The following is a 66,270-nucleotide window of genomic DNA, read 5'->3' as shown; positions in this document are numbered from 1 at the left end:
GTGCTGGTTTGTGCTGACATGGTGCTGGTAAAATGGAGTGTTCCTCGAATGGGAACAAAGCTGTTTCCCTGTTTCACCCCCTCTCCCTGTCCTCCTCCATAATAAACTTGGAAAAGATTGTGGGTTGTATTTCCCCCCCCACCCCGGCTACCACTTATGTAAGGGTCTGTGATCAGGTTGGGGCCCAGTGCCTATTCCAAAGCCCTGATTGACCCCTATCTCCTAAATACGGGGAGCTGAATTGGGTGAAGAAGGGCACTCTGTACCGGACTTGGGATTTGCTCTTGTTCCAGTTCAGCTCATGCAAATAACATGGGGACACCAAGAGCCCTCACACAGTGGTACTGCTGCTTGTTGGCCTCTGGGTGTTCTGTCCATGGGAGAAGGAGAGGAGTTGTTTGCTATTGAGGTCCTGGCCAAGACAAAGGGAACAAACTCTTTGGGTTCTGTATAGGCAGCACTAAATACAACCTAGAAAAGGAAGAAAGGAGATAACTTTCACCCCTTGGATGTGCATTTGGGGTAGCTCAGTGCATCCCCCTTGCTTATATATCAAACTACAGAGGAAGTGGCAAAACCTCGAGAGAGAGACAAGGAAGAGGCAATGTGAAGGCAGTGGAAGAGACCTTAGAGAACAGGGTGTGGGTTTTCCCTCCAGCGTCCTTCGGAAACATGAAGGTACAAAGATCTTCAAAGCAGAGACACCACAAATTGCTCAAGGCATGAAGCTGCTCTGTAAATGGAAACTCTTCTAAAGACAAAAGTCAGGCTTCCAAATGCTTTGACATCTCCAGTCTTGGCTGCCTCTTCTATTTCTTTCTTCTTTTTTTTCCCTGGCTACTTGAAAAGGGAGCATGAATAAAAGTGGGCGCACAGAGAGAAGGGAGTTCTTGATAAAACACATTAGATTCAGCCTCTCTGGATGTCTTAAAGGATACTCAGACCTTCTTCACCCTTTGGACCTCTCTTCATCACAAATCAGTGCCGGGGCCATAATTTGAAAGAGGGGAATGAGAAGGAGCTGATTGTATCTGGGCCACAGCTGTGAAACAGATCTGCAAACCTTTTAGCTTCTACTTTGTAAAAGCTCATTCTTGGGACTCATAATCCCAGATCCTACAGTTGATTATGATTTTGCTTTGTAAGTGGTTGGGAGAAACTGGGTTAGTAATTCAGTAACTAGACTGTGGGAAGCTGTGCACTTTCCTTCAGCCATTCCATTGGGTGGGGACTAAAATGTCCTTCAAGCATTTCATTGCTTCTGTTGTTCTCAATGGCCTCTTTCTTTGTTGCTAGCAGGAGCAGGGTTTTGACCTATTGCATTGGATTTCAAAGCCACAATCAAGCAGCAGGCATATTTCAGGGTTGAGCATCACTTTATCTGTGCTACTGAGGGAGGAACCAGATTGCGCTTCCTCCACATCCAAAAGCAGAGGATTAGGTTGCTCGTGGATATTGAAGTCATTCACCACCCACAACCAAAGGAGGGCTCACTCAGGACAGCTACTTGTGTTCTCAGACAGGTACTTGGCTTTCTGGCTGCTGCTGAAGTATGGGATAACCCCTTCAGCAAACTCGGTTCCTTTAACCCTCGAGGCTTATTGTGTTGAAGTCGTGTCACTTGTCTTCTGCTCAGGTGGAGTGGTTGGTGGTGGCACTGGGGGTTACTGATCTCATCCTGCAATGGCAGTAGTCAGGGCTTGGTTGTAGGGTGATAGCTCCTGATCTGGATTTTGGGACAACAGGAAAAGATGCCCCCAAGAAACAATCCCGGTATTCCCTCAGTGCCCAGGCTCCTGAAACAGCTTCATCTTGGGAGTGTCGCACCTATTCCTCACAAAAGGAAAGCCAGTCTCAGCCTGTCAGCTTTCTCCTTAGGATGAGAACGTTGTCCCTCCCCCTGTTCACACCACAGCTCATGGCACAGGGTCCCACCATGGCTGGCTCCTGGCAGTGGTGTCAGGGCTGCTGCTGCCTCCCTGTGCTGGGGATGAGCTTAAGCAGAAGGGGCAGGGGAGGTCCTTGTCCTTGAGCGACCCTCAACGCTATAAGGGTGAATGGAGGAGAAGAGGAAGGCAGGCTAGATAGAAATGGAGAGAGAAAACAAGGCAGTGAAGACCAGAAGAGTAAAGTCAATAGGAATGAAAAGAAGGTGAAAAAGCCATGTTTTCTTCTTGTTTTCCATAGCATTAAGGACAATAACAGAAGCCCTTTGAGAGCTTTGCTGATCTCTTTCATCACAGGGACTTGGCAGAAGGCTCAAGGAGGGAGCGTAAGGGGGGGGAGGGAGGCATGGGAAGGCTATTTGCTTCCATTCCAAATGCTGTTTGCAATCTAACTCCAGAAATGGGTCTTCAAGCTGCACGGAAGCTCAGTAGCATTGCTTATATTGTTTATTTCCTCCTTTAAATAGTTTAGCACCTTTTGAAACCTGGCAGGGAGCGTTCTGGGAGCTGGGCCAGGAGGGATGGCTCTGCCCTGGGTCCTGCCTCATGGTCTGTGTCATCATTAGACATCATCTGCCAAGCAGGTGTGAGAGCCATCCCATGGCTGGCCCCAAGGCATATTTACCATTGAAGGGCTGCTTTACCCTTGTACCATGTCAGTGGTACAAGGGAGCAGGGAAAAGGCAGGGATGCAGCGCAGTGGGTTGACAGTCTTGGGTCTCATGTAAGACACAGTCCTGCTGGTGCAGCCTCATTACTGAGGTTAATTATCCTTCCTGCTGTGCTCTGCTGCTCCCAGTTTCTACACTGCATGGCACAGATGTACCTGAGGTGTAAAAGTAGCCAGGAGGCAGTTTGCTTTGCCCTGGAGGGCCTTGGTGCTTGTTGCCTGTTTACTCCTCTTTAACCCCTAAGTACAAGTATCCGTGAGAAACTGAGATTTACCAGGCAGAGGGGAATCCAGATGCAACCTGGCCTATTTTCAAGTCAGCAGCAGCTGGGAAGAGATGTTCCTGTCTAATTAATTATTTCCCTGGGAATCAAAGGCAATGGAGTTTGTTTGGTCTTGGTAACGAATCAATCACTTCTGAGGTATGATGTGCAGACAGACACAGGGAAGCAGCTGGTGTCCTGAGCTGTGCATGTGTGTTGCAGTCTGGCTTCATTCTGGGATGGGAAGCTGCTGAGATCTCTGGTTTCATGTCAGGGCCGTTCCTCCCCCAAAGGCAGACAGGAGGCTCCTCAGAAGCATCATGAAAACTGCTGCCCCTGCAGATATGGAGTAACCTGTGATTTCCGAAGAGCTTCACTTGTCCTCTCCTTCTGGAGCTGTTGCCCAGATGGTTGACATAAGTTCAGAGTAGTTTTGGGTTCACAAAGCCTCTCCATCAGTGTCCTTGATTCTGCTGCAAAGGCAGAAGCTTTCTCCTTCGTGCTCCTGTATGAAAGCTGCGGTACGTGGCTCCTGATGGGGTTCTGTCTCCTGATCATTGCCCATGAGTAGCACAGGGTGGCTTGTGGTCCAGCACACCAAACCAACTCCTCTTCTGGCCCTGTGACTGGGAGGAGGTGGTGTATGACTGTTCTGGTCACATATGGCTTGCGGGGGGGGGGGGGGGGGCTTCGCTGTTGTTGGGTACTGATAAGATTAGGTTTTGGGGTACTTTGATTGATCATCTTGAAACACTTGCAGCCTGATGAGGGCAAAATACAATTCCTTGTCTCTATGTGTATTAAGACACGTTTAATGTGAATGTCTAATTAACACTCAGGAGAAAAAGAACTACTTGCTAAGAGAGGAACAGTCTTCACACAATTCCCTGCAGGAACACTCAGTGCTGCCCACAGCAGTTTTGGTTTAAATAAAGAAGGGTTTTTTGGCTGGTTCCTCATCCAAACCTACTGACATTTTGCCTTTCAGAGTGTAGTCAGCAGCCTTCAAATGCCAGTTGTGCCTACTTCTGACAGAGGAGCCCAGGAGTGCCCATGCTTGGGTTCTGTATGTGCCACCTCCATATACCACTATCATCCCTGTCCCTGCAGGAAGACACTCAAGTTCATGTTGCCACCCCCTTCACAAGGGGTATTGCCTCATTCAATGGTTCAGCCACTACAAACACAGGGAAGAGGAGGTGTTGGGGTGAATGGGAGAGGCTGTGCTGAGCGCTCATCTTTATTGCTGCAATCCTTCTTCTGCTGCAATGGTTCCTTAACTTTTTATGTGTTTATCCCAAAAGCAAGTAATAAAAAAATCCCATTATTGGGCAAAGACAAGAAAGAAAACCATACTGGGGAAATAAGGGAGCAGAGAAAGTGTGGCCCCATCAAAGACTGTGCTGGCACCATGAAGAGTGGCAGCTGTAAGATTAACCCTTTCTCATATAACTCAGGAGAAACCGTAAACCACTGACACCAGCTCAGCCTCAGTGGCCTCTTATAAGCCTAAGCACCACATTATTCTTCCCCCCCCCACAGAGCACTCTTCCTTGATGCATCAAAATGTGTATGTGCCTGTGAAACAGCTGTGCTCTTGAGCACATCTGTAATGCCCTTTGCAGGGTCTGCCTATGTAAGCTGTGCCTCTCAGAGCATTTAGAGAGGGAAACATCAGAAAAGACAGGCTTCCACAGTGGGAGCTATAGAGAAAGTATTCAGGCAATCAGGGTGTCTGGAGACAGTGCCAGTTGGGAAAGGCAGCAGAGCAGCTATTGTGCTTATAGACATTCATGGCACTTTGTGGTGCCTAGTCTGGTGCTGCAGGGATTGTGCAAACTGTTACTTTATGCAGGGTAAAACCAAATGTTTTACTTCTCAGAATAGCCCCAAGGTAAAGATAAACTCAGCTGAGTCCCTTAACCACAGACTGGGAGACTCCTAAATGGCTAGTTTTGCTTGCTCTTGCTCCATGCCAATGTGCATCCATGAGACACTGAGTCCCTCTCTCTGAGCCAGGGTCCTCCAGCAAACCTTTGGAGGAAGCAGCTGAAAGGAAAGAGCAGGAGGAGGATGCTGGACACCCCTCTGGCCAGGAGAGAGGAGGATGTGATTGGAGGAGAGGAGGGCACCTCCAGGCTGAGAGCACTATTTCCAGGCTTCTGAAAGTCTCCACCAGGTCCTCTGGCATGGGGCTGGGTTGTCCATGTACGGATGGTCTCCCCAAGCACACTTTGTTTGAGTCTTCCACACATCATAAGCAAGAAAAGGCAAATAGTTGACCTGGGAGTGCTTTGCTGTCCTGTCTCTTCTTCTAATAGGCTGTGTCTTAAAAGCAGGGGTTGAGTGGTGTTCAGTGAGGAGCTAACGTGGCCTATGGTCATATACCATATAAGCACAGTATTCATTCATATACATAGAGGTAAATAGATACCCAGCTGTGTGTTGTTCATACTGGCACTTTCCACCAAGGGGCTAAGTACATGTAGGAATATATCAGTACTTCAGCTTTGTTATACCAGTAGTTTAAAATATCTATTTCAGCTAATGTAGAGACAGAGTCAAAGAGACTGATCAACAGGCAGGGGAAAACAAATGTGTAAAATATTGCTTTGCAGTTCATCTGATAAAGGAAATACATAATGTGTAAACCCTGTGTCTCATCAGGCTGAGTCACATTTGTACAAGGAGCTCTGCTTCTCCCGTCCCTCACACTGTTATTTCCCCTGTAACATCACTTACCTCTGACATAAGCCAGTATAAGAAAGGTCAGGACAATGGTTTTTGCCTGTAGCAAGAGAGGACGTGTTAACCTATGCTAACAAGGCTGGACAACTGGAGAACATATTTATAAATGTATTTATAAAGATAAAACTATCTCCAAGCTTTCCATTCATTGCACTATTGTCAAATCTAAGAAGCTAAGACAACTGAAATCTACCAGCATGGAAAAGCAGGGCGACCTAACACTGTTGCAGTGACCTGCACATGAATGGTGCTGCACTCACCAGGATGGAGCTGCTGACGCTCTGCTTTGAGAGTGACCCCCTTGACTATGAGCTCCTTCTCAGTCTGTAGTCAAAAGAGGCTTCTCATGAACTACCATGAGTCTCTAAGCAGGGAGTAACTATGGAACTGGATATGTAAAAGCCAAACAGCTTTCACTGCTCGTTGCCCAACGCATGTTATCCAGCATCTAATACGGTTGGATGGATGCGTTCCCTCCCAACATCTTGGTCATGGGAAAAGATGCTCTGTAGGCTACGGGTTGAAAGCCAGCCAAAGCTGGAAGGTCTTGGGCAATAGGAGGGCTTCAGGGTGGGCCCGCAAGAATGTTTCCACTGGCACTATCTCATGTACACCACCTTCAATCTGTCTGAGGTTCACCTGAAAGGGAAGGTAGGCCCAGCCCAGACCTGGTTGCAGATGTTTGCAACTGGCCTGGAGTCTGCTTTGGTGTTTCTTCTGGGTTAAGGCCAGCGATTTGGCTCATGATCTTCAGCCTCAAGAGGCTGGGCTCAGACCTGGATCAGCCTTTCCAGCCATTCAGGAACTCACAAAAGTTGATGTCCCCTATCAGACTACCTGCACTTACCCTAGCTTTGGCCTGAGCTTTCGAGAAGAGGTTCAGACAGGGACTGTGGTGTTCGGTTTGCATTGCGCTGCCAGACAAGAATATCCTGTCATATGGAATCACTGAAAACTTAAATAGAATCCCTAAATCCCTTCTCCTTTCCCAAAGCTTTTTGCTGCTTTTAAGGTGCTAGTGAGCAGCTACCGACTCCTGCAGCAGAACCTGCAGGATTGAGTGGTCTTGGCAGAGTAAGCTGCAAAGGGCATTGTGTTTAATAAAAGGACTGAACTTCACAGCGGCCTTCCCTGTGTCTTGAAGTGAGATTTGGTCTTTGGATGTTAAGTGCTGGGCCGATGAGCATGGAAAACACAACTTTGCTTCCTGTGTCCCTCTGGCAGTGAGCAGGCAGGCACTTTTCTCCCACCCTGGGAAGCTCAGGGCAGATTCCCTGTGGATTCCTATTGTCCTTTCTAAGGAGGCATGATTTGCAGCGGTGCTGGGTGCCTGCAGGGGCAGTCCTGGTGGCTCAGCACCACTGAGAATCAGGCTGGGGGGTCCCGGCAAGGGCAGAGGCAGGGGCAGGGAGAGCAGGGCAGGGGGCAAAGAAGAGCATCGGTGCTTGCTGACGCTCAAGCACAGGCCTTCCAATGGAGGGACCTGCCGAAGGGGGAGGGCTCTGGGCCCCCACAAGTAAAACTGCACAGGGTCACAGTTAATCATCATCATCATCGTCGTCGTCATCGTCGTCGTCATCATCGTCATCATCATCATCGTCATCATCATCATCGTCATCGTCGTCATCATCGTCATCGTCATCTTCGGTGTTTATCTTCCCAGAAAGCACATCTTCTATCCAGTCCTCCAGCTCCTCCGCTGTGGGCAGGTCATCATCATCTCTGATATCCATCCAGATGCTGTCAGCCTGCGGGGACAGGTCATGGGGGGGTTAGTCACCCTCAGAGACACAGGCAAGAGATTCACTGCTGCTATGGATGCAGGGGTGGTGTTGACATTAGCTCCCTCCCTGCCACAGCCTGCAGGCAGGCTCAGCCATAGAGTCTCTCTGCCTACACCCTGGGATTACCACTTCCCCCTGAGGTGCTGTTGCTTCTGACTAGGGGCAGTGGGACTGGTCAATGGGTTCGCAGGAGTGTGTGGTGCTGTTTGACCTGGGTTGGGTATGTGCCCGCTGCCTGTTCCTCTCCTGCAGCAAGAGCATTGTCCACCTGATGCATTGTCTTCACCCTGTCTGGCCAGATGTGTGGACTCCAAGTCTACATAAAGAGAGCATAAAGAGAACTATGCCAGCTCCTCCTGCATCACCCCAGTTCACAGGACATCACAGCATTCCCCTCCATCCTTCCTTCCTTCCAGAGCCCTTCTGGCACCTCTTCCTTTGAGCCTTTACACCCTGCTGTCAGCAGCAACCCTTCTCCCCAGCCTCTATTACTATCCTCTTTGCCTCAGGATGTTGCTCTGGACTCTCCACGTGTGATGGTGGCTCCTTCTCTTTGAAGAGCCTTTCATCACATCATCTCAACCATGCTCCAGCTGAAGAACGATGAAAAACACAGATGCCCTGGAATGCAGGTGCCCCCTGCTCTTTCTCTCCAGCTGTCTGCATTACTTCCATAAACTAGGTAGAACAGACGAGGGGGAATTCAATAAGAAGATGCTGTCTAAATTGTGGCTGCTACCCAGGGACAGGAAGCATAGCTTAGGTGGTCTCTGAGGCCTGGAAATGCAAGGTTTTCTCTCTGCTTTGCTATAGGTTTCCTAGGTAAATGCCTGGGTAAGCCTCTTTCGCTTCGCTGTCTCCCCTCCATGAAACAGGATCAGCGTCCTGTTTTGCGGAGGTGCTGTGAGGTTATCTCAGTCAGTGTTTAATGTTGCAGAAGCAAGTGCTTTTCATATCTCATAAGACAAATACCTGCTTTTGGAAATGTATCCAGTTCAAATACACCCCCAGTTTGCACTGGGTGCAAATGCATCCCTGTCTGTGGTACTCAATTCTCTTCGGTTTATGGCTTGCTAAAAGGCCGGACCAATTTGTGCTCAAGAAAAGTTGTTTCTCCCTTACAATATTTGTCTTCCTTCTAAACCACTAAAACTGTAATAAAAAAGAGCCACAAAGAGGCATGCAGCTCCTGCTTCATACAAACGATCTTGTCCTCAACCTCAGGACTGTTCTTGAAGCAAAACCTGACACCTTTAACGAATGGGAACTGGAGTGGGCCCATTGCCCCTCGAGAAGATGCTGTGCACATACGTAAAGCAGCATGGTGCAGAGCACCATGGCCCTAATCCTGAGCCAGTCCGACGTGACAGAGCAGCGGGGACTGCTGGGAGCTCTGGTGTTTGTATTGGCAGGTTCTTAGAGGAGTGATAGGGTCACAGGGGTTATGTCCACCGAAGCCAAGAGCAGTGTTTATTTTTACTCTGTTGTGTAAGCTTCACTTTGTACCTGTGTAACTTGGCTGAATGCGGTGATGTAACACTGAAATCACGAAGTGAGCTCAGTGTTTGGTTTAGATAGCACCCTCCAACCCAGAGCCTTCTTCAATCTCTCTCTTGAGGAATAGAAAATAGGCTTAAGAGGAATTAAAGAAAAAATGCAAATAATGTAATCAGCCACCTGAAACACTGCCTGTATCAAAGCTAATGCACGAGTTTTCACAGGTTTCTGAGTGACGCTGGATAATGTGGCATATGTTCCTGCCTAATACTGCTTTCTATAGAGTTCTCTTGCCACTGACAATCCTACTTTCATGAATTTCTTCAATGGAGCTGTGACATGACTTAAACACGGAGAGCTGCAGTGAACATAATGCAGGGAGATACAGTGGACTAGTAATAAGGGGAAAAGACTGGAATACGTGAGCTCTGTTTCTGTCTTGCCTGTTCATTTCTCACATGATCTTAGGTTTCAGACGTTATCTGGGCCCTTTTTGCCTTTTACCTCTCCCTTCATAAGTTTCTAACAAGCCTTCACCCACTGGGTACTCACTCTCTAGGTGTACGTCTGCTTTCTGCATCACACCAGTGCTTTGCTTTCCCTACCATGTCCCCCATCTTGCAGCATTTGCTGTAACAGGAGGCACAATTGTACAGTACACCTTGCTGCCCCTCTTGCCCTGCAAAGCTACAGGAGAGAGTGCACAGGAGCCAGGAACAGGGTTGCTGGTGAGGTCAGGACCCAACCCCGGGTCCTTCCCTGCTCTCTCCTAATGAAACATCAGTTTCCCATGCAGTTGAAACTTCAGACACGAAGTCAAGCACCAAATTACAGCCACTTCAGCAGTGATTTATGCTTCCAGAGACACTCCCACACGGGTCCATTTTAAAGAGATTAAAACACGCAGCACTTCATCATCAGAAATAAACCTAGGGAATAAGTCAGCCAGGCTGCAGGATGGCGTGGAAACCCTTCACTGCCATGGGGTGTGGGGCAGACATATACCCTCTTCCCACCCAAACCCCTGCATGGCAGTGGCTGGGGAGGATGAATCCCAGTATAGCCCCTTTGCCACAGCAGGATCCCTTTGTTACCAGTTTATATCATACTCTTATTAAAGCTGTGTATTTATTTAGGGTTTTTTTTTCAAGCTATGCAGTTTCTCCCTCCCTGTCATCTGTTTGGGACCATCTTTCCCTCCTACATTCAAGCTGTGCTGTTCTGCTTCTGCTGCAAAAAACACGCTCCTTTTGCTACTCTTCTCCCCTAATCACGACTTGCTTTCCCCCCTACATGCACACTTTTCCTCCACAAACCCACCCAGGTTCAGTCAGACTGAAGCCCTGGAGCTCAACGTCAGAGGTGTTATGAACGCTGCACATGGGAATGGTGAGGTCTTTACACGTTTTCCTTGGGGAAAAAGCGTGTTCTGCCTGCACTTAACAGCAAAAATCCCACAGATTCCAGCAGACCTCAGATCCTGTCCTTTCTAGCACCCTCATTTTGGGATCGCTGGATTTCCTGGGTACACGCTACTCACGTCTGTGACGTTCACCACCCCGATCTGTGGCTTGAACAGGTCGATCTTGAAGGTCTTCTCCCAGTAGGTGATGAGCTGCAGGAGTGAGAAACAAAGCTCAGACGAGGGTGCCTGGATTAACAAATGCCTGTTGCATGAATGCACCCAGGAGAGGCTGAACACAAGCTTGAACTGCCACACATGGCAAAGGAAAGTGCCGGTTCTGGAGATGTTCCCGGGATACCTCCTTCACTGGGGGCAGACCTGAGCAAGCAGCTCTCAGGGATCACCCATTGCCCAGTTCTTCCCTGTTCCAAATTCCCTGGGGAAATCCCTGTGCTCATGCACACACCACCACACCAACCTACCCCCTTCCATGAGTTAAAACAGGAAAGGCAAGGAGCCCCTGCCACTCACCAGAGGGAAGTCATCGGGGTCAATCCAGACAATGCTCAGGTCGGGATTATCGGTGTTGTCCCTGGCAACCTGCTTCAGGACTTCCAGGAACTCAAACCCATCTGAAATGATACATGAAGTGCTGCAGCTCTCTCCTACAAACATCCAGGCACTTTTTGCTCCGGGGGGGGTTTCAACTTCCCTCTCCCCTCTGTGCACAGAGGGTTGTTCACAGAGCTCATTAAAACGCTGTCTGCCAGCCCTTTCTTCTGATAATAAGGCTTTTAATGTTGAGCATCCTCCCCGGGTACTGAAATTAGTTACACATGAATTAAGTCTCATAACCCTTCTGCAGACTGGAACAATGACACTGTTTTCTTGTGGCAAGGGAGCAATTGAGTCCCCAAGAGGCCAAAGCTTTTTGGCACACTGATGCATGAGAAGCACCAATGCTACGACTTTCCAGGAGCTGATGCTCATGGGTTTCCAACATGCCCATCAAAAACCAAGCCAGCAGCACTTTCCTGGAGCCACAAAGCAAGGAGGGAACAGAGTTAGGGACAAATCCTGGTGCTAAGGTGCAGGGGATGACTTTTCTTTTGCAGCCAGCTATTCATTTATACCCAGGACTTGAATCCTGGCTAGCACACCCACTAGTGTAGAAACCCAGAAGCATCCCAGCTCCCTATCCCAGCCTAGGCACTGGGCTCCACAATGCAAACAAAGCACAGGAAACTGCACTTCTTGACTGATGGAGAGTTACACAAGGAGGAAAAAAGCCTCCTACCTGGGTCATCTTCTTCTGCAAAGGCCACGATGTGAATTCCCTCCATGTCATCCTCCTGGAAACAGCAAAACTATTACTGATGGGCCAAGGAAGGAGAACAGAGTCCAACAGAGAAGTGATAGGCTGCCTTCAAGACACTGAGGTCAGGCTGAGCTGTGGAGGTATTAGGTTCTAAAGCAGGTAGTTTGGGTAGTGTTGCTGAAATCCTTCAGCTAAAAATGAGATGGGCACCACAGTGGCAAACGCAAAGGAGTGGTGCGGGATGGTGTGGCAAAAGCTTGCCTGCAGAGAAGGTCAAGAGCTCTCTAGCATGGGAATATGGGCTCACCTTCCATGCCTGAGGTCAACTACCCTCATAAATTTGCAGCTTTCAGGGAATGGTTTGCAGGGAAACAAATCTTAGAATCATAGAATCACAGAATGGCTTGGGTTGGAAAGGAGCTTAAGATCATCCAGTTCCACCCCTCTGCCATGGGCAGTGATGCCTCACTCTAGACCATGACACCCAAAGCTGTGTCCAGCCTGGCCTTGAACACTGCCAGGGATTCACCACTGCCAGCATTCACCACTTCTTTGAGCAACCTGTTCCAGTGCCTCACCACCCTCACAGTAACGAACTTCCTCCTTGTATCTAACGTGAAGTATCTGTCACCACTCTCAACTCCCAAATGTGCTCCTTTGGAGCCAGCAAAGGAGGTTTCTTCACAATGCAAGCGCTGAGGTGGCTCACTTTGGCCCCTTTGGGGAGGTGAAAGGTCTCTGCTTTAGGTGAGGGTTTCCACGACCAGCAAGGGGAATTCAGGGCTCCAGTGTGTGGAGGTTTAGAAACAATGGGCTGGTGGACTGCTTTTCTCCATGAGACATGTAAGTAGTGAGTAATGATATTGGCAAAGGCCAATGGATCTACTGGCTGGTTCATCATCTGCCTGCTATGAATGTCATCTCTGAATTATCCCACAGATCAGCTTTGCCTTCCTCACCCGCTGCCAGTCCCAGTTTCCATTTCAATTGGTTTTAATGCAAGAAAAAATTCCCATCTAAATGCTAATTCCTTTTCCCTTCTGAGCCCAGAGGTGACAAAGCCACCATCAAGACCTGAAAGGAACCCCCCCCAAAAAAACCCTGAATGATTAAGTGGAAAACATTATCTTTAAAAACAATAGCGGATGCTGGGCCTTTGTTGGTGTCTCCAGGGAATACATTTTCATTGGGGCATTCTAGGCAGATCTACTTGGGATTCAGACCACTTGCAGCTGGAAAAATCTACGCTGTTGTTTTTTCTCCACTGTCAGACAGAAAAGTAGAATATACATATATGTGTGATATATAATTATATATATAGCTATATAATGTAGCTGTATTCTGACCTCCAAGGCAGTAAACAAAACAAGGGTAACTCAAGTGAAGGCATTGATGATGTTTTGAATTTGCAGCGAGATCAAAATCCAGCCCATTGTCTCCTGTAGGTACAAGTCCCCTGCTCATAGTAGAGACAAGCTCTGTATCCCCAGGCTGCTAGTAAAGCAAACATCCCACCACTGACAATTCCCACTTTTCCTAAGGTTCAGTATGAAAGCAAAACCGCTCCTTGTGAAAGTTGGGTCCTGCTGCAGCCCCATGAGGAAACTTGGAGGGACCTCAGTGGATGTGGGAAGCCATCATCTATACATAATCTGTATTTCCAAACCAAATGAAAAGCTCTCATGCCCAAGTGACTCATAACTCCTGCTTCAGTGTGATTACCTCTCGTCTTGTTGCATTAAAGACTCCCAAGGTTTTTGTTGCTTTGGAATCCCTCAGCATTTCCTGTTCCACAACCAAGCAACGAGGCAACTGAATGCTGTTATAAATGTGATGAGCTTTTTGGAGGAATGATTGCATCTTCCTTAGCATCTGTAAAGCACGTCTCCAGCTTTGCTTTTCAGCATTTAGCTGCCATTCGAAGGGCCCTGACTAGCTATTAACATTGTGCTCATCCACAGCAAAGGGATCATTTGTTATACAAGATTTTTCTTTCATTTTCACCCATCCATTGTTTCCCACCCTTGCAGACCAGGAGAGTCCTCTGTGTGTGACTGGTACCAAACTGCTGCTTAGTTCTTCATAATCTCTCACTTGCAGCTTGCTTACACTGTGAGAAGCACAATCAATACACAATTTGCTCTGTAATCTCTATAATTAACTGAACTGCCTGCCCTCACTCGCATTTTGAGTTGTACAATTGCTCTGGTACAATTGCCATGAATCATCTGTTCAGTGCAATCATAGAATCATAGCATCAGCTCACTTGAAAAAGACCTTTAAGACCATCAAGTCCAACCTTTACTCCAGCACTGCCAAGGCCACCACTAACCCATGGCACTGAGGGCCTCATCTGCACAGTGTGTGAGCACTTCCAGGGACTGTGACTCCAGCACTGCCCTGGGCAGCCTGTTCCAATGGCTGATAACAGCGAGCAGGCCACTGAAGACACCCCACCAGCAGCAGTGACGCCCATTAAATGACATGGATCATCCTTGGGGAGGATGCTCTCCATAGCTATGTCACAGCCACTAAAGCAGCAAGACTTGGCACGCTTGGTTAGCTTTCCCTGTCCCACCTGTGGAGCAAACAGCACTCAGCTCAGCTGTCCACTGCTGCTAAGCAAAGCAGCAGTGGCACCCGGGCTTTACAGCCAATGCTTTCCCTTCTTCCCAAAGCAGGCAAAGAGGCTTTGCTCACGGGGAAAGAAAGATAATGTTGTTCCCAGCCAGAGACTGGGGCTCTTGTGGTTTCTTGTTGAAAGCTATCAGCGGACACCAGACTTCCCGCTGTGCGTGCTTACCCATGTCTCAAACATGTCCTCTGGGCGCAGCTTCCTCAAGGTGGCCCTGAAAGGAAGACAGAAACACTCTTTGAGGACACATCCAGCACCATCACGCGTGATGCTGATGGTGTCACGGAGAAGGTCACTGAGGCATGTTTGGTTGATGGCTGGAGTCAGTGTTGTCAGCCACTGCATTTTGAATGAAAGCAAAGGGGGCACGGTAGGTCAACTTATGCTTTTATTTATGGTGATAAAACCCTGCCCTTGCCCCTGCTGGAGTCACTGCAGCCGCTGTTTGTGCTTGGGAAGATGAGACCCTTCTCTGTGCTGGCATGTGCTGGTGAGTTAGTCCCACACATGGCAGATTGTTCTGTCCGTGCTGAGAGCATGAGGGGAACCATTCACTTTTGTCTTGCAGTCTCCGGGACATTCCTAATGAGCTTTGTTCCCCTTTTCTTCTGGTTTTACCCCAGCATAATTCCACCATAAAAACCTTTCCAAAACCTTCTGAGGCAAAGACAGAATAACCTCTGGGAAGAGAAGTTGGATCCTAATTGAATAGTAAACCTTTTGATACCCATACATAGCAGGAAACCTGTCAGAGAGGCTGGCAGTCTGAGGGGTGACTGGGGTGTTAAAGAGAACACAAGGAGAGAAGAACAAACAGTCCCTCACACCTCTGCTCACTGTAGCATGAGGTGTTCAGGCAGGTTCTCCAGCAGAGCAGGCCTCTCTAGTTGACCAGCCCCAGAAAGCTGTTGCAAAGAGAAGTATTGACGAATGTGGTCCTAGAACAGATTGGTAAAGGGAGTAGCAGCACGTTGGCATCAGTGAGATGTGTAACCTCTCGCTTCAGTTTGCTTCACTACAAGGGCAATGGAAACAAGGAGCATTGTTTTAGAGAGTTCCTGAAGGATCTGAGGGGCCACAGGTCTGAAGGAACAATGCCCTTATGGGCACAATGCCACCAGCAGAAGTAAAGTTAACAGACATTTGAAGGAATATGACACAGTAGCACTAGAGATGCGTGTAGCCTTTAAGTCATGGCCATGGGTCTGCTAGAGTCGCCAATGAGTGGGTGAAGGTCAAGGCAGTGAGTTGCCTTAAGAGGACCATTGGCCAAGGTCCCTTACTAAAGGCTCTCAGGAACAGAGCTTCAGTTAGATCAGAGGAGGGGTCCTCCTGTGGATTAATGACATTGGAAGATGAAGGTTGAGATGAACAATCAATTTTCAAGACAAAGGGAATTAAGATTCATAGCAAAGCACATGATTTGGCATGATCATATGCATAAGATCTTCTCACATAACCTGAAAAAGATGTGAAATAGGAATATAGCAGTGGCTGCTTATCGGATCCAGTTCTTTTACAATCAACACAGGTCTAACTACGAGGAGACACAGGGGGATCTCTGTGAGTTGAGAGGCTGCATGACAGATACATATAGCAAGCAATGCACTTGTAGAATAACCAACCCTGATTATACAGGTGCAACAATGGGTTCTAAATGAGTTCTAATTAACTATTGTCTTCAGGAGAAGGGCCCAAGTGTCACAAATTGGGAAATCATCTGCTCCAAAGGTAAAAAGAGGGTTACAAGCAGTTGGGAAATGACTGAGGAGTAAAACACATCATACCATTAAGCAATAGGCAGCTCTACTCTGCATTGCCACAGTGAGTGTATGTGTGATTCTGGTCATCCCATCAGAGAAATGATATGGAACAACTGAAAAAGGGACATGGAAACATGGCAGTGGTGAAGGCAGGTATGGAATGACCTCTGTGTGTGTGTGTGAGATTCAGCCGATAAGAACCCTTTATCTTATGAAAAAGGTGACTGAGGATGGGGTGGTGGGGCTAAAAATATTGGGATGGTAAAAGCTGCAAATGCAAAGCAGAGAATGGTCATTGGTCCTCACAACACAAGAGCTTAGAGGTGCCCGTGAAGTTTTTAAGTAGCAAGTATAAACTGAACAAATAGAAGTGTTATTTTGATACAGTGCATAATTCAATTGCCAAACTGGCTGCTTTCAGCATCAAAATAGAAAGGAGGTAAAAAAGCCTGTAGAAATGGAAGAGTAGTTACTAAGTAGAAGATCAGGGATGCAATTTTTGACCCAGCAAATCTCCTCATTGCTGATCGTCTGAAGCTAGAGATTCTGTCAGGCGAATGCATGTTATGTACCTCTACATGTCTTTCAAGACGCTTTCCCTATCCGTCCTCTGGGGGCGGCTCTTGGAGAAGGGAAACTCTGTCAGGAGGATTTGATCACACCCAAGTGTACCGGTTGCTATAGAGATACTCCAGATTTACTCTGGTTACTTCCCTGTGCTGTAGGAAGTGAGGTTTAGGTGAGTCAGGAGGGAGCAGGATTCAGCCCCCATGTTGCTATATCACAATTACAGAAAACATGGTCGAGGGTAGGATGGGTGTCTAACCCCAGCATTACGGCACGTGAAACAAACGTTAACCCAGAGACCTCTTGCTGTAGGCAGAGGAACTAGCATGTAGTTGGTATTAGTGCAGCCTCTCTTACCCTATTCCGTTCTGTCTTATCCCATTCTAGTCTAGTGTATTCTACTGTATTCTAGTCTATTGTACTATATTCTCTGTGAGACTCGGCATTAACTACTGTGAACATATCACTGTCAGCTCAGGGTTTTTCCCCTGCCATGCCACCACCTTGGTCCAAAGTTTGGGATTTCAGGCATCTGATTTCATGAGACACCTTTTAATTCCCTTCTGAGCCTTGACACTTGCAAAGTACATGGCCCATCCTCTCACTCCTACCAGGCCCCCCATAGCATCTTGGGGGGGGGGGGGGGGGGTGTCCACTGCAGTTTTGTGCTGGTGGAGAGCTTGTGTTCTTAGGCATTTAGCTGTGTTTGACACCTTCTTTTTGACAGAAAGAGCTTGAGAGAAAAAAATGGGAAGGACTGAGGTCAGGAAGTCCAGGAGATCAATGAAGTGACCTGCAAGTACATGTACATGGGATATAGAGGACCCCTTCATATGTCAGAAAAAGCAGAGATCTGTTTCCAAGTCTGGTAAATTAGGAATTCCAGAGATAATCTTTGTGTCTCTAAACCCTCAGTGTGTGAACACAAACCTCAAGCTCAGCCTGATTTTAGGGTCCCCCAGAAGTATTGATGGTCCTGCTTTTCTTTTCTGGTCTCTTAAAGGTCTGAAATGCAGATGCAGGAGCAGCAAATCACTCTGTGACTACCTTGTGCTGCATTCCTAATGGTCTGAAAATACAGCACCCCATGGGTAATTGTGCCCTTATATTCAACCCTGTGCTTTTACAAAGGATCGGCCTTTCCAGTCACTTGTAGACTGCGTCCCTAAACAACTGTGCAATAAATCTGGTTGCAGAAAGCATAGAGCATCCACAGCTCCTGCTGAGCTGATCAAACACTGTAGGTGCTCAGCACTATTGCCACATGAGGCCCAACACTGCCATAACAGCAGTGGCTTCCTCTCCATGCCTGAGGTCAGCAGGAACCTCTTAGTCAATCCTGGTTCCTCCAAGCTTGACCTGAGCTTGGAGCCTGCCTATGGACATAACTGGCATGAAGAGATGGATATAGGATATACCCATCAGTGATGCTGTTTTGGGGAAGGAGGGAACAGACCTAAATTAAAAGCATGGGCAAGTAGGGCAAGGTTTCCACTCTGCAGTGCCTGCAAGCCTCCCTGCTCCTCGAGGGAGCAGGAGGGAAGCTCTGTCACAGCCCCATGGTAGTGGGCTCTGATTGCAGCACTGACACTTGCACCTCAGGGAGTGGGAAAAGATCAGCCAAAAATCTCAAACCTGGGTCAGCAGGTGCTTGTCATCCCAATTTTTAAGGAGAGGGATGCTCTACGGGGGCAAGCCTGTGATGCCAGACACCTTTACCTGCTTCCCATGGCCAGGAGTGTCCTGCATGCTACATACCTTTTGTGCTCCTTCACAAATTCCACCAGCTCCTCTTCTGAGTAAGGCTTATCAGGGATGTGAACAGGCTCATCCATAAATGGTTCATAGAAATCCACCTCATTCATCTTCAGACCCAGCTTCTTGGCAACCTGTTGCAGTGCAGATGGTCAGAAGTGAGTGAGCCTGACGTGCCTCTTTGCCTATCCAGAGTTTCTCCTGGTCAAAGTGCTTGCTCTGTCTCAGAGCATCCACTCTCAGCGATGGTCAGCAGAATATGAATGGATCTTTCCTTGGTTATAAAACTATGGAAGCTCTCTGCACTACTGGCCTCAAGCACTGAGGCAGAGCAATGCCAGAGTCAAGCTCTCACAAACTTAAAGGGACTGGTTTCCAAACCCAGGTCAGGACCTGCCTTCATGCTGCAGAAATGGCCTTTTATCTTGCCACAGGGACAAATCCAAATTTGGACACCACAAACCACAGCAACACTGAAAATGAGAATCTGAAGCCTGATATTAAACCTGGGAGCAACCTGAGCTGCTGGAAATCAGGTGGTGGAGTCTGTGAGCTCCTATGGAGGTCCATGGATGCTTACCCCTTTGTCGAAGGTGGCAAAGAACTTGACGTATGGTTGGAAGTGTTCAGCAGCTTCTTCAAATGCTTTGTAATCTGGAAGGAGAAAAGGGGAATGAAGAAAAGATTTCATCGGTGGCTGATCAGCACAGAAGGCACCAGGGAAGAGCAAACATAAACTATGGCAAAATACATCAGATGATGGCACTATGCTTCTCCCACCCTTCCAGGGTTTGCATGGTGACTGTCGCCAAGGCATGCTTTGCCTGCTGCAGGAGGAGGGAGCAGGAAAGAGGCATGTTTTTATTGTTACTGGTATCGGGTCCTCAGCTGGGGTCAGGAAGGGTGCTCTCAGCCCAGCAGGAGCTCTTTACAACGGGTATTTCCCACCTTTCTCCAAAATACTTATTAGTGCCCTGCAGCCCATCTTGAGTGAAGAAGAAAGCTGAAGGGAGAGATGGAAGGGCTGCTGTGGTGCAGCAGACCTGGTGATATGTTGCTTGTTCGGGTAGGAATACCTGTCTTTTTGCTAAAGGCAAGCCTTGCAGGCAAGGCTTTTCAGCACTACCTGGAGAGCAAGGGGAGCACTCGGGGCTGGCAGAGGAGACCACTGGGGCTAGTCAGTGAGAGTCTCTGGTGAGGATTTCTCTAGGCTGGTGAAAGATGGTGGTTTGAGTTGCATGTCTCTTGGTACATGGGACCAGTGTCTTCTCAGCCTTGGGGTTCAGTGAGGAGAAACAAGTCAGTGACTCAGCTGGGCTAACCTAAGATGCCCAGCTTACTGCTGCTGTATGTTTGCCAAATGAGTACTTAGTGTGTGTCCCTCTCTTTCCCTTTTCCTCCTTCCCTCTTTCTTTGACCTGCTCCTAAGAGGGGGAGCTTTGCTTCTTTTAGGCCTTCAACCAGTGTAACTGTAACCTCATCTGACTCTGAGTAACATAGGCTTACTTTACTTCAGGAGCCCCTGGATTATCACCTCCTTCTTTTGCCAACAAACACCTTGCAGGAGGGTCATCACTGTTGGTGTAAACATAGGCTTATGCATGGCAAGAGCAGAGATTTGCCTGCAGCTCCATCTCATCTTGCCATATACCCCCAACACCCTTAGCGTTCATGCAGAAGAACCAATGCCCAAGCCCCAGAGCCCCCAGTCAGGCTCCATGCCCCACGACGAACATATTTATCTTACGTTCAGAGTCTTCTCCTTTGAAGTAGCCAATGAGTTTGATTTCCTCATCGATTCGGTCAAAGGCCTGAAGCTCCAGCTTGCTGTTTATGACCTCCACAGGGTCTTCTAGCACCTGCCATGACAAATGCATTTGATAGCAGAATGATTTGCAGCACCAACCTATGCCTGGCAGTGTATGTCACCAGCAGGGAGAAGGAGGTCACCCAGTTTCTCAGCTGCTGGAAACACTACTTAGTGTTCTCTGCCTTAATGTGAGAAGAGAGGTGCAGGTCACCTTCAGAGGGAGCCATTAATAGGTTCACTGCATATGTTGAAGCATCAAGAGGGAATCTGGGAGAGGTCTCAGTAACCCGAATTGGTGCTGAGGGACCTGCTGTGATGAAAGACAAAGGGTAGCAATTGCAGCTGGCTTTAGTGGGGCTGAGAAGAAGGGAGAGCAGGTGAATGAGACTGATATGGAAGCTGTGTGCTTGCATATATTTGTTTTCAAGTGTCATTCGCTGGAACAGGTCATTGCAAAGAGCTTGCTTTTGGAAAACATTAAATCCAGCACACCAGAGGGTGGCCAAACAGTGTTTTGGAGCAGTGGAAAGTCTGGATGTGAATTTTCCTGGCTCATCTTCCTATGCAGAATGGCTTAAATGCATGCTTTGGCCCTGGACATATCATAGTTGATGAGGAAGCTGGAAGACCTATCTGCCACTTCAGCATGTGGTTGATCCAGACTTTATTTCTGTTTTCTCTATGAGCCACTGCTGATGAAAGGATTCGGTCTGGTTATTTTGCCCAGCAATACTGGTGTAAATCAGGTGTGGTTTCACTAGGAAAACAGAAGTGCAGGCAGGCGACTCACTATACAGCCTGCAGCAGAGCAGAGGATCTCTGGGTTTGTTTTCCTTTGAGATCAGGCTGTCCCGGCACCACAAAAGTGTTTGTTTTTACTTCCCTGCTTTGCTGGGATTTTCCTTCTTGAGTGGAAAACGCACAAACAGAAATCCTTGCTCTCTTCCTTTGTTCACAGAACATGGCTTTTCAGCGGCACACCGCAAATCACAGCAAGCAAAACCTCACTAAATGCCTTACGCCGAGCTCCTTGTGATGGTCATAGAATCACAGAATCATAGACTGGTTTGGGTTGGAAGGGACCTTAGAGCTCATTCAGTTCCAATCCCCTGCCACAGGCACTTGCACTAGACCAGCTGCTCATAGCGGGAGCTTCATCTCAAAGGAAAGCCAAGCCCCTGCAAAAGGCTTTCACAACAAATCAAAGACCATGGTTTTGGGCTGTTGCCTTTCCTAGGAATAAAATTTTAATAGAATTGCAACATGCTGATGAGGGAGTCAGCATCTCTTTTGCACTTAGGCATAAAGGTGAATAAATGCGTCCATGCACAAGAGCAGGCAAGAGCATCCCATCCCTGGCAGCATTCAAGGCCAGGTTGTATGGAGTCCTGAGTGACATGGTTAAATGTGTGGTGTCCCTGCCCGTTGCAGGGTGATTGGAACTAGATGATTTTAAGGTCCTTCCCAACCCTAACTATTCTATGATTCTATAAATAAGTGTGAGGGCCTTGATCTTCTCCAACTCACGGCAGTGCAATTCAGGAAGTTCACTGAAGAGGCAGTAGTACACTGCTCTGCTTGAGTTATTGTGTCTAGAAAGGGGCAAATAGTTTGCAGCATATGCAATTTCAATGAATTAAACTCTTTTTAGATGCTCTGAGAATGCAACTTCCTGGGTATGTTTTTTTATCAACTTTAAAAAGAAAGAAGTGTGAGATTTTGCAAATGGCAAAGTGTTTGCAGGCCAGCTTGTTGAGGTGGGTGACTACCAGTCAGTTATGTGGGATTGTTACTTGATTCTAGTCAAATACACCATAAACAGAAAAGAGAGCAGAGCATTTTTAAGATCTAAGTGGTTGGTAGCACATAAAGTTCCCAGCTTTCCTGGGAACTTGTGGTCAGACAAGTATTTGGGAAGCTGGCAAGTGTCATCTCTACCAGACAAACAGGGATGGAATTTCCAATAAAGATAAAGCCACGGTTTTTAGCAAAGTAAGGGCTTCTCAGAGAGGCTTTATCTATCTTATCTGTGCTTACATCCAAGAGGAATTCCACCAAGACATCTGTGGCCAGTTCCCCATCAAATTCAATCAACCGCTCTTCCTTAAAGACATAGAGACTTCCTTCTTCAACCAAGCCTGAAAGAGAGAGGAAACATCATGTGGTTAACTCATCCCTAAAAGCATTTCTGTTACAGGGCATCTTGCTTGCTATTCCAGCAACGCCTCCTGGGAACATGCTGATTCGCAGTGTTGGTCCAGTTAGAACCGATTTGAGCAGTCTCCTGACTGATGTTTCATGGCACAAGGGACAGAGCTCAGCCAGAACTCGCCATGGCTTCTTCCCAAATGTGGAACTTGTTGTTCAGGTCACAGTTTGGCCCCAGGTGGAAAAGTTCTGTCCCAGGACCTTGGTTTTGTTTGGCTATTTGTCTTGCAGTAAATAGTAAATAGCAAATAGATTTGGGCTCTGACATCCCAAATCTTAACTTCTCACTCAATGAAAAATGGATTGTGATGCAGGTTGTGCTCTCTGCCCAGAGAAGGCTATGTGAACATGAACAGTGACCTGAAAGCCAAAGTGAGTTCCAAACTCTCCGAGGCTTAGCTAGCCCTGGCAAAAGGGTTAGAAACCTGTGACAGAGATGCCATAGATGGCAGGCTGGCAGATTTGAATAGTATATAACTGGACTGAGGGCTGGATGCCACAGCATCTCAATGGAGGATCCAAAATTAACAGCACTGAGCCCCTGCAGTGCATGATGGCAGGGTACCATGGGCCAAGGGAGGTGATAGTTTGTTTCTTCTAAGAGAGGGAGAAGCTCTCCCCTTTAGTTGAGTTTCCACCAGCATAGAGAGCCTTTAATTTAGGAAAGAAAATTACTTTGCCATCTGGTGGTGACATTTGTGGGCTTATCTGATTTCCCCATGGGTTTTAGTTCTGCACTGCTGTGTCAGACCTGTCTCTCTGTAGGAAGAGCATGGAGTTACTCCATGGAACCTATTTAAAGTATCTGCTCAGCAAGTGGTGAGCTTCCACCTTGTCACCAGTATGGCATGAACTGGCTTTCCTTTTCACTTTGTTTGGTTTGGTTTTGGCACTCTCAGCCAGAAAGCTTTTGCTGGAAGGGTCTTGTCTCATCCCTCCCATCCTCTCCCCATTTGATCCTGCTCATGTTGGGCTGGTAAGTGTGTAATTGCTGCCATCACCTTCGCCATCCTGGTAACAAGGATTTGGCTGTCCTTTATTGAGCTGGCAGCTGAGCATCACTCACACATCTCCCTCCAAGCTATTCCAGAGATTCCAGACATGGGACTCACCTAACTTCTTGGCAAGTTTGGCGTCCTTCTTGGAGTCAACCATCCCGAAGCCAATGCTCTTGGGCTCCAGGACCTGAGCTGCCAGCTGTGGGAGGAACCAGAGAGCCCCACCTTAGCAGCATTAACACCACAGGGTAGCTAAAGGGCATTGTGCATGGTACAACAGGCACAAGTGACCCATATTTTGCTTTCAGACAGCATTAACGGGTGGGATGCATCACATGCTGCCTCCCTGCTGAGATAACGCTGCCCAGAGGTCAAAAGGGTTGGGTTTCTTCCCACTGTGTTGCAGCACTGAGTTTGTTGGCCATACCACATGCTGGTAACTGCTGTTTGACACTCTGGCATCAGGAGAGGGCTCCCGACTGAGTCAGGGGCACCAAAGCAGTGGACATGGCTGGAGAAAGACTTGTGCCACTGACACAAAGCAAAAGCTGTCTCCTCTATTGTGCCTTTGTGGCCTCCTGAAGTGGAATGTAACGTGTGGGCACCATGGACATTTTAACTCCGGAAGTGCTTGGTGCCAGGCAGTAGTGGCTTCAAGCTGGATGGGATTTAGGGCACAACGCCATCACTTTTGCTTCATACATGTGATGGGGTGGCCAAAGCAGGCACGCAGCAAAATAAAGCAGAAGGGCTCGTGGCTTTGCAAAACTAGTCCTTTCCCTTATGAAACGCATTAAGTCATGTCTCTTGTCCAGGCTTTAGTAACCCCCCAGTTCCGGGTCCCTTCTTTTTCCTAAAGAAATGAGTAATCCCATCCATGCTTGCATTTGCCTTCTTGCAGCTCTGGGAAACGACTGCCCCCTGTTCCCACCATTTTTGCTGAAGGGGCCTCTAGAACATATCAAGTTCCTGCCTGTTTTGTGAAAATAGATATGTGAGGAAAGGGGAGACGCTCTGCAAATGCCCCATGGTGGGAGTGGCCATGGCTGAGACCCTGTAAGTTCCAGATGGACTCCATAAAGAGGAAGTGACCTTGGGAAATGAGACCCTTATTCACCAGATGACCGACTTAGCCCCGCTGCAAGCACGCCAGAGACCCAACAAGGCTGTAATGATGCTCTGAGATCCCCTCTGTCTCCCCCTTCCTCCCTCCTCCATGAATACCTCTGATGCTGATGGTCTTCTTGCTGTCCTCCCTCTCAACCCTGCTGGATGTGAGGGGATCAATAGGGATGAGGGGTTGGGGGCTTCCAGGACAGGAATGTCCCTATTAGGGCACAGCTGCCTGTGCTCAGTGGTGGGAGGCTGAAGGGGGGGGGGGGACATAAGAGAAGCCATGGCCAGGGAGATGGCAGGCTGATTTATGAGGAACACCCTCCCCCAGGACCCATTTTGGCATCCTCCCCCAGCCTCAAAGCCAGTTTGAATGTCACCCAGCAGCACTGCCCCCATGGCCACACGGCCCCTTGGCTCCCCTGCTATAAATAGTTTCCTCCTGTGCCTGGGCACTGTGAGAGTGAGCAGTGATTAAAGGCACCAGGGAGCAAAAGTGATGGGGCAGCCCCATTGCTTGCACACTGGGGTTTCATGGAGCCGGCATCCCATAGGCATCATTTTGGTGTCCCTGAAATCCTGAGGGTCAGGGCTCAGGGACTTTGCTTGGGTGAAGAGGAGTGATGGAGAACGTGGCTGTCTTCTCCCTTCCACCAAATATGTGTCTCCAGGTCTGTCCTGAAGCCCTCCAGGAGGACATGCTCTCTGCCAGGCACCACCGCATCACTGCAGCCTCGATCCCTGTGTGGCTGCCTGGCCAGTCCTGAGGGAAACATGCCACCATGTGTGTAGCACCATGCTCACGTTATGCAGGCAATAGGTGGTCTTGCTGCTTTTTCCTTGCTCTCAGCCAGCGTTTTGAAATAAAGGCAAGGCTGCGCATTCAGGGCTTGTGTTTACAATGGATACAGCATGCACTGCTCCATGTTTGTGCATCCATTGAGAAGGCATCCAAGCACCGCCCTGACTGGTCTAGCATCCCACCTCCTAGCTCAGGCCACAGCCATCACCTAATGAGCACCTGGTACCCTATAATACAGGGAGAGATGAACACTTCTTGCGAGCATCCTAGACGTTAGCAAGCAGGAAAAGCTGTTTTCTGTTCCCCATTATGGGGGTCTGCCTTTACTGGACAAGAGGATGAAGCCTGTAGGATCATCATCTTTTGGGGGCACTGTCAGCATGTCTCTGCATGCTGCCAGTTGTGTAAACTAGCAAGAGGTTCCTCAGAGTCAACACTTGAGCCTCTGGCTTGCAGTGTGAGCAGAGGTAACACACAAGAAAGCCCAAGGGAAGAAGACTGTTAATTCATATCCAGCCCACACTTGATCTAGCTACTTCCTTACAGGTATGTTAGCCTTGTGTCAGACAGCATCAGGGCAGTTCAAGCCTGAAAGTTCTTGACTCCTTCACACAGGAGGTGATTGGGGTTTCTAGGGGCTGTTTGAAGCAGCTCAGAAACGTGCAGAAAAGCTGAAGCATCTGCTACAGACAAGAGCCTGGGCGTGCATGTTTACAGGAGAGGAGGCATTGACCAGGAGTGATGTGTGTCAGCATGCAGCTCTTGGGAAGGGAGTGGGTGCAGCTGGGATCTTGCTGGGAAAGAGTAAACATGTCAAGAGAGCTTGTCTAATGGGGTGAAAGCCTCTTTGTGTGAGGCTCTGGGTGTGTGCACTTCACCGGGGCTCAGGAAAGTTCACGGTGATGCTGGAGGTGTGCCTGGTGGTGTCTTGGAGGTGTGTGTACTGTGGGTATGAGTGCTTGGAGATGTTCCTCTGAAGAGGCTTACCCTGAGTGAAGGTGTGCAGCAGTGTGTGTGTATCTAGGAGAGAGCATGTACAGCACTATCCTGTATACACTGTGGGGATGGAGCTAAGCACGCAGCCTGCCTCCTTCCCTGGGACCTTGATGCTATGTGTGTTAGTGAGGTGAGTGGTACAGCTGTAGCCGGTGCCCGTCCACAGAGCACTGGGGTCTTGCACCAGGGGAAGATTCATGCAACATCAGACTCTGAGGAGCTCTTTCCACTGCGGCAGCGGAGACCTTTGCAAGTGTGTCAGTGCCCATGGGGGCTTTTCAAATGCAAATTATGCAGGGGTTGGATCTTGCATCTTTGCTTTCCATTACAGCAGGTGAGTTTCATCAGTGCTTAGGTGAGGATGTATTCCCACACCTAAACTTGAACCCCATAAGGCAGCAAAATATAAAGTATGCCAAAGGCATGTCAGCTTGGCTGGTTGTCCCCTGCTCATTACAGTATCAAGCATTTCTATATCCCCTTACAGTATTTTCTGATTCCATAAAGCTAGTGGGATTTGAATGCAGATAATGTTTCTAATCTTGACAATCCTCTTGGCTCAGAACCTTGGGACAGAGGCAACCGTAATGTAAGAACACATCCCTTCCCCCTCCCCCTTCTCCCTTTAAATTCATATCACTTGAAGTCTTGGCCAGCCAGAGCCCTTGCCTTTGTGTAAGCCTCTATAGCAAGTCATTTAGTTTCAACAGCTGCTTGGGGAGATGGAGGGGAGAAACTGCCTTGGAAGAACAGAACCTAACTGCTCTTGCAGTCCCTGGGATATAGCAGGAGCTTTGGGCAGGCAGAGTGGGCTGAGAGTGTGAGCAAAGATCCCAGCAGCACTCCTCCTTTCTCCCTCTTCCCTCAGATAACATCGGTACTTGAATTTGGTCCCTGGGATGTGTGAGAGGTGCCAGCCCAAAATGAAGCTTAAGTAGCACCGAGTAAGCACGCACCACCTCATCTTGGATGGTGCCAATGGTTAGAGGCAATCTGAATAATGGGGAAGGAAGGAAACAACTCCCTGCCAGAACATCTCAACTTCACACCTCCTGGACCAGTCTGAACCTAGGTGTGCTGCTGGAAAGCTTTCAGGAGACTTAACAAGTCCCACAGGATCATTCTGAAATGCTAGGTTACAGAGCAGCAGGGCTCCCTGACCACATTCCTATTCCAGCTTCAGGCAGCATGGATTGCACCAAACATCGCGTTTGGTGTCAGTTCTGCTGCTAAATGACAGACAAAATCCAGCAGAGAGGGTTGCAAACGGGGGTGGGAGGGGTGGGGGTCTCGGTAGGGTCAGTTTTCATTGTGGAGTGACTCTGGATTTCTGGCCTGGATTTTCTTCCCACTTCCCACTAGAAGCACCTGCTTGCAGCATCCACTGACAGGAAAGCTCATCACTGGGTGGCAGGGAGATGGGAACATTAAGGTATCTGTGAGAGCCACCGTGAGTAAAATACTCTTAAGCATTGGAGCGTTCCGTTTCCCTAGCTGGCAGCAGTGGAAGAATAAAAGTCAAGCAATGCAGAGGAGAGCAAAAAGGGTTGATGAGGGAATGTCTCTCAGGCAACCCACACTTCTCTGTTGTTTCTCTCTAGCTTCGTTTAAAGCTGCACTCTAGGTTGATGGTCAGAACGTGGTTGATGCAATGATGATGATTTTATATCCTAAAATGTTAGGGGTTTATTTTCAGAAACAGCAGGAGGCAATAGCAAAAATCTAGGGTATTTCCCCCAAAGCTTTGAATCGATATGCAGGATTCATGCCTTCATGCTGTGGTTGGCTTCTCTGTTGTTCAAGCTAATGGGCAGTTTGTTGTAGAGCAGAGGGGGTTATCTCTCCTTGATGCTGTGTTGCCTCCTCTAGCATCCCCTTGCATACTCCACTAATAACATTTCAGGTTCTTGCTGGTGAATGAAGCTGGTCATGAAGCATCATGGTGATCAAAGCAGGCAGAAGCCTGCTGAGCCACTAGAGAAGCCACCCTGCTGGCAGCAGGGACCAGAGCAGAGCTCATTGCTTCCACCTTCCTGCCCTTTTCCACCACCTGAGCTGCCCCGAGAGGCTGTTTACTGCCCAACCTGCCCTCCCAGGACTAAAAGGCAAGTCCCCAAATATGGAACCCCTAAAGGTCACTCTAAAGGTGGTCACTAAAGGTGGCTTTCCCAGGTAATGCTCCAAGAACGCTGCCAGGGAGCTTTAATTGCTGCACAGCCTCTCAGCCCGGTCAGATGCACCATGTGCTTTTTGGCTGCCTCCCTAAAGGGTTTGCATAGTTAGGGCTGTATTTTTATCTACACAGGGCATCCCTAATTTTAGCGAGCTGTAAGCTAACGCGCAGCCTCCCTTTCCATGAGCTAACCTGCACCACTGAGCACCCATGGGTGCTGGGGCCACCTGCCACTGCTCCCGGCCAGTCCTTGCTGGTGCTGCATCACAGATGCTTTGGCAGCTTGTGCACCGAAGACAGCCTGCAGTATACGTGCGTGCATGTGCTGTGGGGTTTGGGACAGTGCCCGGTGGCCACCCCTTGCTAAGCTGCCCCAAAAGGGAGCCTGCAGGACTGTCCTTGACAAAGTTGAGGCCATCTCTGTCTTGTTATTTCTCCAGCCTCAGAGGGGCTGGTTTGAAACTGAAGGCTGGATGCTGCCATGGATGCAGGGCACATGCTGGTTCCTTTCAGTAGATGGTGGAGGAGGGAAGCATGCTTGCTATTCAGCCTGTTCACCTCCACAGATCTTTGTAATTCCTACACCTCCAGCTCCCAGGAACAAGCAGGATTTCTTGAGTTTCTGACCTAGTGGGTGTGAGCCTGTGCCTTTGAAACCCTGGGGAGTCCAGGATTCTGAGAGCCAGGACCCTCCATCCTGCACCCTCGAAGGATCAGTGAAGCGATTCCCTGAGGTAATGATGTGGGTCCTTGAGACAAGACAGGGCTTTTACCCAAGGAGTGAGCAGAGAGAAACCAGAACTGAGGGAAGCTTTAAAAAGACACAGCCCTTTTTGCGCAGGGTCCAAGGTGTCAGAGGTGCATCTCCTGCCAGGGCCGGACAGGGTTCCCAGAAAGAGGACACATCGTGTACGGCAGCTGGCCTTCACCAGAGCTGTGTCAGAGAACACGCAGGAATGAGCACCATCAGCACTGCTTAGAAGGGAGCCCTGGCCGTGCCAGGGCACTGCCTGCTCTGTGGCCACCCTGGGAACTGAGTTATTCCCTGTTGCTGCTCGCTCTATTTCCTCAGGCAAGGTTTTGTCTCGTGTATGTAGGTAAATCCCAATGTGCAAAGGATAAAAAAACCCACAAACATGGACCTTCTTTCCTAGGCCATGGATTCCTTGCCCGAGTGCCTGTTATTTAGGGACAGAAGCTGAAAAAGAACATCTGGTCATCAAACCCAGGATTGTGTCATTCAGTCTCTGTCACAAACTGGTCAATGTCCATTTCTAATTCGTCGGACTGTTCTCCCCTTGTTGTCTTCCTCCTCTGGTGACTAGGGACTTCCTAGTTTCCAGACTTGTTTTATTCATAGCCCGTTTGTCCTTAGGCTTTGCGCTTAAATAGCTCTTCTCCCTCTTGGGTGTTTAAAGAGAATTATCTTCTCCCCTTTCCATTCTCCTCACAAATGAAGCTTGGTCATGAAGGAAGGGCAGCCGCAGGCTTTGGTTAGTGTGGTTTTAGATAAAGGGCACTGGCAGACTGAGCTCTGGAGCAAGGCCATGGTGGGTGAGCTCAGCATGGGCCACTGTACCCATCTGCCTCCTAGAGCAGCAGCTGCCCCAGGCTCCTGGGAAATGTCAAGGTCCGGGGTGGAGAAGATGAGATGATAACTACAACCACCACACGTGTCCACTGAACAGGTGAATGTGAGCTCCAGCTTGGCCTTTTGAGGTCCCCCTCTCAGTTATACAGAGTGAGACCCTGCATCCTGGGAGCCAGCACAGCAGGAACCCCCTCTGGCACTTGTTTGGGAAGCTGATTAGTGTCAAGATAGCTGGATCCCAGCTAAGAGGATGGGCTTCCTCAATGCTTTTCTGAAGGGAGGAGTGATGCAGGAGTCTCCATGCGGCTTAAGGTCTTGCATGGCACCTACAGAGGTTGTCTGCGACAGCTGGGCAGTGGGAAGAGCTCCTCATATCAGGGCCAAGCAAAACTACAAAGCCTAAGCAGACTTGGCCTTGCACTGTGTCAGCAAGTGAAACCAAGCTCATAGGGGTCTGCCATGTCTCCAGGTGACATTTGGGTCTCTGGAGGAAACCACCTTGATTTTCCTTAGGTCCTGGGATTACAGCTAGTCTCTGCAGTAAGAACTGCTGCCAGTACATATATCTCTGATCATACCTTAGCAGCTGAGAAAGGTGCCTTTCAAAGAGCATTATGACATTGAAGTGGGGTCTTATGCTAGATGCTGCTCATGCAGCCAGTCCAAACTCACTGCTGGGAACTGATGGAGGGACTTCAAAGAAAGAAACTGGGCAGCACCAGGTAAAGCAGCCTTGGAAATAGTTTCTGACACTGTTATACAGAAAGACCGAATCACACACTTGTCTCTTGATGTCAGTGTGCCCATCTGCGAATTGGGAAGCTCTCTGTAACTTGTTTGTGTGACTGTTATGTCAGTGAGTGAAATCCTCCTGCGTGCTACTGCTGAAAATCAGTGCTCTGCTGGCTGTTGACGAACTGAGACCTACTTACATGGTCTCAGAGGGCAAAGTAACCAGTGCACCTTTTTTTCCTTTCCATTCCTTCCTTACTTTTGCATTAACTTATCAGCGGTGGAAGCCACTAAACTCCTCTTCCATTACAGGTACAAGGCACTTGCACTGCAGGCTTCTGCACATACCTATCCAGCCAGGTGTGTCTCTCACGTTGAGGATTTGCTCTGTAGGGACCCAGAGATGTGACAGTTTCAGTGATACTCAGTGGGCATGCCTTGTACAACACGTACGCAGCCCTGGGAATTGGGTTGAGGCTCTCTCTTGTGAATATGCCCATTTTCAAAGAAAAAGACTGGAATCTGAGTCTGTGAAACAGAGAAGGGTGTTTAAAGAAAGGGCTTGGATTTATTGTTGTGTTTATGGTTGCACCCTGCCTAAACCAGACTCATCTGCTGGTTCTCAGGAATTTCTGGGATAAACCACACAGACCTAAATTTGAAACATTTTTCCTGGGTTTCACCTACTCTCAAGAGATTTCAAGACCATGTGGCTGAAGCTACCCCAAAATCACCTGGTCTTGCACCAGGTTTTCCATCCTGAGCTGGAAGCTGCGGTAGTTTCAACACTTGGTAGTGAATCCTGGCTCTCGAGTGAACTGGGAGGTAGCCCTTACACCCAGTTTAACCTCATCTTTTGCTGGATTCCAAATCTGTCTTTCCCTGTCACACCAGAGCTAGCTCCTGGTTGTGGTTGAACACTGGGGGGATCTCATGGATTTATATTTCCAGGTTCACAGGAGAAATTTCCCTTGTGCTCCAGAATCTGATCCTAGACTCTATTTGGAAAGGCTACGACCACGTCCAAACTTAACTCTAATCAGACTGGCTTGTCCTAGGGCAGTTCTACAGGAGTTTTCAGCCCAGGGGCACTATTGCATTAAAGTGCCTAAAATATCCGGGCCCTCTGTTTTTAAGGATATTATACATGCACGCAGATGACAAGGAAAGAATGGCAGGACTGAGTGTTTCAGCAGGAGATGTTACGGTAGTGTGAGACAACCTCAGTTGCTGGAGAGAGCTTCTCAAGCGCAAAAGGAAAGCCTCTAACTCCGCTGTTGATTGTTCTTGCTACATGATTCCTAGAGAGAGGAGCTGCCCCTCTGGAAGGCAAAACTATGCCAATATTTTAGGACATTCAGCGTTGAAAGAGAGATGGGATAAAGTCTAAGAAGTAGTGTGATACAGGACAAAATGAAGTAGGGGAACTACAGAGGAGAAGAAAGGCAGAACAGCTATTTATCGACTTCACTGCTTTGGTCTTTTTCTCTATTGCCCCTTCTTCATTAAAGCTGAGACCTTTCAGGACAAGTAGCTTTTTTTCTTACTTGTCTGTTAAATAATTGATGGGAACCCTTGTGCCTGGCTGTTTCCTCTGCTTCTTCACCTCATGGGCACACAAGGCTCCTGTAAACATCACCACAGAGCAGGAATAGCTACTGTTAGCTCTGGGACTGCCTGGTCCAACCCCTGCATTGCCCTGTACAGAGGCTTTTCCCTGCTCAGGCTGCAGGTGCTTTTCAGGAGTCAGAAGTGCAGAGTGGAGTCATAGGAGAAAGCAACCAAAGGAAGAGAGCCCTTTAACCTGAGCTGTGAAACAGCCTGTGCTCATGCTGTCTCTGCCCTGGGTTGTCTTGCCCTGGGTTGTATCTATGGATACATAGCAATCCTTCCCCAACACTTTTCTACCCTGGCCAGAAAGCAGTAGGCAGCTGCATCTCCAGGCACTGTTTTGTTTTCCCAGCAGACTAAAACAGCAGCCCCAGCTTTCCCTCCCCAACTTGATGGGCTGACACTGCTGTCCTTGGAGCTGTTGTCATGTACAAAGGATGCTTCAGAGAAGCTGCTTTTGCTGCTAGAGGGGGTTGGCTGCCCCTGGACCCTGTCCTCACCAGGTAGTACACAACAGCGTAGGTGGCAGGAGCTGTCAGGGCTGCTTCATGATGGTCTTCACCTTCATTCCCTTTCTAAACTGGAAAGGGACCCTGGGCTGCATGGGAACGTGGTGACAGTTCTCATTATGCCTGGGTGTGGGGAGTCAAAGACTCCATGTGCTGTCCCACTGTAATATTAGCTTAATGATGGCATCCCTTTTCTGTGATAGCTGAGCTTTTGACAGTGTCAGTCAGTCCTACATGTGGGACTTCTGTCCTGGGAAGGTAATTTTTCCTATCATATCATTTCCTTCTCAGTCTGCTGCTCATAGATGTGGTTTGGGAAAGTCCTTCAACATGTGCTTAACTTCACGGATGTGCTGTCGGGTTTTCAACTTGGTTTCCTAAGGGTATGAGACCCTTGTGACTCCTTTCTCCCACCAGGTCTGTCTCTAAGCTGCCCCTCCTCATGTTTTCTAGCTATTGGCCTTTCTCAGCCAAATCTTCTGAAGTCAAGGATCTCAAGCAGGAGACCTCAGTTTCCTTTCATGAAAGGAGACTGAAGTTCCCTGAAAGAAGGAAATGTTGCCACATGAGCTCAACCCCTGTTAGACACTAAAGGACAAACTTAAGAGGGAGCCTCACATGCTCCTCACTCATGGGAGAAGCCCCTGTCAGAGCTTGTTACTGACCATGAGCTACATACTTCAAGGAAACCATGATAGGTCTCTTCTGCACTTTTCTTGGTGTCTGAAGATATTTCTTTAGGTTTTTGGACTTTGGAATTATACATTTCTTATAAGGTACATGTGGGACAAACAGAAAGGATGGACTTTTTGGCGTTATTAAGCCCATTCCCTCCCATGTTCATCAGGCAATTTGACATACCAATCCCTAACCATGCAGCTCAGATATTTGCTTAGTTCCACACCTGCCTATGTTTTTGGATGAAGGCTCCCTGTTTTTTTCCAAATGACAGAGACCAGTGCCATTGGAACATAATGTTTTCCATGCTGTGGAAGCAGCACATTTCATTGTGAATAAGCAGATACATAGTACAGCCAGATGGAAACAGAAAAGCTGCTCCAGAAAGGAGCGTCTTACCACAGGCACCACCTTACTCTAGGAACTTCCCAAGCTGGCTGGCAGGGAATAGCAAGGGCTGGAGTCTTTGCCTTTTAGATACCTCATTTCAGGCATAAAGGACCTTCAGCACTCAGAGTCCCGAACCCTCTGCTCCAAAGAGATACATAAAGCCTTCCTATGTATCTCTCAGGTGTATGGCTCCGCATCTCAGCCATTGCAGCCACTGCAACCATTTCTTTCCCTCTCCCTGTCCTGGGAGAACACGAAATCTTGCAGCTGCATGGGCTCTGGCAGGGAAGATTGAGAGTGACCCCCTTGCACAACACAGTGTGGTTTGAAGTGAGGGAGCTGGATGCTGTCTCAAGAGGGACCAGATTACAACCTGCCTTGCCCACTCCTTTCACGAGTGCTCCCATGGTTGAGTTAATACAGAAACTGGGAGCACTAACACCTTGCTGGCCTGTGTCCTATGTAGGATAGCACACATCACATCTTCTCTGCTGCCTCCTGAGGCCCTCTCCCCTCCGATTCCCTTGGGTGACAGAGGCAAATGGGTGCTCAGCCTGCAGATTGCTCTTGTGCTTAGGCTGTCAGATGGCTGCTGCTGCAATGGGGGGAGAGACTGTGGAACTTTGAGGCATGCATTGAATCAGCATTGCAAGTGCTTGGGAAATGTTGAGCTCGAAGCCACGAGTGCCAGTTGATGTGTGTGTGGCACAGTTAGCTGGTAGCTGAGCATTAGTGAACTAGAGCACCTCCAGTTATGTAAAGTCTGCTGCAAATCTAATCCTCAATCTCTTGGCCAAGGTCACGTAAGAAGTCGGTGATAGAGAGGCAATTGGAAACCAAATCACCCGAGTCCTAAGCTAATGTACTTGCTGCTGAATCAAACCCTGCAAAATGAAAGCTTTAAACCAGGTTGTATTGTAGCCATCACACCCTTGATATGGTTAATAACTTGAGTATAGGTGCCATGGGGACTAAAACTGATAGTACACGACAGATACCTGCTTCTGTCAGGTTTCTATAAATATGTATCTAGTAACTGCTTGCCATCTATTGGGCATGAAATAGCTATGCTATTAAACAACAATGCAATTATACTACCAACCATAAACATTTCAACTGGAGTTTCCTTTTCTTTGCCAAATGTTATTTGATCGCTCACTGGAGCAAGTAACTGTTCCCTGAGAGCAGAGTAAAACCTGGGGAAGGTTTTGAATCTTTCTTGTCTTCAGGCTTGCTAAGGAGGTCAGTAGACTTGGAACTTGGCATTGGATGTTTTTAGGTCCTAGCCCTCAGCAAACACGCTTTGTAGTTCGCATTTGCTATACTCCTAAGGGTGCAATGCATTTTCACTCTGGATCAGATAAAGAAAGCCTATGTGTTTCTTCTGCAATTTTCATTTTCTTCCCATATCTTTTAGCTAAGAGGGAATATTTGTAAGTCCCTGATAGGAAACAAGCACCAAACAATCCAGGCTTGCTGCTGTATGATTCCCTAGATTACAGCTGCACTTCAAGAAGGAATGCTATGAATCTACTTTGCAACTTTCACTGTGATTTATTTTACTGAGGATTTAATTAATCATTCTTTCACCAAAGAATGAACACTGCTCTTTTTCCAGCACAGAAGTGAACGGCTGCATTAAGAAGCAGCTCCAGACTGATTCCAAGCAGGCAACCAAGTGTCGGAAAAACAAAAAGGGATTTAACGCTGCACCAACAGGGAGTGTTTGAGATGGGGAGCTACGACACTCATTTGCACCACAGTTTTGTAAGGCCTCTTGGCTGATTGCTCCTAGAGGGACAGAAAATGGGTCTGAATCCAGAATGCAAGGAGGATACATAATGAAAAACGTTCTAAAAACCTTAAGCTACAAGCTCAGGTCTGAGCTGGCATTTGGGAAAGCTCAGCTGAGCTGAGCTCACGTTGCAGAGGTTTGCAAGGTTGCTCGTTTCTCACTATTGCCTGGGTTTCGGAAGCACCATCCAGAAAGACTATTTCCCAGCAAACAACTCAGAAGAGCACAAAAAAGGCTTTTCCTGGGCTTCAGAACTCAGGTGCTAACTCAGATCCAAGTGAGCAAGCCCAAACCTTTGGGTGCTCAACTCCCCCCTGCACAAGAGCCTTTGACTCTCCTCTCCTCGGCTCCAAACAATGCTGTGCTATTGACCCCGGCTGAGACGTGCAGTGGTGCTTACCTCCAGGACCATCTCTGTCATCTGGAACTGCTTCTGGGAGACCTTGTCAGAGCTCACCGGCTCATGGAAGAGCAGGCAGAGCATGTCATACTTCTTCAGGGCCTGCTTGTAGTTCTTCTCATTCAGGTCGATCACTCGGTCTTTCCCATCGTAAGTTGGAAAGTTCAGTCCCTCTTCTGCCTTGCAGCAGGAAAGCAGGTAAAGACCTGCCAGGATCCAGCAAGTCGCCTTCATAGGGGAGACCTTGGAGTGCAGCAGAAGGCAGGTAAACATCCCCCTCCTTCTTAATTTGGGGAGAAGGGGAGACCAAAGGCTCCAGGTGAAGTTCAAACCGAGTTTCTTTTTCTGTTGCCCTGTTAATGATCAGCCCAAATGCTGAAAGGCTGGTGGGGAGCAGCAAACTTTGCTGTCCTGGACTCACAACAAAGAGACAGACAGGAGAAGCTGTCAGGCCAAGCCCTGGATACCTTACATAGCTGTGTCCAGCTCCCGTGTCATTAGGAACTCCATTTTTAGGAAGCAGTTGTTTCAGGCTAAAAATAAACCCTGCAATGAATAAAAAGGACAGATATGACACCATTGAGGGACTTGCTGGCACTCTGCATCATCTGAGAGGGAGTGAGCAAGAGGGAGGGAGTGGAAGACAGCAGGGCTGGGAGTACACAGGCAGGGTTTGTGAAGGGACAGACTTCTCTTGCACAGGGAACCAAGGTGCTGCCTGTCCTATTAGGGCTTAACAAAAATAGAAGGTATTTACTGCAATTTAGAATAAGAGTTTCTCTCTTTATATATCCCCTTGGGCATAACAGTGATTAGGCTTTGGATAACAGATCTCAGTTTAAGCAGTTTCAGAGCCTCATCTGCACTGCTGGAGGAAAAGTCCCTGTTTCTCAGCAGCAAAGGAGGTGAGCACTCATGGGATTCCCTCCTCCTCCTGCCTGGAGCACTGGCCGGGGCTGACATTCAGCATCTTTTCTGCAGCACCTTCTTCTCTGCTTTTGGAGTACCAGGAGAATTGCTGTCCCTTGGGCCATTAATCCTGAAGCAGAAGGAAGCTTACACTGCAACCTCCCATGTCCGTAGTAGTTACCAAGCCTCATACATTGCTAGCAAGCGGTTAGAACCTTATTGTACTAAGGGGGAGTGAAGGATAGGAGATATGCCCAGACCAGGGGTCTCCTTAAGATGATGGAGAGAGATAGCCATCAGTGCTGGCCTCCCTTTCTGGGACCTGCCTGTTGGCTTAGAAGTGTTTTTTCACACAATCCCATTGCGTTTCCCAGCAAGCAGTCCTGCGTATTCCTTGCTCTTCGTTTCCTGGGAATGGTGAGTGGTTGCCCCTTCCCCAGCAGCTCAGTGCTGCCTGCTGCTCTGCTGCATTGCCAGCACCACTGCACCATGCTCCTGGAGGAGAACGATTTGGTGGCACAGTCTTTCACCTCTTCCCCTCCTGTGACCGGGCTGCCACCGCTGCCCCATGACTGACAGCAACAGGCAGGTCGAGGCAGGCCAGCTGGCCACAGACCAGCACTGGGGCTGGCATGGATCCACTGGAGAAGGCATGCTGAGGGGCTGGAAGAGAAGAGCTTGACAAGGACCATGGGTCTGCCCCCCCCCCCCCCCCCCCCCAAAGTGATGTGCAGACACGTGGCCTCATCAGCCTCCTTGCTCTTGCTCCATCACAGCCTTGCTCCATCCCTACCAGAGAAGGGGTGATGTCCCCTGCAACTCACACCCCAGCAATCTGTTCCCATTTAGCTGTATGTGTAGGATTGGTTCAGTATCTGGGGTGAAAGTGAGCATTGCTTAGCAATAACAGGATGGCTGAATCATTTAGATTAGATTGGAAAAAAACATTAAGTTCATCAAATCCAACTGTAAACCTAACCAAGTTCACTACTAAACCATGTTGTTAAGTGCCACATCTACATGTCTTTTAAATACCTCCAGGGATGCTGGTTCAACCGCTTCCCTTAACAGATTATACCCATCTTCTGGTGTCTTAGAAGAACATGTCCCCCTCAGCTTTCAGTTCTAACCTGAACAGCCCCCGAGAAAGCGACTGAAACTGTGGGCAATGGTTTCCAAGCCTGTTGTATTTCTGCTTTTCTGTATTTCTGTATTTCGTAGTTTCTGCTTTTAGAGAAATTCAATGTTTGCCTGCAACTTGAAGTCTTCATAATGAAGCCAGAGGGAATCTATGTAAAAGCCAGGGCAAGGCAGCCTCTGAAATACACTTGCAGGAGTGATCATTTTAGAGATGTGACAAACCTGGGTAAATCTGATTGCTTTTAGTGGGAGACACAAAACTTGTGTCACAGTGGGTGGCAATGGCTGGGTAGGTTGAATGTTTAGGGCGTAAAACACAGAACTGAGTTTGTGGGGTGACCAGGTCTACATCAGGCTGGTTGGTTGCCTTTGGATCCAGTGGATCTGGGGCGCAGGAGCAGGATTCCGCTCTCATCATAGTGTTTTAAAGCAGGCACACATAAACAGGGCTGTAAAAACTAACATTCACAGCTACTTCAAAGCTGGCTTCCCAGGCTCCTGCCCTCCTTTTATTCTTGCAAATCTTCAGCAGTTGCTCCACTTTCATATTGCTCAAGCTATTTATGAGGTGCTTTCTCTCCAGGCTGAATAACTTTTTAATCTGCCTAAAAATAGATACAATCCAATTTTCATTTTCTCCTTTTCTTGCTATCAAAAAAAAAAAAAAAAAAAGAACAGAAATGCTTTTTATTAACAAAAAAAGTTGCTTTTTTCCCCTGGGGGGGCTGTAAGATGCCAGTAGCAGAGCTGGGGCTGAAGCGAATGTGCTCACACCTTAAAAAAGGCCCTAAGTATTGTGCCATTTTCTTCATCATCTTTGTGGGTCCTGATAGCAGCACACTGAAATGTGCCCATCTTGGACCCAGAAGCAATTTTCCTTGGGAATTCAAAGCTGTCCATACACCCAAATGATGTTTCAGACTGGGTGTAGGACAGTGTGTAGACGTTATGGATTTGGGGACCCTGGGTTTGTTGAAGGCCCATTTCTACACAACACTGACATAAGGTTTCTCTGTGCATTGGATCCTCCCCAATAAGGCAGGAGCAACAGCAGGGAAGGATGAGGGGGAGAAAAGTCTCTGTGAAATCTTGCATTTTGCACTCACGAGTTCACTACAGATATTTTGTGCTATCTTTCTGCATAGTCCTGATCCCATTTAGCTGCCCGTGGTTGCAACACATCTGTTTCTGTGGCCAGTGCCATGCAAGGAAATGGTATGGTTAGCACTGTATACTGGGATACTTGCCCTTTAGCTCAGATAGCTCCTTTGCAAAGCTGGCATCTGTTAGTCTCTGATATAAGTTGATTGCAAGGCTCAGTCTCCCAGCTCTGACTAACTAAACATTGGCTCCATCAGCCCTTCTGCTGCTGCATCTCTTAGCCCTGCCTTGAGAAACCAGTACAATGCTTTTCCTTAACTAACCATCCTAGACCCATCCAACTGAAAGCTCTCTGAGAAGTGACCTGAAAGGGCTCAATGCCTGTCCACCTGGGCAGGTGCCTACTTTGATCAAATGACCTTCAGAACTGGCCCCAAAATTTCAGGCAAAGAAAGAGAGAATTAAGGGAAAAGCTTGTTGTTGGTTTATCTTCTGTTCTCTAGGCCCTTTGAGGGATATTCATTGAGCAAAATCCTGGATCCAGGGAATTAGGTTGCAAAACCACCCCTGATGTTCATTTAAGTAGGATTTTACTTGGCTGCTTTGAAGTTTGTGAGGATAGGTAGCCAGTGGCAGCAATACAACAGAGGTGCTCAAAGCAGTACAACCTCAGGCCTTCACTATGGGCTTGCAGAAATGTTGGGTGGGGATGTAGGATAAATAAAACTCTCCTTCTTTTTGATTTTTCCCTTATTTGTATTATAAATTAGGTATATACACTTGCTGTTTCTCTCTCCTGGCTGCTGCTGTTACACTGCCGTTCTCACCTTCGTTGTCCTTTCACATAGTAAAAGAGGTCCCCAGCCACCTCTGATCCAAATGCCCCAGTGAGCCTTTTTTCAGGGCTTCAGGATTTAAGGTTCTGCTTTAGCTAATCCTTTCCAAGCTTCTAAGACCTTGTATGTTTTGTAAGATAGGAGTATTCAGAAAATATGCCTCTTGCCACCAGCTATCCAAGCAAGGTCACAGCTCGTAATAACTTGCGTCATACTGCAGTCATCAGGGTGGGAGTCTTGGAAATGCACTGAACCTTTCTATGGAGACCAAGGGGACCACTATCATCCCAAGGAAAGCTGTGCAGTGTGAGAAAACCTTGTTCTTTCTCTCTTCTCTTCAGGCCTGAAAGGTGGCAAGTACTTCATGGTGCTTTACATTGCCCATACTCCGATGCAGTCATGTCACTGATGGTAAGAACAAGCCAGAGAAGTTGTATCATTGCACTCCCTCCTTTTTTTCCCTGTTTTAAACTTCCAAAGATCTTTGCAGCATGTGGTGATGCTTTGTATATTTTGACTGAGGTGCTGTGATCTGCTGTGTGATAAGAAAGTACTGTGAACCCCTTCTGTTTTCTGACAGTCAGATACTGATGTTTATGAGGAAATCAAACATAGCACAGACAAAAGCATCTATATGAAATTATATAGAAGTTTTAAAGAGAAGGTCAATAAGATGCTTCGGGGGTCCTGACTCCTCTCAAAAATAGACTTTGCTTTCTTAGACATTGTATCCCCTAGAGCAAAGTTGGTCTGTGTCACCTTACAGGGATCATTGCACCCCTGTCTTTGGGAGCTGGTCTGGCATTTGTGTCTTACACAGATCAGAAAGTACTTTAGAAGGTCAATACTGGAACTGTCCTGGAAGGATTTGGATAGATACATTTTAATGAGCTTAGAAACCCTACACAGCAAGAAAGGATTTAACTAAGGCATCACTTGTGACCAAATGGAAATGGGCTCATTGGCATGGATGGAAATGGGTGGAAAGGAGAGCAATAAAGTGAAAATGAAAAGAATAAGGAGAAATGCTGGAAGTAGACAAGGCTGCGTCTTCATTCAGAGGTCTGACAAGGGACATCATAACGCAGCCTGCAGCAGTGGACTGGAAAAGGCTGCAGAGAGCCTGCAGCAGGACTCAGGCAACAACTTGCCTACCCTTCCTGGCTGGGCTGGAAGCTCTGCTTTTGGAGACTTCTCCACAAGCAACCCACCCTGGAAAGGGTGTAGGGGCTCCCTGAGGGCTTCCTGCAGGTAACACTGGAATGGTGGGATTTTCTGCATTATTCCTTTTGCTTATACATAAAACACATGCCACCCCTAATACACCAAGAAGAGCTTAATAATGGTATTATATGAACTGTAGCTGTGGAGATAGCTTTATGCTTGACCATACCTGAATTGTGCTAGGCATACTAGAAGCAGCCTCAATCCTACTAATGAGTGGGCAGAGAGATGGTAAAAATACCCCCAAAACTGAGCTGAAAACATTCAAAGAGAGACCATTTCATGAGCTGCAGGCCCCAATCATATTTGGTATGTGTAACACTCGGGTGTCCTATTGCTCCCTGTGCTTTTGACTGCAAAAACTCCCCTCTCCTAGGATCGAGTAATTGGCACCTGCCTAGAGAAGCCAGATCCAGATTTATTCACTGAGCCTCTAATGGGAGGTTTTGGCATGCTGCAGAGCTGGAGAAGAGGATGCAAATGCAGCTGGCCACATTCTCAGTGGAGCTGGTTCAGAGACCAGGCCAGGCATATTCCTATGAGAGATGCTGAGAGCTGAGCTCTGGGCAGTCTCTGTGAAACCTGGTGATGCACAGCCAAGTCCTGAGCCCATGTGAAAGTATGGCCAAAGCTGGTCCCCTGAGAGCTGGGTTGTGAATGGATGCATGCTGAGCTCTGTCCCAGGGGCTTCAGTAATTATTAATGATACAATAATAATATAATCATTAATAGTAAAGTAAAACAAATACAACGTGTGGCTTGGCACAGTATATTCCCTTCTGGAAAATTTTAGGGCATATACAGCCTGGTCATTTCCATTGGTCCCCTGCCTTTTTCTTGGAGGAGGAGGGATCACTGGCCCCCTGCCTAGCTGTGGCCATGATCGGTATGTCCAAGCTTATGTCTCTGTCCCTGCCTGCACGTACCCTGCATGCATTAATCACCAACGCTGCTTCCACGCAACCCTTTGGGGCCAGGCTCCAATGCAGGGCTCGTGCACCAGGTCTGGGGTGTCACTTGCACCTCGGGTTTTTCCTATCCAGGAGAGCATCAGCACATTTAATAACATCGTGACGATTGGAGGGGTGTTTAATTTAGCGATGTGGCGCCGGCCACTGCTGACAGAGCTGGACCCAGCAGCTTTACACCTGCTATACTGGAGCAGTAGCTCAGCTCTCCTTCCCTCCTGTCCTCCTGCGCTGTCCCTCAAATCCTTCCCCATCCCCTGCCTGTGATGCCTGCTGGGATGCAGCTGGGAGGGCTGGGAAGCACTGGGGTGAGATCACTCTGCCACCAGGAACCTCATTCCTTTCAGATGATGAGCTAGACAAGCTTAGCATGCTTCTCAACTCTGTAAGTTAAGACAGAAAGGACTTGGGGCTCTTAGGTTTCTGCCTCGCTTTGACACCCCTCTTCTCTAACTGGACTTTGTACAGTCTAGGACGGCCCTGAATCTCTTTACAGAGTCTGCTGACCCCCTTGCATTTGCACTTGCATTTCTAGGGTGAATAGCTCTCCTGGCAGTACTGGTGTCTCACAGGCAGTCCTTTATGCATGCTCTGGGCATGCTTTTTTTTTGTTTTCTTTAAAGCCAGGCAATTTTTAAATGCAAATTCTTCTATGTGAATAAGCCCTGTTGGCAGCAAACCTGCTCTGGACGTTGGTATGTAGCTGGGGTACAGTTACACAGCGCTCGCAAGCATTCAGAAGTAATGAGTAATGACTCAGGTATCCCCTTCCCTCAGATCATGAAGCCTAGAAACAAGGAGATCTGAGAAGTGTCTTGCTTGTGATATTTTTCCCTTGGCATGGAAGTTTCTGGGTCCCTGCGCTCAAGTTTTTACCTGCAGCCACAAGAGGTTATTAAAGCTTCTCTAGTTGAAAATGGAAGCTGAAATGCATGAGCCACAGAAGGACCTGAAAATCAGGGACTGTGTGATGATAGGGTGGAAGTTAGCAAAAAGGTGGTGACTTCGCCTCGCTCCTTAGGGATGGCTGAAAACTGCTGTTGGAGCTGATAGGGGGAAGAAACAGGTCTCTGCCTGACTGACAGTGAGCTGGTACCCACAATTCGGGGTGGGTAACAGCTTTTGGGCCAGAGAAAACATTTCGCAGCTGCTTTTCACTCTTTTTGCACCTCTCCTTAGAAATTGTCACCCATGAAGAGGCAGTGGCTTGTGTTGCTGAAGCAACTGCTCGTCTTGGGACGGAGCACTTCTGAGCCTTATGAGGCAGGAGCACAGCTTTGTGCATGCTCCTGCCTGGCCTTTTAGCTGTGGCTGCTGTGGGGAGCAGAATCTGAGGCTTCATCTGGTGAGGATGAAAGCTCAGAGGAGCCCTGCTAGAAGGAAGAAACCCAAAACCCAAGAGATCCAGAACCATGCAGCCAGCACTTTCATGTGGAGCAGGCAGTAGCTGTTTCTCCAGGCCAGGGGCCAGCAGGGTGTTGTGCCAGAGCTTTTCCTTCTACCCTGATGTTCCTAGGTAAGCTTCCCTGAGCTGCAGCCTGGGCTTCCATAAAGGGCTGTCGGGTTCACTCGTATTTATAACACTCACTCTGCTGCAACGCGCCAGCTTGCAGAGGTCAGCCCTCCCCTGGGAGCAGGGAGTCATTCCACAGGGTATGCTCCTGTTTCCATCCCTGCATGCCAAGGGGCCTCCCACGCGCTGGCAAATGGGACCTGAGGGTGTCTGCATGGGGGGCACAGCAGAATGGTCCAAGGAGGGGAAGGGGGATGGGGTAAAGAGGGTGAGCAGGAGATGTGGTGCCTGGTTTCTAGTGTAAACTCTGGGGTGTGTGTGGCTTTCTCCAGTGGGGCAGGGAAAGTGGAAGCTACTACATCCTCAAGGGACACTGCTGTCTCCGTGTAGATGAATAGTTTTCTTCTTCAGGTGTATTTTAGTTGGCACTGCAGGTAAGGAGGATCTCAAAAGCTAGACCATCACTCCTGCATGGATATGGCTTGGAGCCTTCTCTGCTGAGTTCATCAAAAATGACTTTGGACTTACTTGTGCAGCTGCCAGCTGTATAACATAGCAGAGATCAGACCACTAGATGCCAGCCTGTGGCCAACATTCAGATATTCCTCATGGTTTGGTAGGGAGAGTGAACTATGACATTGCTCTCAACAGGTCCTTTAGTGAGTGCCGTGGCCCTAGTGAAGGCTGGAGACCATTGAATGAGGGGGATTTGGTGTCCAGCAGATACAGGTCAGCTTGGAGGATGTGACGGGCTGTAGGTAAGGAGGGAGGTTGTATACTGAGGGTGTTCTTTGTGCCCTCCTATCTCAGAGCATGTGCATGGTGTCAGGAGCCAGCACTGCAAATGTGGCTCTTGTGCCTCTCCGGAGCCGCACGTCGCTGTCGTGTGTAGCATCCCCACGCTGACGGCTGCAAATAAGCTCCTATAAAGCTCCCCAGATCAGCAGGTGTGGATGTACAGGGCAGGGATGGAGTAATTTGAGCTGGAGTAACTGTTAGACAGTGCAGTTAGGCAAATGTCAGATGTGAAGAGAGGATCTAAAATGATCTAGCACAGCAGTTTGTGCTCAGTTCTTACCAGCCAGTAGCTGGAAACAAAGGTAGCTTTATTTTAATTCCTTTTTCTTTTTTCTTTTTCCTTTTCCTTTTTCCATTTTCTTTTCCTTTTTCTTTTTCCTTTTCCTTTCCTTTCCCTCCCTTCCCAGGTTTACAGAGCTTTCCTTATGCTATCTGGCACATTTTGACGAAGATACAAATGCCTGCCTTGCCATAAAGTGGACTACTTACATTACTATTCTGTCTGAGTTAAAGCCTGCAGATTTATGAACCCAATGCCCTTTCAAACACCAGTTTCAGGCTGCAGTCATTTCCCAATCACTGTTTCATATGCAAGTATCAGATTTTGGGGCTTTAAACAGGCAAATAGGTGTGTAAGGCTTGTCTTGTGAAGATGTGCTGCTCCTACTGTTCATTCTGATTACTGTTTTTCCAGATTAAACCCACAGAGCAGAGATTTAGGCAGCTAAATGAATCAGGACAGGGCCTGATTCAGTGATGCATTTCGTGTTTTTCAGATCAGCTGAAGACCCCAAGTACTTAACACTTAAGTAAGTCCTTTTGTCTTCCATGTGTTGTGAAGGTACACAGAACTATGTGGCTGACAAGCATCATTTATGCTGATGGTGTGAACCTGAATAACTGCACGTGTGAAACAAGGCAAGGCTACCTAAGAACCAGCTCAGGCAGGCCCTCAGTGACATTAATTGAAAGGCTAATGGAAAACTACCCAGCTGAAACTCTCCAGTGGCAGAAAGCAGAGATCCTGTAGCATAAAGGGCATTTCAATTGTGTTTTCATGACAGAACTGTTCCAATAAAACAGTGAGCGTATTTCTTTTGACATTTTTCATTGCAATATATTCATCTTTAGCCAAAATTCACTTCCTGTACTTAACCTGTATCTCAGATGAGAGCTGGGAAATCACTGCTTGAGTGCCAGGCCCTAAACCCCACCATTCACTGGAAGCATCGTGAAGGAAACCTGGTGAGCCTAGTACCCAGGGAGAGGGTGCAGGAGCAATCAAGCCTGCCCGCAGTCCTCAAGCCCTGAGACACTTCACTTACTGAAGTCTAGTGAACCAAACACTACAACCAGTTGCTATCTATAGCTACCCAGTGACAGCATGTTGGCTTTTTTTGCCTGTAAATTAATGGACACAGGTGGGGAATTTATTAGTGTAAATAAAATTAGGAAGCAGCACTCTATCCATCTCCCTACTGCTGCTGACCTACTATGGGATATTGATCTCTAAAGCATTAGCCTCAACAGCCCTGAACCCAGAGAAAACCTAGCTTAATTTTGTATCCCATTAGGTCTGCCTTTGTGCTGGAAGTTAAGCAAGTGGGTCACTGCTTTCCTGGATCAGATCGTAGCTCTTGAAGGTCCTTCAAGATTTAGCTAGATGGAGATTCTCAAATGGTGCAATGTAATTATTGTAATGGGATTCTGCTCTCTTTCCTATTAGTGGCTGGTTTGTGACAGGTAGGTTGGGCTGATCAGAAGTATACATCCAACCATCAACAGTTTCTCACAATCAGCTCTACAGACATCAGTAACTTCTAATTAACAAAGTCTCCCGTGTGGTGCCTTTTTGCAGCTGATCAAGGCTGTTCCTTCTTGCAAGACCCAGTGTCTGCTTGCAGAGGTATAAATTACAATGAAGGAGGCTTTAGCTTGGTTTTGTTAGAAGACTGAGAGCAGCAGCTGCAAGATAAGTAGCTCATCAGGGTGAGCTGGTGGCTCTCAATCCTCCTAGGTGGTGGGATATACGGCCCTATATCACTTGCATGGTGGTGTGCCTGTTGCTGTAGGAGACACAGACTCATCTCTCCATCTCCTCTGACATAACAAAGTAGGTGATGGGATGGCCACATCCTCCATATGAGGTTGCTCTGTTGCTCCCCACAGCCTGCTTTTCTTGACTCCTCTGCCCTTGTCCTGTTCCTAAAGTCCTGCAGGGTTTGCTTCCTTAAACAGGAGAACAGAAACAAGTGTCTCACACTAATATTGGCAAAGTGTGCAGAGGAGCCTGGCTGTGAGAGCAGACATCCATGGTGCTGTGTGCAGCACAAAAGCAGGGGAGGGATTAAGGCAGCAGCTTAACCAGTTGCCACAGTAAACGATGAGGGATGCACAGGGGCAGATGCAGACATGGTGTTGCTGGTCAGTGTACACATGGATTTCCCATGGGCTACCATGGGAACCATGACCACATCTTCATGAAGATGCCCAGTTTCTCATTTCTGAGCAGACTACATCACCTCAAATAAGGGCTGAGCTCAGTAACACAGACAATACCCAGCTTCTGCCGCCACCTGCCCTGTCAGCATTATTCCACATTTTTGAGACTCATTTTTTCCCTCGCCTTCAGGTAACTGTCCGTCCAGTCCAGAAGCTACGGGGACACCCCCACAAGGAGCAGTACGAATACGCGTTCTCTTCCGAAGTCACCGCTAAACAAAGAAACACCATCGGTTTCTGTGTCCCTCCGTTCATGCGGTATCACGGTCCTGCCGAGCCCCATCCGGACCCCGGGCTCTCCTGGCCGCATCCTAGGCTACCCCGCCAGGGCACCAGAGGCGCTGTTGTCGCCGTTGGCCGCCAGGTGGCGCCGCAGCCCTGCGCCTGTAGCTGCCGGTGCTGCCGCTGGGCCGCCCTCTCGACAGCAGCGGGAGGCGCCGAGGGACCACAGGTAAACCCGGGTCTGGACGAGGCGGCGGTGGGGATGTGTTACGTGGGATGCTCTTTCCTTCCTCACCTGCCCTTGCCAGCTCAGAGATTCCCGACCTGTAACGCTGTTTGCCTGACAAGCGTTCATGGGGCTACAGCATGGTGCAGTTCAGAGAGCAGGGCCAGTTCAAGGAGAACCTCTTTGTTTTGCCGGATGGTGTTTTAGTCAAGAGCTTTTCAGAGGTCTGGGCTTCAGTGTGGTCTCCACAAATGGTGTTTGCACAGCCAGCAGAGTGGCTGCAATGTGAGGATCATTGAACTATCAAATGGTTTGGATTGGAAGGGACCTTAAAGCTCGTTCAGTTCCAAGCCCCTGTCACGGGCAGGGATGCCTTCCTTTAGAGCAGGTTGCTCCAAGCCCCATCCAGCCTGGCCTTGAACACTACCAGAGATGGGGCAGCCACAGCTTCCATGGGAACCCTGTGCCGGAGCCTCAGCACCCTCATAGTAAATAATTTCTTCCTAATATCTAATCTAAACCATTGAATCATAGAATGGTTTGGATTGGAAGGGGCATTATGTACCCTTTTTCAGCTTAAAGCCATTCCCCCTTGTCCTATCCTTACCTACCCTTGCAAAACATCCTCTGGATTTCTTGTAGGTCCCCTTTAGGTACTGGAAAGAGTGATTGTGAGACAGAGGACCTTGGAGTTGACTGCTACTGTGAAATTAAGGACTTGGCTTTCCATTTTCAAAACCAAGGGCTCCCCCTAGCCTGAGCAGTAGCAGAGAGCAGCTTGAAGTCATGATCCATGGCAGGGTTTTAAAGACTCAGAGGCTAGAGAATAAAATGTTAGTCCCCTACCAACCAAAACCACTCACAAAAGCCTGCTTGTTTATATTAAATCTTGTGATTTAAAGATGATCATGTAACTTTGACAGCTATGAGTTTTGAAGACATGGGCATGGGTCTACTGGGTTTTAAAGGTGTGATAAACCCCTCTCCCAGGCCTGAATCCAGCACCAAAGCAGACTCCTACCTTTGTCAGTGTGGAATCATAGAATCAGAGTCATGGAATGGTTTGGGTTGGAAAAGACCTTATGATCCTCCAGTTCAAACCCCTGCCGTGGGCAGGGACACCTCACACTAGATCACGTCACTCAAGGCTCTGTCCAACCTGGCCTTGAATGCTGCCGGGGATGGAGTATTTACCACTTCTCTGCCATACTTTTCCAGCACTGATAGAAAGAGGGTTACTCATCCAGTTGGAGTCAGGTTTAGCCTCGTCTGCTGGGACCATCTTTCATGCTAAGCCTGGCATCACTCGCCTTCTTTGTAGACCTGGGAGAGGAGGAAGCCGGGGTGAAGCGCAGGACTCCTCGCAGGCACAGATGGTGTTCTTCCCCCCCAGGGCCGCAGGGTGCCCGCAGCTATGCTGGTGTGTGGCTGAGCGGGGCGTTTGGGATTTGCAGGCGCCCTTTACACGACAGGAGCCGGCGATTTGAATTACAATGGAGCTAGGGGCAGGTTAGGTGGAAAGATGCTTCTCCGTCTGCATGGGCTGCTGCCGGCAGCTGCAGTCCAGCAGCCATCCTCGCCTCCCCTATCAATATCCTTTCCCCTGAGCTGAAAGAACTGAGGGATAATTTAGTCTTTATGCTGCTTTGGACTTTGCCTGATTACCAGCTGAGCCTGATTACACAGCCCTTGCTGTCCCTTCTGGGAAATAGTCCAGACAGCGCGGAGGGACTGCTGCTCCTCCTGCCAGTGCTGCCACTGCTGAGCCATCCTGTTTCATTTTGAATTGCAAGATGGGCTGCTTGTTCCCTCCGCTGTCCTCCCTGTGCAGTCACCAGCCGAGACCAAAGGACCAAGTTTTTCCTGGGGTCACTAAACTGCATTGACACATGAGGCTTGAATGCAAATGGTGCTGGGAAGCTGAGCTCTCGTGACTGCGGTTGACATGGAGCTGAGCTCTGGAGTGAGGTGGAGCCCAACTTTAGGAGGACCTCATTACCCACTTCAGTTTCCCTTTCCTTGGCACCTAAGCCACAGCCTGCGTCAGTCTGTGCTATAGCTACTACACTGGGTGCCTTGGGTTTCTGTGTAACTGGGAGAAAGAGTGAGCTATCAGGTAGAAACTGGTTCAAGCAGCAAAGCTGGAAGACCATTCAGGCTGAACATCCCAGTTTCAGCTATTCCAGTGACAACAGTGAGTGGCAGGCCAGGCAGAGTTGAAGTACTAGGAACTGGCAGCAGCTAGCAGTTGCAGTCCAGCAGTCAGCCCATCCTCCCCCATCAATGGGGATTGCCACTGAGGTACACTTGGATCAACCAGACACAAGATTCAGATCTCCATCCGTATCAGCAGTTTTGCAGAGTTCAGATGAATGAAAGCTTTGGCTTTGGACTTGTGCAGTTTTCAAAGCTAATTAACATATGGTGTTTTACTTGCTGTCTCCAGCCCTTCTGTATTAGCTGTGATCCAAGTTTAAACACTGTAGATGGATTAGGATGGTCATGGTCCCACATTAATTTGGAAGGGAATTATGCAGGGAGATGGAGGGAAATAATGTAAAACCAGAGCCAGGACTAGTTTAAAAGCATCTCTGCAGAGCTGGGATATTACTGGAGCAGCCTCTTGTTGCATAGAGAAGTTATCACAACTTCTGAAGCTCAATGAAAACACTTGACCCTTGACTTGAACTGAGACCTCGGGCTATTGATCCCCAGCAAAACTTCGGAGAGAGGGCAGTCACACGCTGCCTGCAGCAGCTCTGCCTCCTGAATGGCTCCTCCTGCTTTTAGGAGCTGTCACACTGAACTCTCCCTCCAGCCTCTGCATCATCTCCACAGCCTGTGACTAAGACTCTATGAGAGTTTGGCTCCATCAGCTTTGGAGCTCCCTTTGGAATAAGTATAGGCTGCTCTAATACTGACAAGTAGTATCTCTTCACCAGGGTGGAAACCCAGCTCCTATAACGTTTTCTCACAAGTCCAGGCCCCTCACTACCTCTGTTGATGCTTCCAAGTTTTTTGACATCTCTCTGGAACTGCGGGGGATCTAAACAGGACACAATATCTGGGTGCCTCTTCACCAATGCTGAGCAGATTTGGATAATAATTTCTCTCTATCTGCTAGCTACCTTCCTCCTAATGTAGTCCAGAATGTGGATGGCATTATTTGCAACGAGGACTTAGCCTCCACTTGTAATTCCTCAGTCTTCTTCAGCTGGTATGTCTACACTGACAGACATATAGGCCCATGGAGTGCTCCTGGTGACGCTGGTGGCTCCCCACTATTAGCTGGCATTGGGGATTTGCCCCCCTGAGTCCCATTGGTGGTGGTACCCTGGGTGTTTTCTGTTCCAAGCATCTGAAATCATGTGAGAGCTGGGGTATGGCAGGGTGCATCCAGCTGCTGACAGCTGCTGACCCAAGCAAGTGTGGAAGGATGGAGCTGAAGCAGTGGTTGTCCGGTGGCACCAGGACACAGCCTGGCACAGCTCATCTCTCCCATGCAGTGCAGGCTCAGATCGCCCAGTGCTATCCCGAGCTTTGAGGCACAGATGGCCTGAAAGAGATTCCCTTGTACATGACAGAGCAAAACATCACATGAACTTCTGTGACAACTTTACTGCATCAAAGAGCTGCCTTTCAACGTGCTGTTTCCAAGCTTGGCTAGTAGCAGCTGTGTAGTGAAAAGGTACAGCTATCAGGAGATGGATCACTTTGTACCTATCAGGCTTACCTCTGTAGCTCTGGGACATTTTAGAAACACAGAGATAGAAGTTCAAGCAATCTTCCCATGACACAGCGTAACTGAAGAAGGATGTGTGGCAGCCCAAGCCTTTTGGTGCCTTTGCTGATGCACTGTAAGCTCCTTTTGATTGCACAGGCACTTTTCCCCCCATAGGTAAATTAAAGGTGGAACATCTCCAAGTTATTGAAATGCTCTGTTTCAATATTTCATTTTCAAGCAGCTTCTCACTTAAGCTTTTTTTTTTTTTTTCCTAAGGTGAAACAAAATCTTTTCATTGGTCTGGAACTCATTTCTTTGCAAAGAGTTTTAGCAGTGGTCTGTCTGTGAAAGCCTTGTCATTCCTTGTTGGGAAGAGAGAAAGCTGTTGAGCTATATCATGTTTACTAAGCCCAAACTTCAAGTGTTTTGCTTCGAAAAGCTTGGGGGCCTGTGTTCCTTGGTTGACTGGGTTTTTAAGAGCATCTATTTTCTATTCCCAGTGCCTGCAGATGCGCTAATGGGCAAAGTGTCAGCCTAGAGATAACAGTATTGTTCTTACAGACTACTGAAAACTGTGGCTGGTGGTTTGGTCTCTCCTGCTAACCCTTACCTGCCTTAAGTGCTGTGCAATTAAAGCTGATGTTCATTGTGGGGTGTGGGCAGACCTTAGGGGAATGCTGCCCACTGCAGGTATTGGTGCCCTGCAGCCCCAGTCCTAGGCTGGGAGCACTGGGAGGTGTGCTGCAGAGACATTAAGAGCAGTGGGCCTGACATGGCTTGCCATGGAGCTAGCGTGGGACCCGTCACCTTCATGATATAACCCATGTGCAACCTGGACCCACCACACACAGAGCCACCTATAAGCCTTCAGCTGGCTCTGTGTCAGTCCACGGTAATGTAGCAGGGAGCTAACTTTGAGCTCTGCCCCTGCTGCTCATATCTGTTGAAACTGGGCAACTCTGCATGGAAAACAGTTGGTAGAGGGGTCTTGCCAGCCACTTGTCTGCTGGCAATAACCTGAAGCACATGTGTTAGTGCAATGATGTTCAGGAGGTGTGCAGCTATGGAAACCTGCCTCTGCGTGCCTGGGGAGCACGTGAGATCTTGTGAGCAGAGGTACTAATTCTTCTCTGCCTTGGCCCCACTGTGATCTTCCTGCAAACAGCCCCACAGGGAGAATCACTTCATTTTCTGCTCTGTGTTCCCTATGCTCACAGTACCTGGGTTAAAAATGACAGCTCTTTTCCTGAGACTACATGTCAAATGCCCAAGGCTGTAATGAAACATAGATCTGCCTGCTGCTGAACATAATATGCGGGTGTTCCTTTATACACTTGAGGAAAGAGCCTGCCATATCTCCAGCTCATAGCAGCCCACTGCAGCAGGAGGAGAGCTACTCTTGAGCTTTGCTCACCTTGTTACCCAACAGGTAAAGACATGATGTTTGATAGGGCATAGCAAGGCTTCTGAGGAAATAAATAGCATCAAATACTAAGGTCAGTCAGGAGCTTTAACAAAGGATGCTGTTTGGGGTCTAGTGTGAGGTGTCCCTGCCTGTGGCAGGGGGGTTGGAACTGGATGGTCTTGAGGTCCTTTCCAACCCAAACCATTCTGTGATTCTATGATTCTATAATTGGTTCCTGACTCTACTTGTTTTCTCCAGTGCTTGTTTCAGAACCACCAACTGCCCATAGTACTTCTGATCTTGGGGCTCCTTCTTAAGCAACTGCAGATGTCTGGCACATCTTTCCTTCAGGCCTGACATAGTTAGAGGTGGGGAGCACAGTGAGCACAAATGGAGGCAGTATCCACCTGAGGAGAAAGGAGAAGGCAGCGAGATCTGAGTTCCCCAAAACCCTTTTCCTTGCTGCAGTGAGTGTCACCACTGGGGAAGGGGAGGAGAAGCTCTTTGTCTGGAGCAGCTTGCCATGCTCAGGCAGAGACCTGCTCTGCCATGCCTCCAACCATAGTCTAGCTGGTGTGCGGCTGCAGTACAGCATCTTGATAAACTGCCATGTGCCACTCACACTGCAGTAGCCATCTGTGTGTGCCCCACACCTGTGATGGATGTATGGCATGCAGGGATGCTGAGGAACTCACCTCAAGTCCCCACCTTCGCAAGCCAAGCTAGTTCAAGTGGCTAGACTTTGTCAAGCAGGCTGTGGGCAGTCACCTCTGAACCACCAGACTGCAGAGCTTAGAGCTGCTTGTCCTTCTCCAAAGTGAGGAGTCAAGCTCTGCTGGAAGGACATGCTTCCCACATGCTGCCCATTCAGGCATTTACTGCCACAGGAGATACTGAGGCTGGTGACTACTCATGGTTCAAAAGAAGCATCAAATATTTGTTTAAATGGGGCTCCTGAGATTTCTGTCAGTAGAGGCAACATGATCTAGTGTGAGGTGTCCTTGCCCATGGCAGGGGTGGTGGAACTGGATGATCTTAAGGTCCTTTCCAACCCAAACCAGTCTGTGATTCTATATGGAAAAATATGCAAGAGCCATAGTGCAAATAAGGGCTTGGCTTTGAAGTTTTACAACCAACCCTATCCACAAAGCTTGTGAGGAGATGTTCTCAATGGACAGGGAATCTGTCATGGCTGAAAGCCAGTTTTTGAACACTTTTTCCAGAAGAAGCAGCCTTGGCCCTTTCCGGAAAGCCAGGCTGGATGAACCTCGCCCTGGTCCATCAGGTCCAGCCTGAAGCCTCTTCACATAGCTCCCGTCAGCCCAAGACACAACAAATGCTCCCCGCTCAGGTTTTAGGCTGATTTGATGACAATCTTACAACAGCCTCAACACCACATCAGTTGAAGGTTACATTTTTAAATTGTACAGCTGAATAAAAAGGAAATTACTTATGAGGAGGGCTTTTGAAAAAAGATATATATATATTTTTAATTAGTTGGTGAGGAGACATCCTTGGTAAATGCCTAGTAGCTGGCTCAATGTGGGTCTTCTGTCTGCCTTTGTGTGCGGGTACATATGGTCTCAGTGGATGTGTATGGAGTGGAAGCAGTCCTGTTCTGTAGGTCCCCTGTGCTCAGGTTTGTGTTTGTGTACTGGGAGCGTTAATGAGAACAGACTGCCTTTCTTTCCCTTCGTTCCCCAATCCCATCTGTTCAAACAAAAGGCTGAAAGGGAGAGAGAGCCGAGACCCTGCTGGTCAAGAGGGGATGGATAATAACACATATCCTTGGGCTACATTTCAGCACATGCAACCCTTTCAAGCTGTGCTTAAGCTTTTATTCAGGCAAGAGAAAGAACAACCAATATAAAATAAGTTGGGGTTTTTTTTCTTCTTCTTCTTCTTCTTCTTCTTCTTTATAAAAGAGCTGCATCAGGCCTGAAGGATGCTACATTTCGTTCTATCCCTCTAACATTGTATAAAGCTGAATTATCAGATGGGTCTAAAACAGCACTGATGATGTATTTGTGTATGTACAGGCAGGTTTTGGGCTAGAGCAAGCGACATATGCAGAGGGGCCAGGGCTGGCTTAGAAAGTCAATTTTCACTGTGTTTGCACATGGTAACAGTTCCAGATCCGTGTAATTAACTATACATCAAAAGGGTGTGAAGGAAGATATATTCCTCTCCACCTTGGGGATTTGATGGGTACTTTGCAATTCATGGTTAACCCCCTATCCACGTATTTGTCATTATGGTCGTGCCAAACAACTCATCTGAAGATCAAAACAGCTTTCTTGGGGGCTGTTACAGCGAGAGCAGCACAAGAGATGGCACCTTGAATCCCAAAGCGGGTACTGATGGCAGAGAGGGATGGCGGTGCTGGTGCTCAGCCCTCTGCCAGCCATTCCAGGGACGTCATAATGGTTTACGGGAGAAAAATGGTCTCAAATGCCATTAGTTTAATGCTTCATAATGTCGTTGTGTCTGTTTTAAGTGCAATCACGGAGCTCAGGGGACCCCCAGGACTCAAATAAAAAGGAGGAAAAGAGCTTCCAGAAATGTAACGATGGAAAGGCAGGCAGGGGAATCTTTGGTGAGTGAAGAAATGAGATTCACCGGTTCTTTTCCATTGAGCAGGTAGCACATGGGTAAGCAATGTTGGGCTGTTAAAGGGATATTCACCTGGGATATGCATCCAGGTTGCAATAAACACAGCAAAGCAATAGAATCAGTCTTGAGGAGGAGAAGAGAGAGTTTTACAAAGCACAGGATCTGGTCCTGGCCAAGATTTTCAGAAGCAGAATATGTGATCATTTCAGAAAGAGATCATAGAATGGTTAGGATTGAAAAGGAACATCTTCTACTAGACCATGCCACCCAAGGTCCCACCAAATATGTCCATCATCCCCTACCAATCCAGCAAGTTTTTTGACGTGCATGTGGGGGTCCCTGACTCCCTCTGGCTTAAAGAGAGGGACCCAGAAAAAATGAAACAGATCAAAACCAGTGAACAAGCTGAAGCTGACCTCTCCATGTCAATGGAGATGCAAATAAACACAGTTAAAAAGCAATGAGAACAGGCAGTGGTTATGCTTGCACAAGCTTTAGAAACGTTTCTAAGCGTCTCACATCTCATTTCAGTCGCACAGGTGGAGCTGTTTCCTTAGGGATGAAATCCTCCCTTGGTTCGCATTCCCACTCCAAGCGAGGCAGGTACATGCTCCTTGCAGACAGGACCTGTGTGACTGCAGTGGTGATCAGTTATTATTCTTCAGAACAGAATTAAACAAGGTGTGGGGATTGTACAACAGGCCAGCACTGCTCTTTTGTGACCCTTGCCTTTTGAATCCTAGCAGTCAGGAGCAACCTGCTTTTGCGGGTTGACAGCTGGGGCTAATCTAACGTAGAAAATCTGCATGAGCAGCTCATCCCCTCTCCTCTCTACCCCTCTTCTCACAGGGGATCCATCTCACATGTAGAATGATCTTTATCATTCAAAAGCAGACCCCTTAATCCTGGCCTAACTGCTCACTACTAGCAGGAGATACTTCTGCTGAGTTCATCCATCACACAACCACAAGAGGTGATTTCTAGGGTTTAATGTGCTGGTAGGTGTACGCAGTGGTTAAAAGGAGAAGGGGTTATAGTAGTACCTGGTTTACTGAAAAGACAATCATAGAATCATAGAATAGTTTGGTTTGGAAAGGACCTTAATATCACCTAGTTCCAAGCCCCCTGCCATGGGCAGGAGCACCTCACAGTAGATTATTGTGACAGAAATAGGGCCCCTAGCATTGCAGATAGGCACAGATCAATAGGTGGTTCCTTTCAGCTCCTCTCCTTGCTTTCTGCAACAGCTATTCATAGAAAACAAGAAAACACAGTTTTTGACAACACTCTCTACAAGTCTGTTGCATTATAAGAATCTGTCCCCAGTGTGTTACAGCCCAGCCAGATGTAACACTTGAGGCTGAGATCCACCGTGGTGGATGTCTCTGGTGGTTTGGGTTAGGGGAGCTGAGTTTAATCTGAAGCAGTTCAAAAGCAGCTTCTCAGAAGGATGCTGGAGAAAAGGAAACAGATGTATCTGTAGGTTAAAATTGACTTGCAGTGCCTTTCTTTGAGAAGATCTAAAGCTTCTGCAGAGCAGACACTAGAAATTTGGCTTGAAAGGGCCTCCACCGTGGCGGATATGACTTCTGTCATAGCCTGAAACACCATCCCACTTTGGCTACATTGTGAGCTTCTGAAGAAAAACAGAGTAAATCTCATTTGCACTTGCCCAACAGAGTTTTGTTGAGTTTAACAGCCAAACTGGCTATCCATCCTTAGCATGTATGACCACTGTGCATGACCCATCCCTATGGACTAAAGGAGTGTGCAGGCCCAAGCTGCATTTTCCTTGCGATAGGCTTAATTGTGTGGGGCTGTTTTGGCACTGAGTACCACAAAAAAGAGCATGAAGCATAGATTGTGGGAATACAGCTGAAGGACACCCACAGGAAGGTTTCTTTTGCGTTTCACCAGTGACCAAAAGTGTAGCCAGATAGACTTACAGCATCAGAAGTCACTGAGCAAGGTGAAAAGTCAGTTAAGTGGATATCTGATGTCATAGCCGAAACAGATAAAAATCTTCCTTTAGTTTCTGATGTGAAACAAATAAACTAAAGGGAATATCTTTCACTGCAGGCTACCGGAGACATTTGTTGTGGTGCCTAAATACACTACCTGAACGTGATGTACCCATCAGGCTTCCAACATGAGGGTTTAGAAAACCAGAGTGCTCACTGGCATGTGTTCAACACCCTTTCCAGGAAACATCCCTTCCTTTGACTGTCATTCAGGCTGTGTTTCACATCTTAATCCCCTTCCAGGAAAACAGCAGCAAAGGTGGTGATATAGAGATACTTAGGTCTGCAGAGGTGATATTTGGATATTGGGAAGAATCAATTAATAGCATGGATGGTGGCTTGGAGCAACTTTGGAAAAAGCTGGAGTTTCCAGCTGAACAAGCAAAACGATGTATTTCTTATGATGGAAATGATGTGCCTGAAAGAGAAGTTAACACAGCCAGGTAGGCAAGAAAAATATGTTCAAAGGGATACATGAAAGGTATTCAGGAACTGAAAAAATCAAAGAGAAGAGACAAAGGTGTTTCATGCTGGCATCAGGAGGCCAATGGCATTGAGGGAGCTGATGGAGCTTGTTGAATTTCTTAGAGAGAAGTAACAGAAGTATGAGGGTTACCATGAGTGAAATAGTAAACTTACTGCAAATAAAATATGAACAGAAATGTGGGTCTGTGTAAAACCATAAGGTAAAAAAATAGAGCAAGAGTTGAAAAGCTGGTCTGTATTGAGCATCAAGAATATCACTAACAGCAATCAAACTTGTAGACACTGATGAAAATGCTAGGCCCTAATGAAAATGTCAGGGCTGGACTTCAACAGGGCCCTAACATAGATATCTCCTCCAAATATGGGCTCTGATAAACAGGATGGTTACAGCATACATATAAACTTCCAAGATAAAACAAATAATAGGTGATTCATATTGCTATTATGAGTTGCTATTATGCATCTTTATGATAGGAGGCCAAGTTGCAAATGGTGGGATTAGCTACCACCAAAGGCTGTTGCCAAGTAGACTTGTCAGATAGATGCATACAGTGAAGAAATGAGGAACATCTTCTCACACCACCAGTGAAAATGAAACTGGGGTGAAGCATCCATCTTCTTTGGAAGGGCATCAAAACCAGCAGAATCATGAGACAGTTGATGTAACACGACCGCAATGTGCAGACTTACTGCTGCTTACCAGCTGTGCGGTTGCTCTCTCAAAGGAGACATTAGGACGCAATAGACAATGGTTGGACAAGCTAATCCAGAGACTAACTGGATATTTCTGCTTTTTGTAGGTATTTATTCAAAGTTCTGTGGTGCAGGGACATCAAGCAGGGATCCTGTTATATGGTGAACTATATCAGTAACTGCCTTTTGGGACAAGCAGGCAAGAAAGCTGGGTGCAGCACATATTGAGACCCACATCATACTGTACCATCCATTCTAGGAGCGGATGATGGTGACCTCCTTGCCTCTGAATACTTGTTGAAGGGTGCAACCTTTTACTCACATTCAGTAATTAGAGTTTTTGCACTTGTTAACACAGTGGCCAGCAGTAAAGCAGAGGCTAACCCACAGCTCTCCATCACAACAGCCTGAGATGTTGAACTACTTAAAAGCTGGCTCCTAGTTTTGTGAATGGATCTAATAATGCCTTAACTGGCTGACTACAGATGGGCAGAGTCCTGCTCAGCTCACTTTCTCTGCTTCATATGTCACTGCTAGAAACAGCGATTAGATGCCCATGTGTCTACTTTCAAACAGCAAGAGCCAGTTCTTGTTTCTCTGGAGGCACATACCAGAATAGCTCAGTCACCTCATGGGACTGAGCAAGCACATGTGCTAGCCAAGGGTTTATATACCTCTCATGGTGGGATGGAGCTAGGTGGGACAGGTCATCTGGAGAGACAGGGTGGGACTGGGCAGGTTGTGAATTCTGCTGGGTGGGTCAGATCCTTATACTGCTGACAGAGCATTTGCAGTCTACACACGTAAAGGGTGGAAAAGGGAAGCATATGTTGTCTCCCAGGAGGATGTGAGACACAGAGAGATACCAGACTGGTTGTGAGATTCAGAAATTCAGAGAAATGGCTTTGCTGGTGTCAGTCAAACCCAAAAGCTGCAACTTAAGGAAACTCAAGTTGCCACCATGCAGCGTAAGAAGGAGCCAATCTGGTGTGGACACTTCTCTAAATGTGACAGTGGTGTAACTTTAACATGGCAGAAACTCTCCTGCTGAAGATGCTATTGTTTCGAATGCAATTATCTTTTACAGGGTTCTTCCAATCCACCTAATCATCTTTACCTTAATGTGCTTTTCCTTTCTACATTGTCACGTAAAATCCATTTCCTTTCAATTTACTTCATATCTATCTGCATCCAGATTACTGCAACTTGGACGCACGGTAATTAAATGCAGTTTGTCTGAGTAGAAAGGCAATGAATGCTATTACAGCTTGTTTATGCTAGCAAGCAATGCAGGTTTCTCTGTGCCATCCCACCAGCGTGGCTTAACCCTACCCTAGAAAGGCTGTCTTCTAAGGTTGTTGATGAATGCCCCTTAGGTTTCAGATTCTGAGACTGTGAAATATTCATCCCACTCAGGTCTGCCTCAATAGCTCACAGTGTGCTGGCTCTCACCTGAACCTCTATTTCTGATTGAAATATTTAAGGGACTACTGACACCATTTGCATGGGTAAAAAGGTTACGAGGGGTTCTACCCTTCGGCTGCAGTGCAGCCTATTGCTAGCATCCCTGTGCAACTGATGGGACTTGACCCTGGCCTTGGCCCCTCATAATACTGTGCACGCTAGGACCTTGTAAATATGTACTCTGAATCAGGTTTCATGCAGAACTTTCACCTTTTGGATGCTACTGAGAGGCAATTGTTTGGTAGCAGGAGACCTGGATACCTTGAAATGATACAGAGGAGGTATTACTGAGTGTCTTTAGGTCAAGCATGCACTGTAAACCCACCACTGAGAGCTGGTTTAAGAATGATTCAAGAAAAGGTCAGGTGAGGTAAATTCGGCTTTACAGAGTAAGATTCAAATCTTGAGTACTGTTACAGGATGAATGGGGTAGGGAAGTCTTGCAGTGATTTACTTTGTACACTGGAGGTACTTCATTGGTCAAGAAATCTGGTAGTTCTGAAGAAATCCTTTGGCTCTGATGAGCTTTGTGGGGAGAGCCCTGGAATGGGAGGGTTTTTAAGATACTTTCTTTGAAAACTGTGCTTTCTCTGATACAGGCTGAACTAGAGGATGTAGACTTGGAGTCTAAAAGATCATATTTATCTTGTCACACTGACCCACTGGGGACTCACCATGCAGACAGCCTTTGTGTTCAGGTCCAAAGAGACTGAGGCTTGAAAGAACTTGGCATCTATCAAAGATCACGAAGATGTACACAAGAGCAGTTGCACTGAGCCAGACTGAGCATCCATCAAGCCCAGCATCCCAGTTCAAATAGGGCCCCAAAACAGATGCCTGGGGAATATCACAATAGCAGAGGTGAATATGATACTTCCTGCAAGAAGTCTGCTGGCCTTCAGCCATTTATGGTTTGTGGAGAGCCCTAGTTGGAAGCAATTTTTATTCATTTAAAAACCCTCAGCAGATTTCTCTCTGTAAGCTTCTGTCCTTGAACTCCTGTAACATTTTGCTTTCAAAACATCCAAAGGAAGGAACTCTACATCTTCACTACGCATGGTGTGAAGAGACACCCCCTTTTGTTTGTTTTAAACCTGGCACCTGACAGCTTCATTTGATGCCTCTTGCTGTTGAACTATATTGGAAGAGACAGGGAACAACCAATCCCTTTCCACCATACTCTTCCTAACTGCGATACATCTTTCTGTAAAATGGTGACTACCTCAGCCCTTTTCACTTAGTCATTCCTTGTACAGAAGCTATTCCATACTTTGGTTTATCCTTGCTGATATTCTCAGATGCTTTTGGACTTCTACTGTATTCGTAATGAAAGACTGGAGGACCAAAGCTGCACATGGTATTCAGGATACAGACTTACTCTGATTTTAGGCAAAGGCATAATGGTGCTCTGTCTTGTTCTCTACCTGTTTTATTCTTTCTGCAATAATAATAATATCTAACATTTAATTTTCTTCTTCCATGCCACCAAGAACAAAGCTGATGTTATCATGAAACAATCTATCATAACTACAAGTTCTTGCTTCTGTGCTTGTCTCAGGACCTATCAGTTATATGTGAAGTTAGAAATGTTCCTCCCTACGTTCATCACCTTATCACTTCATTTAGGTTAAATTTCTTGTGCTGTTTTATCTGTCTTGCACAGTCCTTCTGCAATTTTTCACGGTCAGTCCTTGTCTTTATTATATGAAATAACCAAAGCCCAATGCAGGTTTGTGCCTTTATCCTATAGGGGTCATTTCTGGGAAAGTCTTGAAGCCTGTCTTAGATCCTGAAATTGCTTAAATGGGCAGAAAACCTTTGATATTGGGAATATTGCACCTGAGATGTGGGAAAGAGTTGTCATTGAACGTTGTGCCTGCATGCAGTTGAATTCTGCTCTCTCCTGCTCTGTTCTGCATTTCTTTTCTTTCTTTCTTAGTGCTTGTCTGTGAGCCTGTGCTGAGCTCTAGCCTTGGGGTTTGCAAATCTTTCTCCCACTTCAATATGCAGAATAGTTTTGAGCAAGGAGAAAGGCAGAGCACTTCTCTGGAGGATAGATGTTATATGACAAAATCCTTGCCTTTCAGTCCCTGTGCCAGTCCATCCCTCTGGCCATGATTAAAGTTGTGGTGATCAGTCCTCAGTAGTCCTGAATGTCTAAATGGTGACTCCGTCCGCTTCTCTTCCTGCCTGGTGTCTGTCTGTTCCTTGACTGAACCCACTCCTAGAGCCCTGAGCTAGCTGCTGCTTCTGGCTTGCCGGACCATATTCTCCCCATCCACCTATATTAGCAGCTCTGCCCAGACGCTCATATCCTTCTCCTTCTCACACTTTCTGCTGCCATCTTTCCCCATGTTTGCTGCCTGCCTTTTCATGTGTGCTTTTTCTCATTGCTCCACCTGCATATGCCCCGGGTTCACATGTACAGCCCACCACCCTCATGCAAGATCCTTCATCCTCTGATTGATGTGGTCCCTCCATCTATGTGACCTGGCTTCTTCTGCCTTTCCCTCTTTCACTCTGCACTGCTTTTGCTTTGATTTAAGCACTTTTAATGCCACCCTTTTCACTCCTTCTCCCAGATCTCCTCTGAATTCTCCCTGGAGCAGCTTTCTCTTCTCTGATGATCTTCACGTTTCAGTGAGGAACAGCAGAACTGTCACTTGTTGCTTTACAAGTGACTCTGTGCCCTGCCACCCTAAGAGCTATCTCTCTCAGGCTGATTGGGTAAAACTCTGCACAGATTGGAGGGGAAATGAGAGACCAGCCCTGTCACTCTGCCCCTGAGCTGAAGCACCAAGCATCTCCCCACGGAAGCGAGATCCTGTGGCACTGCAGGGCATGGGCTGGCAGTGGTGGTGGACTTATGCATCTCTCAGGGACCTCGAAGAGCAGGAGGGAAGGATGGGAGACAGGAGGGGAAGAGAGGAGCTGCTTGAGGAGCTTGGCTGCAGGGAGCTGATGGAGAGCAGCAGTGGGAAGAGAAGGCTGCTCTAAGAGGGATAGAAGAGGAGGCATCAAAAAGCACAGCAGGGAGCGGAGAAAGAGGCAGCGTTATCTGTCCCAACTTTGTGCCTGCGCTTGTGTGTCTGAAAGTGGACGGGGTCTGAGCTCTCTTTCACTTAAAGCCCAAGTTATTCCAGCCCAGTGACTCGGTTTATTTCTGTCCCTGCTCATGACATTTCTCTTTCAGGTGGCTGCTGCCTGGTTTGGGGTGGGGCTGTGGGCTGTGGCGACTCGTGTTTTCCAGCTCTTATCGGTATCAGGATGATGTTCTGCTTTTCTTTGCTGTCACACGGCATCCCGCTCCCCTCCCCTCTTTCCCCTCCCTCCGTCGGCTCCCAGAGGAGGCGACAGACGGTCCTGTAATTTGGTTCCATTCGCTCGACTGGAGCAACACCTGCCCCCCTCTCTGGGGACAGGAGGGTCTCATCCCAAACCGAGCAAGGAGCCAAAGACGAATCTGAAGCCCACATGCAAATAGAGCCCGGGATAAAACAACACGGCCATGCTGGGCAGGAAAGGCAAAATCCGTCACCAGGGAAAGAGGCAGGAGAAATAAAATCTCCTCTGAAGAAATAAAGAAGTGGTGCCAAGAGATTGCCTTTTCCTTTTGGGTCGGTTGCTATTGCGGTTATTGATCTGTCCCACCCTGGAGAATAAACTGAGAGTACTGAAAAATAATGGCTGATATTAGAACACATTTATTCACCCTAAAAGGACTGGGTTAATTGAGTTACAGGGTGGCTAGATGGATAGATATGTGAATAGATAGATAGAATGTCGCAGGGGTTTCTTCATGGCTATATAATGGAAAAGATCCATTTCTTTGTTGAATTTCATATACAGCATCCTCTTCAGTTCCCTTCCCCCCCCCCCCCCCCATGAAGGTTTCATCTCTTTCTCATACGCACTCACTCATTGCTAGAAATACAGCAAAGATATCAAATCACATCGAAGACCCTCAGAATTTCTCTCCTGTAAGTATCAGTGCTAATATCCTACCTGGCTCACCCACTTTTAAGGCATCAGTAAGACACTACTTTGTGCCTACCGAGTAGTGTGATCCTGAATATACCCATACCATGCACTTAGCTAGTGAGTGATGGTCCATGTCTAGAAATACTTCCTTTTATATATGTGTATCTAATAGCAGCATAAATGTAAGTCTATATTTTGGAATATTCTGTGCTCTAGGAAAGTAGATTATACTCATAGAAACAGTTCCCCGTTAGCTGTACAGTCCTGTGGAAACCAGTATGTTTATTTGTAGGAGTTACTTTTGGTTTGCTGCCTCTCCTCTTTTGCTGTATGAGGCTTGGAATCTGTTTCCAGGGTTCAGATGAACGCATTAGATGCCCTGTTTCTTAACAATACTGATGTGAATGCATATTGCACCCCATGCCCATGTATGTCCATATAAGCTTGCAAGTGTGTCTTAATAGGTGTTACCACCTTTTGTTAAGGGAACACTGGATATACCTCATACTGGGATGTTCTAGGTCTACCCATTGGAAGTACTTCCTCTCTGTGACTGCCAGAGGTTTCCATTTAATGTTTTATATCCTGACTGAGTCAGGATTAAAGCACCTCTTTCAGCACCAGCTGAAGGTCTAGAAGTAGTGCTCTGCCTTCTCTGTCTTTGAGCGTGCTCTTTCATGGTTCATAGGATGAGCTCCTCTTTAAATGTGAAAGAAAGATATCTGAATGTAGCTTTAATCTTAGCTTTAGTCCCTAAAAAAGCAGGAAATATTACCTCTGTTTCTTCCCTGTCAACTGTTGCATTGGCCATGCATGGTATAAACTTCCATCGAGCCAGTTCCACCCCCTTCCTCCTATAATATTGTCGCTCAAGATCATTCGTTCCTGTATCACTGAGGCAACATATACGTACGCAAAGTAACTTTGATTATTTAAGTAGATTTATTGCTGTCTAACACAGACTTGCAGTGAGGTGGAGTTAAGGTTGTTTACCCATTCTTCATAAATCTGGGTTTATGAGCACTTAGCCATGCAGCCTTCTTATTACATTGGCCTTGAAGCTTGTACATACTGCTCAGATCTTTCTCAAGAGGAAAAGAAGGCATGGGATGGAGGTGAAAAAACTACAGCTTGTTTTCAACAAACATCAACTGCTAGATGAGAATGAGGCTCCTTCTTGGTGCCAGTAGGAAAAACTGAAGTGGTTGGGATGATGTTATGGTGGTGAGAGGATATAAACAAGGTGGTGAGAGATGGAAGTGAGACAGGGCTTGTAGGGAAAAGCAGTTTCTTCCATCAGATAAACCTTTGGAAGAAAGGGATATGTCTTCTCAAGTGCCCTGGCCCCTCTGTAGGTTAAACTTGTGACTTGATCCTGTGGATACCACCAAAATCAAAGCCCTTCCTGCCCTCTCTCTTGAGCACAAGCAGGCTCTCTGGTGTCTATGGGGATGGTGGGAATGGGATGACCCAGAGGATGTTCTTGTTTCCAAACCTAACCTGTTCCCATACATCTCCACACTACCCTCTCCTGTGCTCACAACACAGGGTCTCACTGTCTCATTGCTTGGGCACAAGAGTCCCGTAGCTGGAAACTCAAGACCCTGGGCGAATAACCACTGCTTGGTCCACAGCATCTTCACTGAATGGCCCTGGCTTGAGCATCTCTCAGGCTGGGATCTGATGTGTTTGAAAGAGGTCAGAGTGTGGCCATGGGGAGTGCTGGGTTCACGCCTCCTTGTCCCACAGCCCATGTCCCACCAGTGACTGCAGCCAGTAAAATAATATAGTATATGCAGTAAGGTAAATCAGAGCACTCTTTTGCCTAAAAAGTGTGTTCCCATGCTCAAGGAGGAAATCATACATTAATCTTTTTATTATCTAAGCCCTCCTGCATGTTAGTAGCATGAAGGCTTGATGAATGGCAGGATTTATAATATCACTCAGGCAATTAGCATCAATCTCGACCCCGATGTTGACAGAACCTAAGAAACAAGCGTGTCCCAAAGAAAACCAGCTCCAAAGTCACTGGAGTTGCCCCAAAAGATGCAGAATTTGGAAACTCTGCGTTGAACTACCAAACCTGCCTGGGCTCCCTTGGGATGTGGGAAGCTTACATTGCTAGAAAGTGGAATTAACAGCCTCTTTGACAGGTATTTCTGCATGGAGCTTTTCAGCTGGTCAAGCCCTGCACTTAATTAAACCACTGTGCAAAGTGTTGGCCATAAAAATGGGAGGAGGAGGGGAGGGTTTTATCTCTCCAGCAAGTAACAATGGGAGACGCAGC

The 66,270-nt window shown here is 47.6% G+C and overlaps 1 protein-coding gene across 1 annotated transcript; it reads right to left on the bottom strand.

Moving 5' to 3' along the window:
• Positions 1-5,719: 5,719 nt before the first annotated feature.
• CASQ2 (calsequestrin 2) lies at positions 5,720-36,631 on the bottom strand. The gene is made up of 11 exons (XM_057404132.1): positions 36,158-36,631; positions 23,482-23,566; positions 22,199-22,299; positions 20,099-20,210; positions 18,932-19,005; positions 18,355-18,485; positions 14,435-14,480; positions 11,611-11,665; positions 10,845-10,945; positions 10,449-10,523; positions 5,720-7,375 (listed from the first exon to the last, which is right to left on the bottom strand). The coding sequence occupies exons 1-11, from the start codon at positions 36,428-36,430 to the stop codon at positions 7,166-7,168; spliced, it is 1,263 nt and encodes a 420-aa protein (XP_057260115.1). The 5' UTR covers positions 36,431-36,631; the 3' UTR covers positions 5,720-7,165.
• Between the last annotated feature and the right edge of the window lie 29,639 nt (positions 36,632-66,270).

This window comes from Pezoporus wallicus, unplaced genomic scaffold (genome assembly GCF_028554395.1).
Source record: "Pezoporus wallicus isolate ANWC-B61680 ecotype Strahan unplaced genomic scaffold, APGP_CSIRO_Pwel_v1 contig_6598, whole genome shotgun sequence".
Taxonomy (NCBI): domain Eukaryota; kingdom Metazoa; phylum Chordata; class Aves; order Psittaciformes; family Psittacidae; genus Pezoporus; species Pezoporus wallicus.
Note: the sequence above shows the minus strand (reverse complement) of the source record. Positions and strands in the feature narration are given on the sequence as shown.

Bases quoted from the DNA above. Each gene is read 5' to 3' on its own strand.
- CASQ2 (XM_057404132.1), bottom strand. From the start codon at position 36,430: ATGTTTACCTGCCTTCTGCTGCACTCCAAGGTCTCCCCTATGAAGGCG. The intron at 11,666-14,434 runs GTAAGCACGCAC...TGCTGTTTCCAG, and splicing joins AGGACATGTTTGAGACATGG to GAGGATGACATGGAGGGAAT. The intron at 10,524-10,844 runs GTGAGTGGCAGG...TCACTCCTGCAG, and splicing joins ACCCCGATGACTTCCCTCTG to CTCATCACCTACTGGGAGAA.